The sequence below is a fragment of the Oncorhynchus kisutch genome, linkage group LG14 (assembly GCF_002021735.2).
Source record: "Oncorhynchus kisutch isolate 150728-3 linkage group LG14, Okis_V2, whole genome shotgun sequence".
Classification (NCBI taxonomy): domain Eukaryota; kingdom Metazoa; phylum Chordata; class Actinopteri; order Salmoniformes; family Salmonidae; genus Oncorhynchus; species Oncorhynchus kisutch.
The window spans coordinates 26,288,507-26,360,595 of record NC_034187.2 but is presented as its reverse complement, the minus strand read 5'-3'; the positions used below and the strand labels follow the sequence as shown (position 1 = coordinate 26,360,595).

General features: G+C 42.7%; 2 protein-coding genes across 5 annotated transcripts; one reads left to right on the top strand and one right to left on the bottom strand.

The window, feature by feature from the left end:
- The first annotated feature begins 29,587 nt into the window (after positions 1 to 29,587).
- Positions 29,588 to 51,843, top strand: LOC109904083 (uncharacterized). Of its 4 annotated transcripts, XM_031788145.1 has the most exons (10): positions 29,639 to 30,005; positions 30,369 to 30,482; positions 30,774 to 30,804; positions 39,894 to 39,980; positions 41,437 to 41,563; positions 46,897 to 47,036; positions 48,222 to 48,397; positions 48,500 to 48,626; positions 49,372 to 49,398; positions 49,937 to 51,843. In XM_031788145.1, exons 1-10 carry the CDS (start codon positions 29,853 to 29,855, stop codon positions 50,140 to 50,142), a joined length of 1,188 nt encoding a protein of 395 aa, XP_031644005.1. In that variant the 5' UTR covers positions 29,639 to 29,852; the 3' UTR covers positions 50,143 to 51,843. The 4 variants fall into 4 exon arrangements, with proteins under 4 accessions (XP_031644007.1, XP_031644005.1, XP_031644006.1 ...); XM_031788146.1 differs by lacking the exon at positions 30,369 to 30,482; XM_031788147.1 differs by lacking the exons at positions 30,369 to 30,482; positions 49,372 to 49,398 and having other exon boundaries at positions 29,588 to 30,005.
- A 210-nt stretch (positions 51,844 to 52,053) lies between these two features.
- LOC109904084 (transmembrane protein 179) lies at positions 52,054 to 55,622 on the bottom strand. The gene is made up of 4 exons (XM_020501201.2): positions 55,139 to 55,622; positions 54,243 to 54,380; positions 54,083 to 54,161; positions 52,054 to 53,921 (listed from the first exon to the last, which is right to left on the bottom strand). The coding sequence occupies exons 1-4, from the start codon at positions 55,438 to 55,440 to the stop codon at positions 53,739 to 53,741; spliced, it is 702 nt and encodes a 233-aa protein (XP_020356790.1). The 5' UTR covers positions 55,441 to 55,622; the 3' UTR covers positions 52,054 to 53,738.
- Positions 55,623 to 72,089: the final 16,467 nt, after the last annotated feature.

Here is a 72,089-nt window from a genome sequence, read left to right as displayed (position 1 = left end):
TGTGTAATTATTATGATGTTTAATCAGATACTCTATATGCCACACCTGTCAGATGGATAGATTATCTTGGCAAAGGAGAAATGCTCACTAACAGGGCGTAAAACATTTGTTCACAAAATTTTTGCGAAATAAGCTTTTTGTGTGTATAGAACATTTCTGGGATCTTTTATTTCAGCTCATGAAACATGGGACCAAGACTTTACATGTTGCGTTTATATTTTTGTTCAGTGTATATCGCAAGTGAAATTGCAATCGCAATATTTGCCAATATCGCGCACCCCTATGTCCACGTGCTTGGCACGCTCTGACAGAGTTCCCAGAGCATGTTCAAGCTATACTGCTGTCAGTCCAGTGGGTACTGAGTGCTAGTGCACAGTGTGCAGGCATAGTAATCCCAGTAAAACCGGATATAGAAAGGTGGCAGCAACCACGAAACGGTGTATGCGAACGTGAGTAGATTACGTTGAAAACGTCTTGGATGTTGTCTCTAGTTCATATATACCTCAGTGGGTTTTACCAGTAATACACATCCATCCTAATACTCAGCGGCCTCAGGTGACCTCAGAGAATGGATGCAATTATCGCAGACCTAATGTCCTACTGAACAGCACTGTACTGTCGGCCTGCGTTCAGCCAGCTGGAGAGCAGCACTCAACACACACACCTTCATGATTGCATTTATAGGGTGACATCATCATACATCAGCGTACAATGAGAGACTGTAAATGGCTGTCAAGTCAGAAAGAGATTGTTTCTAACAGATGAAACAGACACAAGCGCTGCTCCCCTCAAATGTTCCTTTCACAAGCATACAGTCAGAGACTCCCATCACACCAAACACAAATGACTCCCTATTCCCCTTTGACTGCCTTCTGAATCAGATTGACTCTGGGGTTCAGTGAGAATATGAGAGGGTTAATATCAGAGCTACATCAATCTGATTCATGATTACACATAGCCAGGGCCCCAATATTGAGTACTTATTATTCAGACAAGGGCCCAGAGTGACAGTGTCTGGTTCTATGAGTTATGACTTTATACAGTAATCTATGTAGCTATATAGATGACCTCCATACAGTAGAATGGACCAGGAGAATTAGCTGGACTCTTCTATCATTCACCAGTAACAGGATGGAGGGTTTATCTCATCTGATGCATCAGTCCCTTCTGACAAGGAGTTAATAAAGCCAGATCCATCCAAACCCCACATGGTCGGTTTGGGGCAGCGGGTGTGAAGTGGATTGGGAAGATGGACGCTTGGGTTTAGTCAACTCCATGTTGCATTGGAGTGGAGAGGGTTTTTCCTGTGATTGTGCAAGCTTTTCTGACAAAGGATCAATCAAGCTGGATAGCCTGAACATTGTGCACTGAGTCCTCTCATCCCATCCAATCCACTGTGAAAAGACACTGGAGCAGATCAATGTGTGGGTTTAGTGAGGTCCATGGTGCTATAAAGCACCTGTCATGGTCTATACCCTCTTGACAAAGAATGAATCAAGTGAGATCTATCCAACCCATGTGTAGAGCTGTATGGTAGTGGTACTGTAGTAGTAAATGGGAGGATGAATTCTTGGGTTTAGTTAATAATGCCATTGAAAGAGTCCTTGGGAAATAATGAATCGAGCAGCATTCTCCAGAGAAACTGTCACTCCAATCCAATTTACCCTGAAGGGAATCACTGTGTTTGGGAAGATGAATGGTTGTCCAAACCAGCTGCCTCTTAACAAACAGGAAAATGATGTTTCTACAGACGTGCTGTAAATTCATACTGTAGTAGACATGGTTGTGAGGACCTGGCTGTGGACCCATATCGGGTCACTGTAGAGTTGGGTACCATCAAGCAAAAGAAGGCCATTGACACTATTGAAGATTCCACTGAATTGACTTTGAATGGTAAATACAAAACAAGACACTGACAGGAGTCAGATATGCTTGAGGTGGTGTGAGCTGAAAGTTTAGTGTTTATTTTGTGTGTTTGCTTCTTGGTTGTATTTCCCCCCCTTTTGGTACAGTATTGGAGCCATCATATTGGAACTGAAAGCAGCATGAGGTTGGGATTCATCAGTGATAAAAATTAATATTGCTGGATAATGTTCATGGATTTTTACCATATGCTGAGCACATATCTCCTGGAGGGGAAACTGTCAACCATTTGCAGATGAATTTGGGTTTTTATTAGCGCACAGTAAAATAAATGCTTAGATCTGGGGAATTAAAGCAATAGCCCAGCTTTACAGTCAAAGGAATGTGTAATATAAAAGCTGAACGCTTGAGTGGTGGCATACTAATGCAAAATATGGTGGGAAATGGAGGTATTGGATATCTTTTGTTTTTATTTGATGCCAAACGTTTTGATGTACTTCTATCTTTGAAGCCATTATTTTAGGCTCTTTGTACATTTTCTCTTTAGATTCATATCAGACTGAAAAAGCCATGAGGCAAACCTTTTGTGAATATTTTATGTAGATATTGTCTTTTTTTTTTATAATAACAGAAATGTGTTTCATTATTCAGTATTGGAACAGTGAAGACCACAGCCACCCCATTGGATAGGACTCCCTTGTAATAGTCAATAGATCAATAACATAATACTTTTAGCAGAAATATTTATCTGTAATTTACAATCTGTTAAAACTATTGAGAATAGAAAGGTTCAGAACATTTGTGAAACCTCACAGCACAGTTTAATAATATGGCAAATAGAAATCTAATATGGGTGGTGTTAATAAGGAAAGAAATTCCACAAATTAACTTTTAACAAGCCACACCTGTTAATTGAAATGCATTCCAGGTGACTACCTCATGAAGCTGGTTGAGAGAATGCCAAGAGTGTGCAAAGCTGTCATCAATGCAAACAGTGGCTACTTTGAAGAGTCTCAAATACAAAATATATTTAAATTATTAACACTTTTTTGGTTACTATATGATTTCATATGTGTTCTTTCTTAGTTTTGATGTCTTCACTAGTATTGTACAATGTAGAAAATAGTAAGAATAAAGAGACCCTGGAATGAGTAGGTGTGTCCAAATTTTTGACTGGTACTGTATATATGTACATATCCAGTTGAAGTCGGAAGTTTACATACACTTTAGCCAAAGACATTTAAACTCAGGTTTTCACAATTCCTGACATTTAATCCTAGTAACAATCTCCAGTTATAGGTCAGTTAGGATAACCACTTTATTTTAAGAATGTGAAATGTCAGAATAATAGTAGAGAGAAGGATTTATTTCAGCTTTTATTTCTTTCATCACATTCCCAGTGGGTCAGAAGTTTTACATACACTCAATTAGTATTTGGTAGCATTGCTTTTAAATTGTTTAACTTAGGTCAAAAGTTTTGGGTAGACTTCCACAAGCTTCCCACAATAAGCTGGATGAATTTTGGCCCATTACTCCTGACAGAGCTGGTGTAACTGAGTCAGGTTTGTAGGCCTCTTTGCTCGCACACACTTATTTAATTCTGCCCACACATTTTCTATGGGATTGAGGTCAGGGCTTTGTGATGGCCGCTCCAATACCTGGACTTTGTTGTCCTTATAAGCCATTTTGCCACAACTTTGGAAGTATGCTTGGGGTCATTGTCCATTTGGAAGACCCGTTTGCGACCAAGCTTTAACTTCCTGACTTATGTCTTGAGATGTTGCTTCAATATATCCACATAATTTCCCCTCCTCATGATGGCATCTGTTTTGTGAAGTGCACCAGTCCCTCCTGCAGCAAAGCAGCCCCACCACATGATGCTGCCATCCCCGTGCTTCACGGTTGGGATGGTGTTCTTCGGCTTGCAAACCTCCCCATTTTTCCTCCAAACATAACGATGGTCATTAAGGCCAAACAGTTCTGTTTTCGTTTCATCATTTCTCCAAAAAGTACCATCTTTGTCCCCATGTGCAGTTGCAAGCTGTCGTCTGGCTTTTTTATGGCGGTTTTGGAGCAGTGGCTTCTTCCTTGCTGAGCGGCCTTTCAGGTTACGTCGATATAGGACTCGTTTTACTGTGAATATAGATACTTTTGTACCTGTTTCCTCCAGCATCTTCACAAGGTCCTTTGCTGTTGTTCTGGGATTGATTTGCGCTTTTCGCACCAAAGTACGTTCATCTCTAGGAGACAGAACGCTCCTTCCTAAGCAGTATGATGGCTGCGTGGTCCCATTGTGTTTATACTTGCATACTATTGTTTGTACAGATGAACATGGTACCTTCAGGCATTTGGAAATTGCTCCCAAGGATGAACCAGACTTGTGGAGGTGTACAAATTTTTTTCTGAGGTCTTGGCTGATTTATTTTGATTTTCCCATGATGTCAAGCAAAGAGGCACTGAGGTGGAAGGTAGGCCTTGAAATACATCCACAGGTACACCTCCAATTGACTCAAATGATGTCAATTAGCCTATCAGAAGCTTCTAAAGCCATGACATAATTTTCTGGAATTTTCCAAGCTGTTTAAAGGCATAGTCAACTTAGTGTATGTAAACTTCTGACACACTGGAATTGTGATACGGTGAATTATAAGTGAAATACTTTGTCTGTAAACAATTGTTGCAAAAATGACTCGTGTCACGCACAAAGTACATGTCCTAACTGACTTGCCAAAACTATAGTTTCTTAACAAGAAATTTGTGGAGTGGTTGAAAAACAAGTTTTAATGACTCCATCCTAAGTGCATGTAAACTTCTGATTTCAATTGTATATATTTACAAAAATATATATGGGGGATTGGAAATTATGCAGACAATTACATTTATGGAAGCTTCAATCTGCAATATTAAAGCTGATCTATCCCCTAAAAAATCTATATAAAGGACTCCCTTGTTGGGTCTTTGGGGAGGGGACTGGCTCCCAAAGATGAACTATATCTCACATTGTGACATGATACCCAGAGTCCTGTGTGGTAGAGAGACCACATCTCAGTAGATCCAGATGGGTGATGCAAGAAATAATTGCGTAGATCAATAAATCTGTGTTTTTAAACCGCTTAGGTGGTGTAGGGGTCCTCCCTGAAGAGGACGAAGCATGTGGGAATGTAATCAAACATCTCTCGTTCCCTAAACAACAACAGATGAGCCGAGGGGTGGGGGGGTGTGATTGAACCACAGAGGGACTGTACAATCCTTGCTTGTCTTTAGGCCTGGTATTGTACGACAGTTTAAACACAATAGGTCACAAAAGTGAACAGTGTCTCATCTGTTTCTGATTAAACATCAGATATCGTCAGCCGTTATGAAGTACTGTGGTGGATATAATTACGATATTGTGTAGGCTATCACTAAATAAATAGAGTTAGTGTAACCATATCGCATCTCCATGACAGAGAATAGAGCAGTCCCAGCAGAGGTGATGGTGATCCTCCAGGTTAGTCTCTCTGATTCCCATTGTGGTGTGTCCTGTCAGGATGAGCAATGGCTGAGATTGGGGGATTGTCTGACCAGAGAGATGTATGGATCAGGAAGCAGTAAATCCAGCCTGGGCTTCCATTTGTTTACGTCTCCTGTTTCCCGCCAAACAAACTGTTAGATTTCCCAGGAGACCTCCTGGCCCTCATGCCGTGTCCTTAGTGGACATGCTTTATGGGCGGCTGTGCCAGATAAAAACAATTAAATCACAATTGTTTTTAAATCTGTGTGTGTGCGCGAGGGGGGAGGGTGTTGGGTCTCAGACACAGCTAAATTATTAGCGCAGAATGAGAGGACTTTCCCATATATCGCCATGTCGATCATGTACTTCATTCTGTTGAATTACCTGGTGTGATTCATTTCACAGGAAAACTATTACGGTCAAATGTTACATTAATCCGTCTCCTGATTCATTCATCAAACCCTGCATCAGCAAGTATAGGGGAGAGGAATCTGTTTTTCAAAGCAGCATCTAATTTCTGTGAGCCTGTGATTGATTATTGTAACGGCTTTCATCCTGGGAAGGAGAGGAGGACCAAAATGCAGCATGGTTAGAGTTCATGTTTTTTTAATAAGAAAACTAAACATGAACACATACAAAATAACAAATGTGGCAAAACCGAAACAGTCCTATCTGGTGCAGAGAACACAAAGACAGGAAACAACCACCCACAAAATCCCAACACAAAAACAGGCTACCTAAATATGGTTCCCAATCAGAGACAATGACTAACACCTGCCTCTGATTGAGAACCATATCAGGCCAAACATAGAAATAGACAAACTAGACACACAACATAGAATGCCCACCCAGCTCACATCCTGACCAACACTAAAACAAGGAAAACACACAAGAACTATGGTCAGAACGTGACAATTATGGGATAATCATGTGTGTGAATCTGATGTGACAGAGTGGAGTCCTATCCAGAAAGTAGCTGCTGAAGGTGAGTGTGGATATGATTAAACTCTAGTGCCTATGGATAAAAATATACCATCTTGTCGTTATTTAAATACAGCATTTGTATCAAATGTACTTTTCTTTTGAATCTATGAACTGAATTAAATATTTGAGCTAATTTCAATAGTTGCTATTTTAAATCCGAACAAGGCCTCACCACTGTGCATTTTGTAATTTGGAAGGAAAACCTGCACAATAATTAGAAGTTTAGCATCCAAGCACGAAGTTAAATTAGGTTGTTTACTCTGCATCTCCTGCTTGATTTGTAAGTATTTCTGTCTGGGTGTTTTACTCACAGACAACATGACATATTTCACCAGTGAAGGATGTGACCCAGGTTGTTTATTTCCCATGATGAAATTGTCCAGAGTTTGATGACTTCGTAAATAACCCGTCCATGCACCCACCAGCAGCAGTAGAACCCACCCACCCTCTGTGACCATCGCAATTGTTACTGTGTAATCAAAGGTCTGCCCTGCAGTCAGCAGGTACTGTAGGAAAGGCCATTAGCTGCCACATTTGCAGTCAAATGCTATAGCAATGGGATAGGACTTGCTGCATTGTCTATTTGCCAAGTGAAAATGCATTAACACTCAGATGTTTTCCTAATGGACTCCATCTTTGACATAGCCTAGTATGTCCTGATTTGGTTGGAATATCTACAGACCCTGTGGAAAGAGTTAAGAGTTATCCTGTTCCTCTGGTGCTGGATGACCTTGTCCATGTTCTCTCTGGTCTACAGATATACTGATATTTATGGACCAGATCCTTGGCTGCTTGTGTTTCCTGGACATCTCTGTTCCACCTGTGCTAATGCAACCAACTCCTTTTCTGTAGCTATTCCACTTGCTGCACTCCTGTCCCACAGATAGGAACCCTTTCACTAACCATATCCTAGGTCTGTGATGCCTTTTTCACCATGGCTAACCTGATTAGAGTTAATCAGCAGACCTGGTCATATACAATTTCACAATTTGATCTAATTCACCACCAATTAACAGACATGTGACATTAGGCGGACTATGTATTTTTGTAAATAACAGCTGGTGCACGATATCTAAGGAAGTCTCAAGCTATCGCTCGCCTGAGGTAGAGTATCTCATGATAAACTGTAGATCAAACTACCTACCTAGAGAGTTTTCATCTGTATTTTTCATAGCTGTTTACATACCACCACAGTTAGAGGCTGGCACTAAGACAGCATTGAATGAGCTGTATTCCGCCATAAGTAAACAAGAAACGCTCACCCAGAGGCAGTGCTCCTAGTAGCTGGGGACTTTAATGAAGGGAAACTTAAATCCATTTTACCAAATTTCTATCAGCATGTTAAATGTGAAAACAGAGGGAAAAAAACTCTGGACCACCTTTACTTCACACACAGAGACGCATACAAAGCTCTTCTTCACCCTCCATTTGGCAAATCTGACCATAATTCTATCCTCCTTATTCCTGCTTAGATGCAAACAATTTAAGCAGGAAGCACCAGAGACTAGATCATGAAAAAAGTGGTCAGATAAAGCAGATGCTAAGCTACAGGACTGTTTTTCTAGCACACACTGGAATATGTTCCTCCGATGGCATTGAGGAGTACAACACATCAGCCGTTGGCTTCATCAATAACTGCATCGATAACGTCGTCCCCACAGTGAACGTACATACATACCCCAACCAGAAGCTATGGATTACAGGCAACATCCACACTGAGCTAAAGGCTAGAGCTTTCGCTTTCAAGGAGAGGGACTCTAAACAGGAAGCTTGTAAAAAATCGCGCTATGCCCTCCGACGAACCATCAAACAGGCAAAGCATCAGTACAGGACTAAGATCGAATTGTACTACACCAGCTCTGACGCTCGTCAGATGTGGCAGGGCTTGCAAACCATTACAGACTACAAAGGGAAGCACAGCCGAGAGCTGCCCAGGGACACAAGCCTACCAGACGAGCTAAACTACTTCTATGCTCACTTCAAGGCAAATAACACTGAAACATGCATGAGAGCACCAGCTATTCTGGAAGACTGTGTGATCACACTCTCCGCAGCCGATGTGAGTAAGACCTTTAGACAGGTCAACATTTACAAGGCCGCAGGGCCAGATGGATTACCAGGACGTGTACTGCGAGCATGCACTGACCAACTGGCAAGTGTCTTCACTGACATTTTAAACCTCTCCCTGTCCAAGTCTGTAATACCAACATGTTTTAAGCAGACCACCATTGTGCCTGTGCCCAAAAACACTAAGGTAACCTGCCTAAACGACTACCGACCCATAGCACTCTGTAGCCATGAAGTGCTTTGAAAGGCTGGTCATGGCTCACATCAACACCATTATCCCAGAAACCCTAGACCCTCTCCAATTTGCATACCGCCCCAACAGATCCACAGATGATGCAACCTCTATTGCACTCCACACTACCCTTTCCCACCTGGACAAAAGGAACACCTATGTGAGAATGCTATTCATTGACTACAGCTCAGCATTCAACACTATAGTGCCCTCAAAGCTCATTAATAAGCTAAGGACCCTGGGACTAAACACCTCCCTCTGCAGCTGGATCCTGGACTTCCTGACAGGCTTCCCCCAGATGATAAGGGTAGGTAACAACACATCCGCCACACTGGTCCTCAACACAGGGGCCCCTCAGGGGTGTGTGCTCAGTCCCCTCCTGTACTCCATGTTCACTCATGACTGCATGGCCAGGCACGACTCCAACACCATCATTAACTTCACTAGGGTAGCGGGCAGCATTCTGAATTTTGGATGAAAACCCATGTATAACACTTGTATGTTTCATGAATTTTTATAATGTGTATTTCCCACACCCTCTAGCGAGGTTAAGTTTGCCGATGACACAACAGTGGTCGATTTGATCACCAACAACGACGAGACAGCCTAAAAAGAGGACCAAGCATGCCCTCATTCTCCTTGACGGGGCTGCAGTGGAACAGGTTGAGAGCTTTATGTTCCTTGGTGTCCACATCTCCAAAAAACTAACATGGTCCAAGCACACCAAGACAGTCATGAAGAGGGCACGACAAAACCTATTCCCCATCAGGAGACTGAAAAGATTTGGCATAGATCCTCAGATCCTCAGGGCTCTACAGCTGCACCATCGAGAGCACTGGTTGCATCACTGCCTGGTATGGCAACTGCTCGGCCTCCGACCACAAGACACTACAGATGGTAGTGCGTATGGCCCAGTACATCACTGGGGCCAAGCTTCCTGCCATCCAGGATCTCTATACCAGGCGGTGTCAGAGGAAGTCCCTAAAAATTGTCAAAAACTCCAGCCATCCTAGTCATAGACTGTTCACTTTGCTACCGCATGGCAAGCGGTACCGGATCGCCAAGTCTAGGTCCAAGAGGCTTGCAAACATCTTCTAGCGCCCAAGCCATAAGACTCCTGAACACCTAATCAAATGGCTACCCAGACTATTTGCATTGCCCCTTCCCTCTGTTACACCCCTGTTACCCTCTGTTGTTATCATCTATACATAGTCACTTTAATAACTCTACCTACGTGTACATATTACCTCAACTAACCGGTGCCCCCGCACATTGACTCTGTACCGGTACCCCCATGTATATAGTCTCGCTATTGTTATTTTACTGCTTCTCTTTAATTACTTGTAACTTTTATTTCTTATTATTTTCCTATTTTTTTAATTGCATTGTTGGTTAGGGGCTCGTAAGTTAGCATTTCACTGTAATGTGTACACCTGTTGAATTCAGTGCATGTGACTAATAAAATTTGATTTGATTTGAGTTGTCTATCTGTTAATACCAGACCAGCTGAATGTGCACAATCACAGGAAATATGAAAGGTGCTCTTGCATTGTTCTTGGATTCATTCATGTCTGGGTTCATGATGATAGGCTGTGTGTGACATTTAGTTGATGCAATGGACTCATTGCATGCAAGCTCTATGACCGGACGGCTACAACAGTGAACGTGTTAATATCCATGCCTCCATCTACAACAGTCAGAGAATGTACAGCAGAGCAATAGGATTATTAGCCTATGTTATAAAACCTCAATGATTGACTGTGTAGCCCTCTTCTTTATGATGATGCTGTACAACATACTGTATTATCACAAAGTAATGATCCAAAGTATTGTCTTTGTAATTCACTGTGAAATGTTGTCATGTTGCTGTTCAGATCTGCCTCCATCCCATGCGTTGTCAGCGCAACTTACTGACCCAATGCATTCACAGTATAGGCAATCTATAAACACCTACCCCCAACGCCTCCATGCCTGTATGAACCCGTGTGAGGAAGGGAGAACTTAAAGGCCCAAGTTAACGGGATCAATAAACATATTATGTGCGGTTGTTAATGGAAATGTCATCAGCAGAATCCTCACAGCTCTATCGAACGATGAGCCAATCTCGCTTACTCTCTAAACCACTCACATGTAGAATAGCAGAAAGTTTCAAGGAGTGTTAAGTAGGTTACAGTTGCAACCATTAAAAAAAACCTGACCAAATTTTCTAGACGATTAAATTTAACTGCCCTTCATCCCAGGATTGAGGAAGAGGAAGAAAAAACCTGTTATGATGGACTTAGAGAAACAGGGGTTTGGGGAAAGAGGAGAGCTTTGAGGATGAGTAACACATAAACATTTACTGCGTGGTGTCTCGTCTAGCCACTAGCCATCTGTATAGCCTTTGATAATATCCTCGTTATTGAGTTACCATAAAGCCAGGCGGGTTTCTCTCTAAGTCCTGTATCAGTGGTTGATTGACCGTGACGCTGACCATACAGTGCCTTCAGAATAGATTCATACCCTTTGACTTATTCCACATTTTGTTGTGTTACAGCCTGAATTCTAACTTGATTCAATTGTTTTTATTCTCTCACCCATCTACACACAGTACCCCATAATGACAAAGAGAAAACATGTTTTTAATTTTTTTTTGCACATTTATTGAAAATAAAATACAGAAATATCACACCCCTGAGTCAATACTTTGTAGAAGCACCTTTGGCAGAGATTACAGCTGGTCGTCTTTCTTGATATGTCTCTAAGAGCTTTCCACACCTGGACTGTGCCACATTTGGCCATTATTCTTTTCAAAATTCTTCAAGCGCTGTCAAATGAAATGTTGATCATCACATTTTCAGGTCTTGCCTTAGATTTTCAAGCAGATTTAAGTCAAAACTGTAACTCGGACACTCAGGAACATTCACTGTGTTTTTGGTAAGCAGCTCCACTTTTGGCCTTGTGTTTAGGTTATTGTCCTGCTGAAATTGTGATTAATCTCTCAGTGTCTGGTGGAAAGCAGACTGCACCAGAGAGCATACAGGTCATAGTGGTGGGTAGTATATGTACCTTTGGTGACAAAACGGATGGCACTGTGATATACTGCATCCAATTTGCTGAGTAGAGTTTTGGAGGCTATTTTGTAAATTACATCGCCGAAGTCAAGGATCGGTAGGATGGTCAGTTTTACGAGGGTATGTTTGGCAGCATGAGTGAAGGATTCTTTGCTGTGAAATAGGAAGCCAATTCTAGATTTCATTTTGGATTGTAGATGCTTAATGTGAGTCTGGAAGGAGAGTTTACAGTCTAACCAGACACCTAGATTTTGTAGTTGTCCACATATTCTAGGTCAGAACCGTCCAGAGTAGTGATGCTGGACAGGCGGGCAGGTGCGGGCAACGATCGGTTGAAGAGCATGCATTTAGTTTTACTTGCATTTAAGAGCAGTTGGAGGCCACAGGATGAGTGTTGTATGTCATTGAAGCTCGTCTGGAGGTTAGTTAACACAGTGTCCAAAGAAGGGCCAGAAGTATACAGAATGGAGTCGTCTGCGTAGAGGTGGATCAGAGAATCACCAGCAGCAAGAGCGACATCATTGATATATACAGAGAAAAGAGTCGGCCCGAGAATTGAACCCTGTGGCACCCCCATAGAGACTGCCAGAGGTCCAAACAACAGGCCCTCCGATTTGACACACTGGACTCTGTCTGAGAAGTAGTTGGTGGACCAGGCGAGGCAGTCATTTGACAAACCAAGGCAGTTGAGTCTGCCGATAAGAATGTGGTGATTGACAGAGTTTAAAGCCTTGGCCAGGTTGGTGAATACAGCTGCACAGTATTCTTTCTTATCGATGGAGGTTATGATATCGTTGTACACCAAGTCACTCGGATCCGTTATATCATCACATGGTCCCTCCTATCATTGCTATGCGGATACTCAACTACTTTTCTCCTTCCCCTCTTCTGACACCCAGGTGGTGACACGCATCTCTGCTCGACTGGCAGATATCTCAACTTGGATGTTGGCCCACCACCTCAAGATCAACATTAACAAGAGAGAGCTGCTCTTCTTTCAGTGAAAAGTTTGCCCGTTCAAAGACCTCTTCATCACGGTTGACAACTCCAGAGTGTCGCCCTCCCAGAGTGTAAAGAACCATGGCGTGACCCTGGACAACACCCTGTCGTTCTCTGAAAACATTAAAGCTGTGGCTTGCTCCTGCAGGTTCATTCTCTACAACATCCATAAAGTACAACACTACCTCACACTGGAAGCGGCGCAGATTCTAATCCAGGCACTTGTCATCTCCTGCCTGGATTACTACAACTCGTGGTTGGCTGGGTTCCCAGCTTGTGCTTTCAAACCCCTGCAACTTATCCATAATGCTCGCCTGATTTTCAACCTTTCCAAGTTCTCCTGTCACCCTGCTCTCCCGAAACACTCCACTGGCTTCCATTTGAAGCTTGCATACCATACTCCCCAACCCAAGCACTCTGCTCTGCCACCTCTAGTCTCTTTCGCCTTCCCACCCTTATGGGAGGGCAGCTCCTACTCAGCCCAGTCCAAGCTCTTCTCTGTCCTGGCATCACAATGGTGGAACCAGCTTCCCCCTGAAGCTAGGACATCAGACTCCCTGCCCATCTTCTGAAAGAACCCTTAAACCATCAAAGAGTATCTTAAATACTGATTAAATATTGATAATTGTATGTGTGGGATACAGAGATGAGGTAGTAATTCAAAAATCATGTTAAACACTATTATTGCACACAGACTGATTACATGCAAGTTATTATGTGACTTGTTAAGGACATTTATATTCCTGATCGTATTTAGGCTTGCCATAACAAAGTGGTTGAATACTTATTGACTCAAGACATTTCAGATTTTCGTACTTTTTTGTTGATGTCATTTTTACCCCTTTTTGTGATATCCAATTGGTAGTTTCAGTCTTGTCCCATCGCTGCAACTCCGGAAGAGGCGAAGATCGAGAGCTGTGCGTCCTCCGAAACACGACCCTGTCAAGCCGCACTGGTTCTTGACACACTGCTTGCATAACCCGGAAGCCAGCCACACCAACGTGTTGGAGGAAAAAACGTACTGGCGACCAAAGTCAGCGTGCAAGCGCCCGGCCCGCCATAAGGAGTTGCTAGAGCGCAATGTGACGGCCAAACCCTCCCCTAACCCGGACGACGCTGGGCCAATTGTGCACCGCCTCATGGGTCTCCGTGCAACACAGCCTGGGATCGAACCCGGGTCTGTAGTGACGCCTCAAGCACTGTAATGCTGTGCCTTAGACCACTGCGCCACTCGGGAGAGCTTTTCATGTTTTATGAATTTGATAAAAAAATCGACAAACATAATTCCACTTTGACATTACTGGGTATTGTGTGTCGGCCATGACACAACATTTCATACATTTTAAATTCAAGCTGTAACACAAAGTGTGGAGAAAGTCAAGTGAATACTTTCTGAAGGACATATCGTTCCTGAGGCAACAGCAATACATGGTCATGGTCCATGTCATCTGAGCTGATGGTGAGGCATTACCTTTTTACCACGTGTCTTCTTCTCTGTATCTGGCGGGGTGGCTGTACCTGTATGGGCTCAGGCTACAGTAGCTCTTATGAAAAGTTGATGTTTGACCCAACGGAGAGGAGGTATACTTTCCTCAATGTCGTAGCCAGGATATTAGGCCTCTTGTGAATATAGTGACGTGAGTAATGTAATATCTGCAACAGTACTGCCCTATCAGCAGCGCACCAAGCATTTCCTGATGTCTGTGTCAAATAGAGTCTCAGTGACTGGCTGACCTACTGTATGAGTGTTATTGTTACTGTGGTGATTTTAACTCACAGCTGAAATGGAGAGAAGAGGACAAGGGGAAATAAACATTATCACGCTTTAGTTCAATTAAAGTCCGCTATCAATATCTCACAACAAACACAAAAGAGATTTTAAATGTATGAAAACGTATTTAAGTAAATTAGAAGCCGTAAAGTGAAATGGATCATGTGCTCTGTGTATTCATAAAATGAACGGATTCATTGCACTGTGGAAAAGAATAATAATGAAAAACATATTTTGGTTGATTTAACAAATGAGAATTTGACAGCGTACTGTACGTCTAAAATTAAAGCTAGATTGAATTAGCACATTCCTGTGCTGGAGCGCAGGGACTTTCTCGTTAAACAGACCCATTTATTTGAGAGCGATTGCTACGAGGCCTAATTCCCACTGCAATCGAAATCCACTAACATGCATGAAAGGTGTAGAAGCAGATTCATCATAACCACATTTTTTTATTTGACAACTCCTATCTAAAAGTCATTTCACAAACGGTATGCACTTCGGTGAAAAAGAGGGTTTGATATAATCAGTTTGACTCATTAAAATACAACACTTCTGGTTAGGAGGATGGTTGTCGTCAAGAGAGCATGAATAAATTCAACAGTAATGTGACTACAGTCTGTTCTGATAAGCAAAAACAGAAACTGTGGGTTACATCGAACATCATACCCCTGGCACAGGATGTTAGCATTGGACCAACTGCTTGCTGTTCAAGGTATCACATAGGCTTGTGTGCCACAGTTTAAACTAATTGAGGGGGGATGAATTGGAGTTGATGAGGATACAGTGTTGCGATTCCATTGCTGTTTGATTTGAGTTGTGATTGAGATTCTCCTTTCAGTCCTGGCAGACTCTGCTGACTGAATCCATTATATTCAGCCCGAATCAGCTCATATTGCACAAACCAGGGGCCTTCGCTTTCCTAATAAAAGACTCCCAGATCCCATCACTATTTTTCCACTCGGTCACACTAACTGGGGGAAATCAACCAAATCCAGCAGCTTGGATGGGGTGGCCGTGTGGCCCACACCTGTACCATGACGCAGGAAGAAGGGGAACGAAGGAGGGAGGAGGACCATGAAAGAATTAAGACATCCATAACCTGCAGGTGTGTCTTGTTAGTGTTTGGCTGTGATTGTCTGGTGGTGTGTGGTCATCTCCCAGAGGGCAAAGCAGTAACTTGTCACACCACACATGCCATCAGGCAACGGCTCCTGCTCCCCTTCTTTAGATACAGAGAGGACCATCAGCCAGCATATCTAATGTGAACATGGCCCCACAGATATGGGTAGCCTAGGGGTGGACACTTTTAAGAGAGAGCCATTGACACACTCTCAGGTAAAGGCTGATACATGAGCTAAGAGGTACAGCACAGACATGTCAACAGTCAAAGATGAGAATAATTTGTCTGACAGATAAAATGGCCATGTTTGTTTCGTCTTACGTGGATTATGGTTTCCCCTTCTGTATTTCCTTATTCTGAAGGTAGAACTGGTTGGTTGTCATGGGACTATACTGAGTAGTGTTGTAAATGCAGGTTAGCTGGCACTGGAATGTCCGTGATTCTACGTTAATAGAATTACCTTTCCCCCTGGTTCTCACGTCATTTTCTCCACTTGAGTCAAGGAGCTCACATAATCATGGCCATGAATTAGTGTGTGTGAAGCACTGCAGCACAAATGGCAAACAAAAGGCAAAGGGGCTTGCTGTTAATGATGCTGCTTGCAATACAATCAATGAGATCTCTAACCCTGTGAGGATGACAATTATGCTGGCATGCTCCACCCTCGGTCCCAACAGGCTGAAGAACACCTGTGGCGTACTTTGTCCACAGTTCCCTACCAGACTCATAGCAGGGCAATACGAGCTGCTGTGACAACACAGCTGAGGGTAGAAGACAAGAGAGAGCAGGGTATGATTGGCAGAGAGAGGAGAGGCGAATAGATGCAGTACTACTGAGGGGAGGCATCTGAGATCTAGAGTGGGAGAGAGGAGAAGTACCGTTAATTGCCCTGAGCTTGATGCTGTCAGAAGCATCCAGCAAGCAGATCAGATAGGCTTTCACCAGTTGTATTATGTCATTGTGTGAGACTGATTACTTCCACAGTGGGAGGTAAATGGCATCCCAGAACACTTCATAGTGTCTCCCAATTAGCTCTCCACACAGCAACAGTAATCCCACGCAGTACGCTCTTCTAATGTCAATCTGCACTCTTCTCCTGGCTCTGTACGTGGCTCGTCGTTAGAAATAAAGAGCTGAGAGTAGCAGATATTATTATTGTACAGCACGGAAATATCCATTATGAAATCTCCAAAAGTAAAACACATTTCAGTTGCTTTAAAGCACTGCCTCTGTGTGTAGTTACTAGAGGGTCGGTTATCTGCGGTAGACAGGCAAATCCCATTGAAGCTGGTAGAAGTTTCTCCATTATCCACTGGGGGGCACTAGAATGGAGCAAAATATACAATTCTCACTTCAGCTCAAGTACAGGCCACAGTTAATCAATTCCGAGCAAATGAATGGGAATGGTATTTACAGTGTAATAATAATGACCATCATTATAAACACAATCATTTTGTTGTACTCAATGTGAACATTTACAGAGACATTGGGGAGGACCTCTGGTGTCTACAAGTCGTTATAACGTGACAAGTGTAATGAGTGTGAAAGGAACAATTAGCCTGAAGCCAAAACTGTACTTGATCTATGATGAACAACAGTAAATGGCCTCCTGCACTATGCTCAAGGGCAGTGTTTACTAGAAAAGTTGACTGGCTCTGAGAATTGACCAAAAAGTGAATGCTGGATGATTTATGAATGTGACATAGACATAAACATAGACATAGACATAGACATAGATATAGATATAGACATAGACATAGACATAGATATAGACATAGACATAGATATAGACATAGACATAGACATAGATATAGACATAGATATAGACATAGACATAGACATAGACATAGACATAGACATAGACATAGATATAGACATAGACATAGACATAGATATAGACATAGACATAGACATAGACATAGACATAGATATAGACATAGACATAGACATAGATATAGACATAGATATAGACATAGACATAGATATAGACATAGACATAGACATAGATATAGACATAGACATAGACATAGCTGGAGTTTGCCTTACAGTACTTACTGGGCCAGTGTTTGTCAGTAAAAGTCATTGGATCAGATAATTGAGTAAAAAGAGACAGATGGTGGCAGCGTTTACTGCTGATTACATGGAGGTCATAAAAGTATCTTCACTAGGAGAGGGGATGACCAGGCCAAGTACATAAAAACACCCAGAGCTTGAATCCTGAAGGGAATTTTTCTGCAGCCCTTGGACTCACCAGGCTGCTGTACAGAGGAGACAGTTTACCACTGCATATCTAGATTGATTAAGAAGAAATGTTCTTCTTAATGATTTCATAGGGTCCTCCTTCCCTGTATCTTCTCAGGTCTTTGGTCACTGGAGAAAGTAAACTTCTATAGGGAAAACAACGTCTATAGAATATCCATGGAAGATTGAGGTGTATCTTATATGTCCTCAAGTCAGTTAACTTGACATTATTGTAACTAGGGACATATTCACTGACATTTCGCTGAATGTAACATTTTCCACAGCACAAGACCATTGGTTGAGAGAGGACTGCATAGTGTAGTGTATATCTGTATGGTGCAGTAAATATAAATAGTATGTGCTGATGTAGGGCCATGCGCAGTGATGTCCAACAACACAAGGACACAAGAGAAGCAAATTCCTTTTCTGAACTTGCTGGACTATGCAAAATTGACTTCTCCAACAAATGTTATACTGAATGAATCAGCTCTGGTCAGGTTGGTTCAGACACTGGGTCCTTTGGGGTTAAGATGGCACATCCTAAGATGGCAAATGTTCACTTGGATTACTAGTGTTTAAGTCAGTACTTATTATACCATGTAGCTAACACTAGACACACTATTCACTGAGGACTGAGTTCATAAAGGCTCAACACCTTACTGTGCAAACACTTTGTAAGGTTACATCTGAACTATATATTATAAATGTATATATAAACTATATATATTATAAACTATATATATATATAAATGTATGGTGTATGGGCCTGTCTGAAGACAGGGGCCTTAGACAGTGTCTACTGATCACACTGAAGTACAGTATTTATCCAGGAAGCTTGCAGGTCAGGCAATCAATATTCCAATTGCAGGTAGATTCTAGGGCCGTTGAACCGTTGAACATCCATCAATATGGTTGTCAAAACAAGTTGCACCACAGGTACAAGGTAGGGTCTGGAACACTGCAAGACTTACAAATCTAAAGCATGGTATTTAGAATAGCCATTATACTGCATAAGAAACATTAACAAAAGTATATTTGAGTCATTTGTGTGAATGTAGACTTACTTTTTTTTCAGAATAGGCCCATGCAGTCAGCAAGGAATGGTCACCCTAGGGATATTAGAAAAGGCATCTTGGGTTAATTACATTTTTTATTACATAAGTGAAGGAATGTGTTCAGAACAACTACTTTGTTCTTTACTGTAAAATGGAGCTGTAGCTATTTCAATCGAGTGATATGCCAACTCAACCTCTCAAAACGTGACTAGAATTACAGTATAAATGAGGTTGCAATAATACGATATATTCGCTATGGTTGCATCCCACTGTAACCTTCTCAGAAGACAATGGCATGTAGTCACCTAGTATAACTTTGAACCTTTTCTGCGGGATAATTACAGAAGGGTGTTGTTCATCCTGATGCATGGTATGTTGTGGTAGGTGAATAGTGTAATGCTGGTTGGGTTTACCATGGCATGGCTTGAAGCCTGATAACATGGACAGAGGAACATCCAAGGCCTTATCAGATCAGGCAGGTGTAGTTTCAGCTTGGTTGGACTCTAATGTACAGATGGATCCTGTTCTGTTTCAATTTGGACAAAATGGCCTGAACAATGAGAGTCGGAGAGCTGCTCCGTCACATCAGGGGCTCCTGCTCTGCCAGCAGACTGAATCATACCATGTAGTGAAACTGAAGAGAAGTGAAGGAGAATGAATAGTACGGACATCATTTGCATAATCAACTCCCATCAGTCCTCTTGATGCTATTAGCTGAGACGTAGTGCTCCATGGCGTGGCGCTCCCTCCCTCAGCCTGACCTGCCCATGCAGCTTTAATGCTCTCTGATCTTCCTGCGACTTGGCATTCACAGCCATTAAAATCCTATCCTGTGAAGCAAGGTGGATCAGACGTAAATGGAGATCGACTCTGGCCATTTGGTTTGTGTTTCCCCTTTCATTTGGTTTGAGAGCCACCGTGGCTCTGCAGGGCTCTGTCGTCATAGAAGAGGTCAGGTCTGGACGTCAGGACCCATTCATATTCACCTAGATCATGTCAAGTGTTGTGGGCAGATCACACCCTCTCCCTGGACAGATTGTCCCTGGTTTAATGTTGATTAGCAGAGTGTGAAGGAAGTGCAAACATCTGAGGCAGCCCGGCCGGTGGAAAAATATTAGTCATCCTTCTTTGGACAGTGGAGTGCTCTCTATCTACACATACAGCGGGTGTTACTAATGGCTCGGTGTTTACACTCACTGTCTGTCACGCATTACTAAACACATGAGTGTATGTATGGAAAGACGTTTTTACATATTTTCATTGAATTTGTTATATCAATATATATATATATTATTTTATATCAATACTACAATGAACACACCATCGTACACCGCCCTCCCCACCCACACAAAATGTCCATACAGTGCCTTCAGAAAGTACTAATACCGCTTGACTTACAGTATTCCACATTTTGTTCTGTTACAGTCGGAATTCAAACTTGATGTTTTTTCTCACCCATCTACAGTACACAGAACAGCCCATAATGACAAAGTGAAAACATGTTTTTCGATTAAAAATGAAAATCAAATACAGAAATATCTCATTTATCTGATTCACACCCCTGAGTCAATACTTTGTAGAAACCCTTTTGGCAGCAATTACAGCTGTGAGTCCACACCTGCATTGTGCAACATTTGCCCATTATTCTTTAAAAATGTCTTCAATCTCTGTCAAATTGGTTGTTGATCATCGCTAGACATCCATTTTCAGGTCTTGCCATAGATTTTCAAGTAGATTTAAGTCAACACCTGTTGTTCAGCATAAGAAGTGAATTGGTTTGCCAATTTTTTTGCAGTATACAGTGCCTTGCGAAAGTATTCGCCCCCCTTGAACTTTGCGACCTTTTGCCACATTTCAGGCTTCAAACATAAAGATATAAAACTGTATTTTTTGGTGAAGAATCAACAACAAGTGGGACACAATCATGAAGTGGAACGACATTTATTGGATATTTCAAACTTTTTTAACAAATCAAAAACTGAAAAATTGGGCGTGCAAAATTATTCAGCCCCTTTACTTTCAGTGCAGCAAACTCTCTCCAGAAGTTCAGTGAGGATCTCTGAATGATCCAATGTTGACCTAAATGACTAATGATGATAAATACAATCCACCTGTGTGTAATCAAGTCTCCGTATAAATGCACCTGCACTGTGATAGTCTCAGAGGTCCGTTAAAAGCGCAGAGAGCATCATGAAGAACAAGGAACACACCAGGCAGGTCCGAGATACTGTTGTGAAGAAGTTTAAAGCCGGATTTGGATACAAAAAGATTTCCCAAGCTTTAAACATCCCAAGGAGCCCTGTGCAAGCGATAATATTGAAATGGAAGGAGTATCAGACCACTGCAAATCTACCAAGACCTGGCCGTCCCTCTAAACTTTCAGCTCATACAAGGAGAAGACTGATCAGAGATGCAGCCAAGAGGCCCATGATCACTCTGGATGAACTGCATAGATCTACAGCTGAGGTGGGAGACTCTGTCCATAGGACAACAATCAGTCGTATATTGCACAAATCTGGCCTTTATGGAAGAGTGGCAAGAAGAAAGCCATTTCTTAAAGATATCCATAAAAAGTGTTGTTTAAAGTTTGCCACAAGCCACCTGGGAGACACACCAAACATGTGGAAGAAGGTGCTCTGGTCAGATGAAACCAAAATTGAACTTTTTGGCAACAATGCAAAACGGGACTGGGACGGAGATTTGTCTTCCAACAAGACAATGATCCAAAACATAAAGCAAAATCTACAATGGAATGGTTCAAAAATAAACATATCCAGGTGTTAGAATGGCCAAGTCAAAGTCCAGACCTGAATCCAATCGAGAATCTGTGGAAAGAACTGAAAACTGCTGTTCACAAATGCTCTCCATCCAACCTCACTGAGCTCGAGCTGTTTTGCAAGGAGGAATGGGAAAACATTTCAGTCTCTCGATGTGCAAAACTGATAGAGACATACCCCAAGCGACTTACAGCTGTAATCGCAGCAAAAGGTGGCGCTACAAAGTATTAACTTAAGGGGCTGAATAATTTTGCACGCCCAATTTTTCAGTTTTTGATTTGTTAAAAAAGTTTGAAATATCCAATAAATGTCGTTCCACTTCATGATTGTGTCCCACTTGTTGTTGATTCTTCACAAAAAAATACAGTTTTATATCTTTATGTTTGAAGCCTGAAATGTGGCAAAAGGTCGCAAAGTTCAAGGGGGCCGAATACTTTCGCAAGGCACTGTATATTTTGTGCTGTTCGATGGGGTTCAAGTCCAGGCTCTGGCTTGGCCACTCAAGGACATTCAGAGACTTGTCCCGAAGCCACTCCTGCATTGTCTTGGCTGTGTGCTTAGGGTCATTGTCCTGTTGGAAGGTGAACCTTCGTCCCAGTCTGCAGTCCTGAGAGCTCTGGAGCAGGTTTTCATCAAGGATCTCTCCATACTTTGCTCCTTTCCTCTTTACTTCAATCCTGAATAGTCTCCCAGTCCTTGCAGCTGAAAAACATTTCCACAGCATGATGCTGCCTACACTAAGCTTCATTCATCTGAATAGACAATCGGACAATTTTTATTTTTATTTTATTATTATTATTATGTTTTCTTCTTGGGCCTCTATAACTATATCTATTGTTTTTATTTTTGTTGTTGTTGTGTGATTTGGATTAATCCCCTCTACCATACGGAACCCCACTAATCTACTGTCGGAACGCAAGAGGTGGCTAACAACAGACCTCCATCCTATGCTAGCTTGCTACCGATGCCCTGGCTAGCTGTCTAAATCACCAACCAACCTCTCCACTCACCGGACCCTTTTGATCACTCGACTAAGCATGCCTCTCCTTAATGTCAATATGTCTTGTCCATTGCTGTTCTGGTTAGTGTTTATTGGCTTATTTCACTGTAGAGCCTCTAGTCCTGCTCACTATACCTTATCCAACCTATTAGTTCCACCACCCACACATGCAATGACATCTCCTGGTTTCAACGATGTTTCTAGAGACAATATCTCTCTCTTCATCACTCAATACCTAGGTTTACCTCCACTGTATTCACATCCTACCATACATTTGTCTGTACATTATACCTTGATGCTATTTTATCGCCCCCAGAAACCTCCTTTTACTCTATGTTCCAGACGTTCTAGACGACCAATTCTCATAGCTTTTAGCCGTACCCTTATTCTACTCCTCCTATGTTCCTCTGGCGATGTAGAGGTGAATCCAGGCCCTGCAGTGCCTAGCTCCACTCCTATTCCCCAGGCGCTCTCTTTTGACGACTTCTGTAACCGTAATAGCCTTGGTTTCATGCATGTTAACATTAGAAGCCTCCTCCCTAAGTTTGTTCTATTCACTGCTTTAGCACACTCTGCCAACCCGGATGTTCTAGCTGTGTCTGAATCCTGGCTTAGGAAGACCACCAAAAATTCAGACATTTTAATTCCAAACTACAACATTTTCAGACAAGATAGAACTGCCAAAGGGGGCGGTGTTGCAATCTACTGCAAAGATAGCCTGCAGAGTTCTGTCCTACTATCCAGGTCTGTACCCAAACAATTTGAACTTCTACTTTTAAAAATCCACCTCTCTAAAAACAAGTCTCTCACCGTTGCCGCCTGCTATAGACCACCCTCTGCCCCCAGCTGTGCTCTGGACACCATATGTGAACTGACTGCCCCCCATCTATCTTCAGAGTTCGTGCTGCTAGGCGACCTAAACTGGAACATGCTTAACACCCCAGCCATCCTACAATCTAAACTTGATGCCCTCAATCTCACACAAATTATCAATGAACCTACCAGGTACCTCCCCAAAGCCTTAAACACGGGCACCCTCATAGATATCATCCTAACCAACTTCCCCTCTAAATACACCTCTGCTGTCTTCAACCAAGATCTCAGCGATCACTGCCTCATTGCCTGCATCCGTAATGGGTCAGCGGTCAAACGACCTCCACTCATCACTGTAAAACGATCCCTGAAACACTTCTGCGAGCAGGCCTTTCTAATCGACCTGGCCGGGGTATCCTGGAAGGATATTGATCTCATCCCGTCAGTAGAGGATGCCTGGATATTTTTTTTAAATGCCTTCCTAACCATCTTAAATAAACATGCCCCATTCAAGAAATTTAGAACCAGGAACAGATATAGCCCTTGGTTCTCCCCAGACCTGACTGCCCTTAACCAACACAAAAACATCCTATGGCGTTCTGCATTAGCTTCGCTGTTCAGGGAAGCTAGAAACCATTATACACAGGCGGTTAGAAAAGCCAAGGCTAGCTTTTTCAAGCAGAAATTTGCTTCCTGCAACACTAACTCAAAAAAGTTCTGGGACACTGTAAAGTCCATGGAGAATAAGAACACCTCCTCCCAGCTGCCCACTGCACTGAAGATAGGAAACACTGTCACCACTGATAAATCCACCATAATTGAGAATTTCAATAAGCATTTTTCTACGGCTGGCCATGCTTTCCACCTGGCTACTCCTACCCCGGACAACAGCACTGCACCCCCAACAGCAACTCGCCCAAGCCTTCCCCATTTCTCCTTCTCCCAAATCCATTCAGCTGATGTTCTGAAAGAGCTGCAAAATCTGGACCCCTACAAATCAGCCGGGCTAGACAATCTGGACCCTTTCTTTCTAAAATTATCTGCCGAAATTGTTGCCACCCCTATTACTAGCCTGTTCAACCTCTCTTTCGTGTCGTCTGAGATTCCCAAAGATTGGAAAGCAGCTGCAGTCATCCCCCTCTTCAAAGGGGGGGACACTCTTGACCCAAACTGCTACAGACCTATATCTATCCTACCGTGCCTTTCTAAGGTCTTCGAAAGCCAAGTCAACAAACAGATTACCGACCATTTCGAATCTCACCATACCTTCTCTGCTATGCAATCTGGTTTCAGAGCTGGTCATGGGTGCACCTCAGCCACGCTCAAGGTCCTAAACGATATCTTAACCGCCATCGATAAGAAACATTACTGTGCAGCCGTATTCATTGATCTGGCCAAGGCTTTCGACTCTGTCAATCACCATATCCTCATCGGCAGACTCGACACTCTTGGTTTCTCAAATGATTGCCTCGCCTGGTTCACCAACTACTTCTCTGATAGAGTTCAGTGTGTCAAATCGGAGGGTCTGCTGTCCGGACCTCTGGCAGTCTCTATGGGGGTGCCACAGGGTTCAATTCTTGGACCGACTCTCTTCTCTGTATACATCAATGAGGTCGCTCTTGCTGCTGGTGAGTCCCTGATCCACCTCTACGCAGACGACACCATTCTGTATACTTCCGGCCCTTCTTTGGACACTGTGTTAACAACCCTCCAGGCAAGCGTCAATGCCATACAACTCTCCTTCCGTGGCCTCCAATTGCTCTTAAATACAAGTAAAACTAAATGCATGCTCTTCAACCGATCGCTACCTGCACCTACCCGCCTGTCCAACATCACTACTCTGGACGGCTCTGACTTAGAATACGTGGACAACTACAAATACTTAGGTGTCTGGTTAGACTGTAAACTCTCCTTCCAGACCCATATCAAACATCTCCAATCCAAAGTTAAATCTAGAATTGGCTTCCTATTTCGCAACAAAGCATCCTTCACTCATGCTGCCAAACATACCCTTGTAAAACTGACCATCCTACCAATCCTCGACTTTGGCGATGTCATTTACAAAATAGCCTCCAATACCCTACTCAACAAATTGGATGCAGTCTATCACAGTGCAATCCGTTTTATCACCAAAGCCCCATATACTACCCACCATTGCGACCTGTACGCTCTCGTTGGCTGGCCCTCGCTTCATACTCGTCGCCAAACCCACTGGCTCCATGTCATCTACAAGACCCTGCTAGGTAAAGTCCCCCCTTATCTCAGCTCGCTGGTCACCATAGCATCTCCCACCTGTAGCACACGCTCCAGCAGGTATATCTCTCTAGTCACCCCCAAAACCAATTCTTTCTTTGGCCGCCTCTCCTTCCAGTTCTCTGCTGCCAATGACTGGAACGAACTACAAAAATCTCTGAAACTGGAAACACTTATCTCCCTCACTAGCTTTAAGCACCAACTGTCAGAGCAGCTCACAGATTACTGCACCTGTACATAGACCACCTATAATTTAGCCCAAACAACTACCTCTTTCCCAACTGTATTTAATTTTTATTTATTTATTTATTTTGCTCCTTTGCACCCCATTATTTTTATTTCTACTTTGCACATTCTTCCATTGCAAAACTACCATTCCAGTATTTTACTTGCTATATTGTATTTACTTTGCCATCATGGCCTTTTTTGCCTTTACCTCCCTTCTCACCTCATTTGCTCACATTGTATATAGACTTGTTTATACTGCATTATTGACTGTATGTTTGTTTTTACTCCATGTGTAACTCTGTGTCGTTTTATCTGTCGAACTGCTTTGCTTTATCTTGGCCAGGTCTCAATTGTAAATGAGAACTTGTTCTCAACTTGCCTACCTGGTTAAATAAAGGTAAAATAAAAATAAATAAATAAAAATTGTAGGGATGGTGCCAGGTTTCCTTCAGACGTAACGCTTGGCATTCAGGCCAAATAGTTACATTTTGGTTCCATCAGACCAGAGAATCTTGTTTTTCATGGTCTTAGAGTGTTTAGGTGCCTTTTGGCAAACTCCAAGCGGGCTGTCATGTGCCTTTTAATGAACAATGGCTTCGTATGGCCACTCGACCATAAAGGCCTGATTGGTGAAGTGCAGCAAAGGTGGTTATATCCTTCTGGAAGGTTCTCCCATCTCCACAGAGGAACTCTCGAGCTCTGTCAGTGACCATCGGGTTCTTGGCCACCTCCCTGACCAAGGCCATTCTCCCCCAATTGCTCAGTTTGACCAGACGGCCAGCTCTAGGAAGTTTCTTGGTGGTTCCAAACTTCTTCCATTTTAGAATGATGGAGGCCACCGTGTTCTTGGGGATCTTCAATGCTGCAAAAATGTTTTGGTACCCTTCCCCAGATCTGTGCCTCGACACAATCAAGTCTTAGAGCTCTATGGACATTTCCTTCCACCTCATGGCTTGATTTTTGCTCTGCCATGCACTGTCATCTGTGGGACCTTATATAGACAGGTGTGTGCCTTTCCAAATCATGTCCAATCAATTGAATTTACCACAGGTGGACTCCAATAAAGTTTTAGAAACATCTCAAGGATGATCAATTGAAACAGGGTGCACCTGAGTTCAATTTCGAGTCTCATAGCAAAAGGTCTGAATACTTATGTAAATTCGTTATTTCTGTTTTTAATAAACATGCATCCTGGGGTATTGTGTGTAGATTAATGTAGGAATTTGGAAAAATAACATTTCAATCCATTTTAGAATAAGGCTGTGACGTAACAAAATGTGGAAAAAGTCAAGGGGTCTGAATACTTTCCGAATGCACTGTAGGCACCAAGCTAGAACCCTGTGTTCAGTGCATGTGTGGGGTCCGATATGACCTTGAGGCTATTGGCTGCTGATGGTCTCAAGATTTTGGCCTTGAGCTGCACTGTCAGGTTACCAAACAATGTAGCAATGCCATAGCGTAGGATTGATGCATTGATGGATCTATAAAAGAGGAGCATGATCTGGTTAACTCCATAGACCCTGAGGCAACACAGGAAGTGCTGGATGCGTGAGCATGCGCTCTCCACATCGGTGCACCAGCACAGCCCACTGTCAATGTGGACCCCCAGGTACTTGTAAGAGTTCACCTGCTCAATGTTCTCTCTGTGTACCACAATGGGGCTGTTGGACTTAGGGTCAGTGATCATCTCCTCAGTTTTTTTCACATTCATTATACCGTCTGGTGAATCCTTCAAACTCTGCCTTGTACCCGTTGGTGTCAAAGCCTTTGTTTAAGAGCCCTAGGACATCGGTGTCTTCCGAGAACTTAACCACGTAGTCGTTTGTATACAGCGTGAAGAGGAAAGGGTGATAGAGGACAGGGGAATACCATTACAAGTGTGAATCATTTTGAATAAGATGAGTTTTGTGGTGGCAGCATCATGTTATGGGTACACTTGGTACCGGTTGGGGAGTATGTTACGATCAAAAGAAAAATGAAAGGAGAAAAGGATAGGTAAGAAGTTAGAGGAAAACAAGCCATAGTCTACTGAAAGCTAACCCTGGATAGTTATATTTTTCAGTGTAACAATTACACAAATTCTAATGCCAAAGACACACCAGAATGGCTTTCCAAGAGGTGTTGAGTGTTCATGAAATAATCTTGTAGTCCCAGTCCTGACCTAAATCTGCTTGTAAATCAGTGACAAGAATTGAATGTTGTTGTCCATCAATGAATCTCAATCAAATTTACTGAGCTTGAGTATTTTTGATAAAAGCAATGGATATGTTGCCATTAAAGTCATGCAAGGCTAGAAGAATATTTTTCAAAATGATTCACAACTGTAATGGCTGCCAAAGGTGCTTCCACCACATGTAAGGGGTGCATAACTGGTGCAGGGAAGTCAGACGCAGGAGAGCAATAACTAGGTAATAGCCAGAGCAGTTTAATACCAAAACCAACGGCATCAAGAAAATAACAACATGGGTACAAAACCCGACACGCACCAATCAACATGTGCACAAGCACTTACAACAAACAATACCACACAAAGACATGGGGGGAACAGAGGGTTAAATACACAACACGTAATGAGAGAAATGAAAACCAGGTGTGTGGGAAAACAAGACAAAACAAATAGAAAATGAAAAATGGATCGGTGATGGCTAGAAGACCGGTGACGTCAAGGAGAGGAACCGACTTCAGCAGAAGTCGTGACACCACATATTAACTCTGGGGTGTGAAGACACGTCATTAACACATTTTCATTTCTTATTTTTGTATTCATTTGTAAAATGTTCTATAATTTTTATTTTACTTTGAAAAAGAGGAGCAAATTGTGTAGATCTATAGGAAATAAATCTAGCCTTGCACGTCTCTTTTTAGATTACATTTTAAGGCAGCAAAATGTGAAGATCGTACAAGGGGTGTGTAGACTAGTGACTGTATGTAGAAGCATGCACATGCAATCCCGCCTTCATGAAGTGCATTAACATCACCAAAAATTGTTGATAGAAAAATTGTTTAATTATTGATATCAAATATGTAATTATTATTATAAAAAAAGATATATAACAATATAAAGATGTTATGAATATATGTTAAAACGTCCATGTGCTTATGCTACTCAGGGAAACATGTAGACATATTGAATTTCTTTCTCAAGCACATTCTCAAGTCTGTGTATGGACATTACACATTTTCACAGGCTTCTCATTTATAAACCATAAGTAAAGCATTAAGATTTCTTGATTTAATTCCTTCCCCCCAAGACATGTTTTCACACTTGCACAAAATTGCTGTACGAGTGCACTAGACAAATTAGGTCAGTGTATCCTGAAATTATATGAAATTAACAAATCGAATACATTAAGCGTGCACAGTAGTGAATCCTTGCAGAAGCTTAAAGCCCTGCAGTTTGGTTTCATAAGGAGTGAGGGAAAGCCAGCCACAGTGCTCAGTCGACAGCTCCGTTTCCTACTTGCTGAGACTGCTCACACACGCTGGCTGGGCTACTGTACGTGAGTAAAACAGTGATTGGTCGTGGGATCTGCCAGTCAGTGAACAAATCCCCTCTGACTTCCTCTCCTCCTTTCCTGATGCAGCGTGGGAGGAGAGGGAGGGGCGTGGATCTGTCTTCTCTCAGCCATTGAGCCTCTCTCAGCCTGCCTCCGCTTGCTCTTTAGCTCAGCTCGTCACCTGCCCTTGAGTTCCTGTGGATAGATGAGACTGAGTGGAAGCCGTTCTGTAGTCTGGCTCTTCTAAACCCTATCTCTGCTGTATTTTTTATCTCAGGGCTGTTTTCATTCTTTTTTATCCTCTCTGCTCTGGGGCTGTAGTGGAGTTGGGTGGAGTGGAGCATTTGTCCCTGGCTGGCAGAGCTCCGATGGGAGGCAGCTCTGCCTCTGGCTGGGACTGGGGATGCTGAACGGGGGGAGGGAGGGCCTGTTTCAGCTGGGACAGCAGCTCCAGCAGCAGGGGGAGTACCAGGCCGCCCTACACTGCTTCCTCAGCTCTCTGCTGGGGTTGAGGCATGTGCAGAGCTTTACCTCACTGCCCAACTGCCTGCATCAGGTGAGCCAACGACCTTGATATCTGGACGATCACTCACTCTCCCACACACATGTATACATGCACATACACGCACAAAAATACAGACACGCATACTGTAGATGCATGTTTGCGCACACAAACGTCCAGGGTCAACAGACAAATGCACACACTTTTGGTGTACATACATATGAGCACACAGACACAAAACACACTCACCACAATACTGATACCATACATACTGTAACATACAGTACTGACTGTAAATGCAGTGTGTGTATGCCTGTTACTCATACTGTACATTACCATATACTATACAGACACAAGTCACACTATACATACCAATACAACCTTCACCAATGTGAAACGTCATGTTGCCACTCACAGCACAGGATCAGCATGTTTCCTGTTGACAGTGCACGGTACACGGTGAAGAGAAGGAGTCTGTCTGTCTGTCTAGCACAAGAACAGACAGAAAAATGTCAAATGGCTCTTTTGAATGTAAGTAATATGCCATAACGCCAAACTTGTAAATATGTAATCTGCTCTGCAAGAATAAGAGTGTTTGAACTGGTCCATGTATAGTGTATAATACAGTATGTCAGTACGGAATTACCTACAGTTCTGACAGAGAGGAGTTTCCATTCCTCACCACAATATAGTAGCTGATATGAGAATAGTGGACTGAGAAGGCTCATACATGATGATCTGAGTAGAATGCAGATAGTAAATTCATTGTGTAGCGTATTCATATCATACAATCCTGATATGTGTTTTCCTCTGTGATTACAGATTGCTGAGCTCTTCATCTCCGAAAATAATTGTATCCTTTACACACCAACAGAGGCCTTGTGAAACCAAACCCCTAGCCCTTATCTGACCCCCACTTCCAGAGAACTATTAGTACTATCTTTGCATGAAAAGCCTACACCTGTGAGTATAATGGGGAACAGAAGATTGTTTCCATTTTTGGTGGCAGTGGGCATGGTGAATTCCAGCACAAAATGTGATTTGACTGTACAGAGAATGCACTGTAGAAAGAGTGTCCTTGGGCCAGAATATAATCACGGCTTTGTCCCAGAATGCTCAAGATTTTGAATAGGGCTCAAACCCTGTGTCTTTCTCCTAAGAGGATTTGTAAGTGCTTATCTCCCCACAACACAGAGTATGAGAAAACGAATTAACCTGTATTCTGCAGTGGCTGTGTGTCACCACCACCGCCATTATCCACTATAGGCCAGTGCAGTATAGTGCTCAGATAAGATGGGTGTAGTGTTGCAGGATCTATAACCTCTTCCCATGGCACTCCTATCTGTTACTGAGACACTGAAACACTTTACATGCCAGGTCAACTTATCTGCCTCAGCAAGACCCAGCTCTTCACAACCCATCTCCCAAAATAGGTTGATTTACTGGGCTGACTTCATCAATAGAGCTATTCATAGTCTGCTCATGTCCTCAGAACTCATCTAGTTAAGAGGCTCATCGGTCATGGCAGGATTGTCTTTGGACATGAACCAGACACATAGGATCATGAATAATTATGGCAGAATTGTTAACAGTAACATTATATAAACTTTATAGGCAGAGGTCATGGGTTGCGTCACCATGTGAGCTACTCTGACTACAGCAAGTATATCATTAACACTGTAATGATTCAAAGTAAATATTTTTATTCATTCACAAAGTAATTTGAGTTGTTATTATGGAACTTTATGTGAAACTCAGTATGATCCAGACATGTATTTTTGTCGACACAGAGAACAGGCCAGAATAGTTGGATACATGACAGAGTCAGTTAGAGTCCCTGGTCCCTGAAGACAAATTAAAACAGGATAGTCATGTGGCTGGGCAGAGCCAGAGTTGAACAATGCTCTCTGGGTTGTACAGTTGAAGTCGGAAGTTTACATACACTAGGTTGGAGTCAACCACTCCACAAATTTCTTGTTAACAAACTATAGTTTGGCAAGTCAGTTAGGGCATCTACTTTGTGCATGACACAAGAAAGAGACAAAGGGGAGGCTTGCGAGCTGAAGAACACCATCCCAACCGTGAAGCATGGGGTTAGGAGCATCATGTTGTGGGGGTGCTTTGCTGCGGGAGGGACTGGTGCACTTCACAAAATGGATGGCATCATGAGGCAGGAAAAGTATGTGGATATATTGAAGCAACATCTCAAGACATCAGTCAGGAAGCTAAAGCTTGGTCGCAAATGGGTCTTCCAAATGGACAATGACCCCAAGCATACTTCCAAAGTTGTGGCAAAATGGCTTAAGGACAACAAAGTCAAGGTATTGGAATGGCCATCACAAAGCCCTGACATCAATCCTATAGAAAATTTGTGGGCAGAACTGAAAAAGTGTGTGTGAGTAAGGAGGCCTACAAAACTGACTCAGTTACACCAGCTCTGTCAGGAGGAATGGGCCAAAAGTCACCCAACTTATTGTGGGAAGCTTGTGGAAGGCTACCCAAAACGTTTGACCCAAGTTAAATAGTTTAAAGGCAATGCTACCAAATACTATTTGAGTGTATGTAAACTTCGGTCCCACTGGGAATGTGATTAAATAAATAAAAGCTGAAATAAATCCTTCTCTCTACTATTATTCTGACATTTCACATTCTTAAAATAAAGTGGTGATCCTAACTGACCTAAGACAGGGAATTTTTACTCTGATTCAATGTCAGGATTTGTGAAAAACTGAGTTTAAATGTATTTGGCTAAGGTGTATGTAAACTTCTGACTTCAACTGTATTTGGGGAGGTTCTCAGGGGAGTGAGGGGGATGAAGAGTCAGACTAATCTAGCTGACTGATGGAAACTCATAGATTCACAAGCACAGACTCCATAGCATCAATTCAGCATCAAATGCCAGGATAATAACTCCCTGTTGCTGAAATTCTTCTCAGAGCTGCCAGAATTCAGAAGTGACCTCTGTCCTTCTGGCCAAAATCCATCTTGGCTCCATTTTGTTTATTGACATTTCTTCCATGGAAAGTATACTCATCTGTCAATTCAATTTCACTCTCAAATGATTTTGAAAGATTTGTGGAATCTGTGTGGGTAGCTGATAGGTAGGATGACTGGCAGTGAAGGTGAACAGGTCACCTGTCAGGTGACAGAGGAATGAATGAGACTGAGGCAGGAATTCCTTTAACCATCAAGTGGTATATTTACTGAGAAGTGTGGATTTATGGAGGCACAGAATGCCTGGATTAGATGGAGTTAAGGAAGAGAAAGCAACGAGATCGGGCGATGGCGATTTTCCTCCTTTTAATGAGTGGAGATCTGTCGGACATTTCCACCTGACCTAATTAAAGAGCCCCTGGCCCAGATGAGCAAGTGGCCATGAATTAAAGGGTTTAAAGAAATTTCAAAGCACATTAATTTCAGATTGCACATTTCACTTTGGGCTGATTTCTGTAACTTGCTTGAGGCATCACGTTGTATTGAATGCTTTTTCATGAAAAAGTAGAGATGGATTGAGTGGGTACAGTTAATATGCCAGGAAATACAATGCAGTTCTATCTGTTTGGTAATCCATACTGAATGTATTAGTTGTGAACGCATCTCCAGACATCTGATTTATTGGCCTGTGAAAAGCGCTGTGTCTGTAATGACCATCAACAGTCATTACATCAGTGGCCCAGTAAACCCTGGAGTTAACCCACAACTGTCTGTCATCAGCCCAATTTATTTATTTATTTATTTTTTATTTTACCTTTATTTAACCAGGTAGGCAAGTTGAGAACAAGTTCTCATTTACAATTGCGACCTGGCCAAGATAAAGCAAAGCAGTTCGACAGATAAAACGACACAGAGTTACACATGGAGTAAAAACAAACATACAGTCAATAATGCAGTATAAACAAGTCTATATACAATGTGAGCAAATGAGGTGAGAAGGGAGGTAAAGGCAAAAAAAGGCCATGATGGCAAAGTAAATACAATATAGCAAGTAAAATACTGGAATGGTAGTTTTGCAATGGAAGAATGTGCAAAGTAGAAATAAAAAAATAATGGGGTGCAAAGGAGCAAAATAAATAAATAAATAAAAATTAAATACAGTTGGGAAAGAGGTAGTTGTTTGGGCTAAATTTTAGGTGGGCTATGTACAGGTGCAGTAATCTGTGAGCTGCTCTGACAGTTGGTGCTTAAAGCTAGTGAGGGAGATAAGTGTTTCCAGTTTCAGAGATTTTTGTAGTTCGTTCCAGTCATTGGCAGCAGAGAACTGGAAGGAGAGGCGGCCAAAGAAAGAATTGGTCTTGGGGGTGACTAGAGAGATATACCAATATGTCTACCTCAGCCGGGCTTTTATATACGAGCTATAGGGCTTCATTTTCGGCTGCCATTAAGCGAGTGCAAATCCTAGAGCCAGGATTGGTAATTTACCTGTCTAATATGACCTTGCTTGCACTGAGTTGGGAAGGGTGGCAATATCAGAGGTGTGTCCTTAGAAATGTGCACCAAAGTGCCAATTTCAGTATGCGCTGGTGAGGATATTTAAGAGCAACCGAAAGCTGGTTGCAGTGGTAACCTGGTTGGTTATGGCATTTATTTTGACAACGGAAGGGCAGCCTATCCAACCAGGACGCACAGGGGCCATATGCACATGGAACAAGAGGGATGTGCTTTTCGTGCCCGTAAACCTTGAATTGAGGTACCGGTACATAAAAAAAACAAATGTTCTTGCCCATTTAGTTTAATTTGATTAAAAACCAAGCACAGCAATGAAGGCTGTTTTTTTGTCATGCCCAATGCATTGGCCAAGTAGTTAAGACTATCGATAAAGTGTTTGGCTCATGAGACAATTAGAAATAAATCTTAATCACCAAAATTTTATTAAAAGATCAAGCTTGGCAGTTAAATGTCCATCATGGAATGAGAGATTAGATAATCTGGTGACACTCCTATTTAGATTTTGTTGTTGTTATTTTCCTGCTTGTTTTCCATTTCATTTCATTAACAAACTTTGCCTACATGCTTTTGCATTATTCACAATTCACATACAGCACCAGTCAAAAGTTTGGACACACCTGCTCATTCAAAGGTTTTTCTTTATTTTTACTATTGTATACATTGTAGAATAATAGTAAAGACATCAAAACTATGAAATAACACATTATAACCAAAAAAGGGTTAAACAAATCAAAATAGATTTTAGATTTTACAAAGTAGCCACCCTTTGCCTTGATGACAGCTTTGCACACTCTTAGCATTTGTGAGTAGGTGTGTCCAAACCTTTGACTGGTACTGTAGGTCTACCTGCAGTGCATACTCCATTCGGATGGTACCCATGCCTCTTGTCCAGTTACCAAAGATATGGTCCTCCAAACATAGGCTATTAAAAAATGTCAGTCCTATAATGCCAGGCGTATGCTATATATTGCTTATTGAGAACGTGCCTCACACATACAAAAGAATTTGTGGGAGCCTAGTATTTTTTGTTTGAGGAGAAGTGTGATGCGTAAAGACATTTTGGCCTATACTCCTTGAAACCAATTTCATCTATGTTGACTGTCAAAACACTGGAGCTGTGATCGAATACCCATACTAACATACTGTATACTACATACTTAATGAGTATATACTACATACATTATATTATTAGTTAATTTTAATAAACTTTAAATGAACAGTATCCATTCATTTGAGCATACTAGCACTTTGCCTGTCTGCCGGCAGTTGATGCTGTCGCTATGCAACCTCTTGATAGCTTGTTAGCGTAACAAAGTACTATCTAGACATCATACGAATTCGGGTGTGTTCGTAAATTCAATCTGGAGGGCTAGAGCACGCTCTGGGCATTCGTCGCTCTCGGAGCATTCAGAGCGCACAATGGATGCTTTGGCGGAGGTGTAGGGTTGATCCAAGCATTCTGACTTCACAACGGCAGTCAAGCACCCAAGCCAACTGGCTAACGTTGACTAGCTTGCAAGCTACTTCCAACCACAATTGAGAGAACACCTCACTTTGACCATTTTACTCGCCCTAACAGAGCTCGTTAGGCTGTTTTCATGTTATCCAGAGCATTGGTGCGCGGGTTATATTCAATGGTGTTGAGCGTTCATAAATTCAACAGTTATTCTGCGCTCTGGCACACTCAGACGAGAGTGTTCTGAAATCGGAGTAGATAGCCAGAGCGAATTAACAATGTCCATTGAGAACGCACAACGACTATACCACTTAGCTTTAAGAATGACGTGAATAATCAAGTCAATAAACATTGGGTAGTTAGTTAGATAGCATATAGATAATATACTGGCACGTTCGATGTATTAGTAACCAACTAACGTTACTTTAGGTAGCTAGCTAACATACCGGTACATACTGCATACCGGTAGCATAATGCAATGCTATGCCGTTTGGCCTTTTCTAGGGAGTTTTTCCTAGCCACCGTGCTTCTACACCTGCATTGCTTGCTGTTTGGGGTTTTAGGCTGGGATTCAGTACAGCACTTTGAGATGTCAGCTGATGTACGAAGGGCTTTATAAATACATTTGATTTGATTTGATGATAAGGATAGCGTAGCTAACAAATTGTGGGCCAACGTAACTTATTTGAAAAGTCATTACTTTATTACATTCCTCAACATTTGTCATAATAAATTAAAATAATTCATAAATCGGACTTCGGCTGCATATTACCGCCATTTACTTCAAATCTGAAAATGTTGGGAAGTCAAGCTCATTTTCAGAAGAATTGCATTATGGGCCCTAAAAGCATGGAAATAGTGTCCAATGCTTGTATACATCATACACTACCGTTCAAAAGTTTGGGGTCACATAGAAATGTCCTTGTATTTGAAAGAAAAACATATTTTTTGTCCATTAAAATAACATCAAATTGATCAAAAATACAGTGTGGACATTGTTAATGTTGTAAATGACTATTGTACCTGGAAACTGCAGATTATTTAGGCATACAGAGGCCCATTATCAGCAGCCATCTCTCCTGTGTTCCAATGGCACGTTAGCTAATCCAAGGCAAACTGTTGGATTAGTTAGCTAATCCAGCTGAAAACTGTGGGAGATTTGTACAGGATAAAAGGGATCTTGAAGAAGGAAGGCTATCACTCCATTTTGTAACACCATGTTATACCCTGTGGACGGCACTTATTTGGAGCCAATTTCCTCCTACAACAGGACAATGACCCAAAGCACAGCTCCAAACTATGCAATAACTATTTAGAGAAGAAGCAGTCAGCTGGTATTCTGTCTATAATGGAATGGCCATCACAGTCACAGGATCTCAACCCTATTGAGCTGTTGTGGGAGCAGCTTCACCGTATGGTACATAAGAAGTGCCCATCAAGCCAATCCAATTTGTGGGAGGTGTTTCAGGAAGCATGGGGTGAAATCTCTTCAGATTACCTCAACAAATTGACAACTAGAATGCCAAAGGTCTGCAAGGCTGTAATTACTGCAAATGGAGGATTCTTTGACGAAAGCAAAGCTTGAAGGACACAATTATTATTTCAATTAAAAATCATTATTTATAACCTTGTCAACGTCTTGACTATATTTCCTATTAATTTTCCAATCATTTCATGTATGTTTTCATGGAAAACAAGGACATTTCTAAGTGACCCCAAACTTTTGAACGGTAGTGTATTTTGGAGAATTTAGTATGATATCCGGGAACTTTTGGCATACTAACAATATCTATATCTATGACCAATAAACATCATACATACTCAATTTATGTCATAAATAGTACCGTTAGTGCAGTTAGTATGAGTATTCGAACACAGCTTTGATGTTTTTTTACTGTTGTATTAGTCATGACTGTAGCCTATGACATTTCATAAACTGTAGTATCAATCCACAATGGACTAGGATGAGTATATTCTGTGCCCCCAGCTGAATTGGAGTTGATGACAATGCAAAGACAGAACTTGAAACAACGGCATGCAGTATTAAGCCACGAAACGAGTTGCAAAATGCATCATACCAACTGTATTTCTATATTTTGAAAGTTATATATCTTGATTACTGACATAATGAAAAAAATACCAAAATATATATTTTTTTGCGTGGAGTTTTTAAACAACTTAAATTCAGACATTATGGGTTCAAATACACATATACACTGAGTGTACAAAACATTAGGAACTTTCCATGACAGACTGACCAGCTGAATCCAGGTGAAACCTATGATCCCTTATTGATGTCACTTGTTAAGTCCACTTCAATCAGTCTAGAGACAAAGGGGAGGAGATCACGTTGCAAAGCACCATACTGTGACACATTTTGGAAATATTCAAATAAGGCTTTAGACATTTATAACTCAAAGGAAGTAAACTGAAAGAGAAATGTACTCTTCTGGAGTTGACTGTTTATTCAAAACAACACGAAAAGTCTAAAATGGCAATTAGAGTTACATTTAAGAAACTCTGAGTTGGATTTTACTCCATTTAGTGAAGTTTTAACCCAAAAAATATCAACACCATGACCAGAGTAGTTTTAACACAAAATGGGGGTGGGACCATATAAACTCCATTACATTTGACTCCATACGAGTTTAACTAACTCTTGCGATTTTACTGTGTAGTCATAAAAGTTTAGCCTCTTTCCTTTCACATGGACAGTTATGATCGGGATTTATAGGCTACTGTCTTCATAGGCTACCATTTTGTTATGTTTTCGAAAGAGCAGGCTTACATGTGCCCTTAAAACTGGGCTCAAGGGAGTGGTGCAGGCAGAGGACTCTTTCTTAGTGACACCATGAGTGAGACCAGCTGCTGTGTTTTTCAGATCCAGGTCAAATCATTGGTTTATTTTTTAGCTCTGACAGAGGTAGAAAGCTGTTACCAACATTCTGGTGGCCTGTATTCACTGTATACGACACATACTTTAAAAAAAGCTTTCATTTGTATCTGTCAATAGGTCACACACAACAATTCAGAAATAGAACCAAGCAAAGGCTGGTCTCACGTGCAACAGAGAGCTCCTACTTTTAAGTAGGCTGTTTATGTCTGGGTTTATTTTAGGCACATTTTCCTTGCCAAGTGTAAATGGTGTTGACTTACAAAGGGATGCATTTATTTCAGCATGCAGAATGCCTTTGACAAAGTGAACAAACTCGGCTCCTGAGTCTATATTTAGGGAAAACACATATTTAGTGTGTTATTATGGAATCAGATACAAGAGACTCTGGCACATCAACATGGACAAACAAGAGACTGTCCAGATTATTATAGTTCAGGCCTTCACAGAGAATCTTGGAATCTATGATTACAGTCTCTTGCCTGTTTAGAATGTTGGAATCTATGATTACAGTTGCTTGTCTGTTTAGAATGTTGGAATCTATGATTACAGTTGCTTGTCTGTTTAGAATGTTGGAATCTATGATTACAGTTGCTTGTCTGTTTAGAATGTTGGAATCTATGATTACAGTTGCTTGTCTGTTTAGAATGTTGGAATCTATGATTACAGTTGCTTGTCTGTTTAGACTGTTGGAATCTATGAATACAGTCGCTTGTCTGTTTAGAATGTTGGAATCTATGATTACAGTTGCTTGTCTGTTTAGAATGTTGGAATCTATGATTACAGTTGCTTGTCTGTTTAGAATGTTGGAATCTATGATTACAGTTGCCTGTCTGTTTAGAATGTTGGAATCTATGATTACAGTTGCTTGTCTGTTTAGAATGTTGGAATCTATGATTACAGTTGCTTGTCTGTTTAGAATGTTGGAATCTATGATTACAGTTGCCTGTCTGTTTAGAATGTTGGAATCTATGATTACAGTTGCTTGTCTGTTTAGAATATTGGTGATGAGCTTGTTACTTGCTGAGGTCACGTTCAGGAGCCATTAAAAACAACACATTGTAGTTGAGCCTGGCGACAGCACTGTTTCTGACTTCAACAACTGACTTAATCCCTGAGAGAACTGATCCTTCACCTATATAAACAGACGGCAAGGCCCTGCAGTTCATTCAGGCTGAGAAGATGTTCTATGAGGTTGCTCTGATCGAGCTCACTGCTGTTCAGGGGAGCACAGGCAAGTACATCTAGATCTATACCATGGGAACATTAAGGGGGTATTATCACTCTAACTTGGTGATTAGGGAGTGTCGTAATGGTACCCAAGGAAATGCAATTGCTAGAAGCCAACTTTGCGGTATACAGTATGACATACAGTGTGTGTGTGTGTGTGGGGGGGGGGTTACCTAGTGTTCACCTAAAGTGTCCAGTCATCGGTCACCTGCTGCCTCTCCTCTACAGACGTATGCATTCATCTCTGTCTTTCTGTCTGTCTCTCTGTCTGTCTGCCAGGAGGCTACTCTCTGTCTCTCTTTCTCTGTCTGTCTGACAGGAGGCTGCTCTTAGTTTGTCTGCCTAGAGGCTGCTATCTGTCTGTGTGCCCGGGAGGCTGCTGTCTGTCTGCCGGGAGGCTGCTCTCTGTCTGTCTGCCGGGAGGCTGCTCTCTGTCTGTCTGCCGGGAGGCTGCTCTCTGTCTGACTGCCGGGATGCTGCTCTCTGTCTGTCTGCCGGGAGGCTGCTCTCTGTCTGTCTGCCGGGAGGCTGCTCTCTGTCTGACTGCCGGGAGGCTGCTCTCTGTCTGACTGCCGGGAGGCTGCTCTCTGTCTGTCTGCCGGGAGGCTGCTCTCTGTCTGTCTGCTGGGAGGCTGCTGTCTGTCTGCCGGGAGGCTGCTGATGCTGCAGCGGCTCAGTGTTGCGTGGGCCGGAGGTAGCAGGAGTTATGAGACAGACAGGGAAGACTAATGGCCATGCTAGGCATTATCTCATAAAGAGTTGTGTGGCGCCATGGAATACTGAGGCCCCTGATTCAGCACTGTGCCTGCTCTCTGCTTCTGGAATCACAATCACTCCACCAACCTTCTGTCTCTCTCTCTCTTCAATCTCCTGTTCAAACCTTTGCCCATTTCCACATTCTCTCATTCTCCGTCAAATATATTGGACCTACCCTATTTCCTATTCTTTCTTTTACCTCATCCTGTTCAAAGTTTCCGTCTGCCTATTGCCATTTCTGAACCACTTTACTTTTCCTTTTACCTCTCTGTAACATTAGGCTGTAAACGCTTCTATGTAGGCTAATCTCCACTTCCAACAGGGTCAGGTCAGTTGTGTATTTGCCTGTGTAAGCTGGTAGCTGTGTCACTGCTCTTGTGGGCGTGGTGAGTGTTTTGTTTTGACTCACAGTATCTTCTCCCTGCCCTCTTACCTCTGCTCCTCTGCTCACTATCCTGTTGGCTCCACTGTATCCTGCTGTTCAAACTCCATTCTCATCTCCACACTGCCAGCCCTGCCAGAGACCACGTCGCCAGCCTTTTGGATTCTGTTTACTTGCTGTGGAGAGAGGCAGAGACAGAGCGAGAGGGAGTTAGGGGGATAGAAAGAGAGAGAGGGATAGAGTGTGAGAAAGAGAAGGATAGAGACAGACATTAGCGGGCAGCTGACTGCGTCTGATTACATGACCTGTGTGTGTGTAACAGGCCCCCAGGAGGAGGCTTTGCTGGGCTCAGCAGGGACAGGATGGGCGTCCTCAGAGGAGCTATCGGATCAGGCTTCCCAGGCACAGCACCTGGAGCAGCTAGCCCAGCTCTGCATCGTGAGTAAAAGGTGCGTAGAGATGAATAACGTGAAAGGCTGTTTCCGCTGTGTGTTACAATACTGTATGTAATTAAAAATAGGCTAATTTATTATGTGTTCTGTGTGTCTAAAGGCTCTCTGGGCCCAGTGAACAAGTAGAACACAAAATGTCCTCACTTGCAATAAGGACAGTGTTGCTTAGTACTGTTGGTTTTCCTCTCATTAAAAAAGATGTGTAGCTGTTTCTGTTCTGCTGACCTTTCTGTACTTTTGTTGGTCTATACTGGGTTTCAAGTAAGGACGGGATGAACAAGTAGAGAATTATCTTGTTAAAATGCCTGTTATACACTGAGTGTACAAAACATTAGGAACGGTATTTTTTATATTGATAATTCAATCTAATATAATTGTTTTTATTTTTTATATCGCTAATTACATTTTTAATATCAATAATGTAATTGTGTATATGAATAATTGTCAAATTCTGCATATATTAGTATACACCAGTGGTGGAAAAGTACCCAATTGACATACTTGAGTAAAAGTAAAGATACCTTAATAGAAAATGACTTAAGTAAAAGTCACCCAGTAAAATAATACTTGAGTAAAAGTCTAAAAGTATTTGGTTTTAAATATACTTAAGTATCAAAAGTAAGAGTAAAAGTATGAATAATAAAATAAATCTTATATTAAGCGAACTAGACGGCACACTTTTCTTGTTTTTTTAATTTACGGATAGCCAGGGGCACACGCCAACACTCAGATATCATTTAAAAACTAAGCATTTGTGTTTAGTGAGTCCGCCAGACCATAGGCAATACGGATGACCAGGGATGTTTTCTGTTTAGTGAGTCCGCCAGACCATAGGCAATACGGATGACCAGGGATGTTTTCTGTTTAGTGAGTCCGCCAGACCATAGGCAATACGGATGACCAGGGATGTTTTCTGTTTAGTGAGTCCGCCAGACCATAGGCAATACGGATGACCAGGGATGTTTTCTGTTTAGTGAGTCCGCCAGACCATAGGCAATACGGATGACCAGGGATGTTTTCTGTTTAGTGAGTCCGCCAGACCATAGGCAATACGGATGACCAGGGATGTTTTCTGTTTAGTGAGTCCGCCAGACCATAGGCAATACGGATGACCAGGGATGTTTTCTGTTTAGTGAGTCCGCCAGACCATAGGCAATACGGATGACCAGGGATGTTTTCTATTTAGTGAGTCCGCCAGACCATAGGCAATACGGATGACCAGGGATGTTTTCTGTTTAGTGAGTCCGCCAGACCATAGGCAATACGGATGACCAGGGATGTTTTCTGTTTAGTGAGTCCGCCAGACCATAGGCAATACGGATGACCAGGGATGTCTTCTGTTTAGTGAGTCCGCCAGACCATAGGCAATACGGATGACCAGGGATGTCTTCTGTTTAGTGAGTCCGCCAGACCATAGGCAATACGGATGACCAGGGATGTTTTCTGTTTAGTGAGTCCGCCAGACCATAGGCAATACGGATGACCAGGGATGTCTTCTGTTTAGTGAGTCCGCCAGACCATAGGCAATACGGATGACCAGGGATGTCTTCTGTTTAATGAGTCCGCCAGACCATAGGCAATACGGATGACCAGGGATGTCTTCTGTTTAGTGAGTCCGCCAGACCATAGGCAATACGGATGACCAGGGGTGTTTTCTGTTTAATGAGTCCGCCAGACCATAGGCAATACGGATGACCAGGGATGTCTTCTGTTTAGTGAGTCCGCCAGACCATAGGCAATACGGATGACCAGGGATGTTTTCTGTTTAGTGAGTCCGCCAGACCATAGGCAATACGGATGACCAGGGATGTTTTCTGTTTAGTGAGTCCGCCAGACCATAGGCAATACGGATGACCAGGGATGTCTTCTGTTTAGTGAGTCCGCCAGACCATAGGCAATACGGATGACCAGGGATGTTTTCTGTTTAGTGAGTCCGCCAGACCATAGGCAATACGGATGACCAGGGATGTTTTCTGTTTAGTGAGTCCGCCAGACCATAGGCAATACGGATGACCAGAGATGTCTTCTGTTTAGTGAGTCCGCCAGACCATAGGCAATACGGATGACCAGGGATGTTTTCTTGATAATTGTGTGAATTGGACCCTTTCTGTCCTGCTATGCATTCAAAACGTAACGAGTACATTTGGGTTTCAGGGAAAACATATGGAGTAAAAAGTACATTATTTTCTTTAGGAATGTAGTGAACTCAAAGTAAAAGTTGTCAAAAATACAAATAGTAAAGTGAAGTACAGATACCCCAAAAAACTACTTAAGTAATACTTTCAAGTATTTATGATTAAGTACTTTACACCACTGGTATAAACTGAGTGTACAAAACATTAACAACCTGCTCTTTCCATCACATACACTGACCAGGTGAATCCAGGTGAAAGCTATAATCCCTTATTGATGTCATCTATTAAATCCACTTAATCAAAGTCGATGAAGGGGATGAGACAGGTTCAAGAAGGATTGTTAAGCCCTGAATCAACTGAGACATGGATTGTATGTGTGTGCCATTCAGAGGGTGATTTAAGTGCTTTTCAACAGGGTATGGTAATAGGTGCCAGGCGCACCGGTTTGAGTCTGTCAAGAATGGTTGCTGCTGGGATGTTCACGCTCAACCGTTGACTGTGTGTCCGCGTTCCAAAGGAAAATAAGCCAACTTGACACAACTGTGGGAAGCTTTGGAGTCAATATGGGCCAGCATCCCTGTGGAGCGCTTTGGACACCTTGCAGTGTCAATGCCCCGACGAATTGAGGCTGTTCTGAGGGCAAAAGAGGGTGCAACTCAATATTAGGAAGGTGCTTCTAATGTTTTGTCCACTCAGTATAGATGGTATAATATACAGTATTGACCAGGGGCATTCAACTATTACTAGGTCAGGAACCTGCTGATTTCCTGTTATACCTGATAATTGCACCCACCTGGTGTCCCAGGTCTAAATCAGTCCCTGATTAGAGGGGAACAATGAAAACATGCAGTTGGAACAATAAATAAATGCAGTGGAACTGGCTTCAGGGTCCAGAGTTGAGTTTGAGGGGTATAGAGGCAAAAAAAAGGCTGTAGTTATATTTATGCTGTGTATTTTGATACTCAGTCTAGCTCTTTTTACTTTGCAAAGGCTGTATATGAGAGTACAATATCTTTAAAAGGTGATTAACAGTGATATTACTGTCTCACAGAGACATTGTTTGCATTGTTTACATAGAACATTTCTGAACTGTCTATGTGGTGGAACAGTCTCCAAAATGGTTAGCTTTTCTTTTCTTATTTCTAACAGAAATGTACTGTATTTAAACCGTAGATTGTCTCACATCTTCAGTTGATTGAACTCAGTAACACATTTCCCCCCCCCCCCTGATTGTTAGTGAAAGACGGATTATATCTTTATAGTGCTTTGAACATATGTCATCAGGATGGATATTTCCTCATCCAATAAACAAGTGCAGGAATAAGTGTTTGCATCCGTGGTCCCCATGCAAAAGCCACCTGGTTAATTTCACTTGAGGAGTTGGAGAAAAGGGCCACCATCTCTAATGTTACCAGAACACAGGGATCTGGTCCTTGATGCAGGGGTACTCTGTTAGGCCACAAAGACAGTAACATCAACATTTATTTGTCCATGTTGTCATTGGTTGGAAGATTAAAGCATTAAGCCTGATTGTCTTGAGAGGGTGGAAGGGGGGAAACAGGTGCATAGGGAGAGGGGTGTGATGGTTGGATAAGGTGAGGAAGCTGGTTCATCTTGAATGAGATTGTAGAGATTATTTATGGCTGTACCCAGGGTCTTGTGTTTCTGGACAAACAATGACAAGCACTAGTTGGTTTCTGCTGTTTGACCTCATTCTTGTACAATACTTTTGGTTTTGGGTCTCCAGCACAATGGTCTCATTGACTAGACGTAACATAGTACATGTACATTTAAATATATGTTTTGATTGGTATGGTTACATATGACAGATGGTTACTGAAGGCAAAAACTAAAGTGGGTGGATTGGTCGGCGTATAACCCAAAGGTTGCGAGTTCGAATCTCATCAGGGACAATTTTAGCATTTTAACTAATTAGTAACGGTTTTGGTACTTACTACTTTTTAGCTACGTTGCAAGTACTTGTTACTTAATGTAGCCGATGTGAAATGGCTAGCTTGTTAGCGGTGGTGCGCCAGAGTCCCTGGTTCGAGCCCGGGTATGGGCGAGGGGACAGACTAAAGTTATACTGTTACATTAACACTTAACCCTATTAGCTAACCCTACCCGTAAACCTAAACTTAACCCTAACTTCAACCCTAACCCCTAATCCTAACCCCTAGACTAGCTAACTTCAGCCACCTAGCTAGAATTTGTGATCTAATAAGAGATAACTGGAAGAGATGGACAGGAACTTATTTTGGACTAATATAACAGGCTGTTGTAGTCGCCATACCCATCTTCTCTTGTGGTGCTTCCTGAATCTTTCAACGCTGTGGCAGGAAGTCCTTCAGCCGTTGAAGGGCTTCTCTGTACTTTGGCGATAGGATGTCCTCAAAGGACATTCTAAACAGTGCAAAAGGACACCTGGCCATTACTAATTGAAGGGAATAATGGTTGTGGAACAGCGATCCTGAAATCTGCCACACTAAACGGGACTTGCTCTCATCTATGGCCACACATGAGGGTGATGAATGACCTTGCGTGGTGTTACCCACGGGCAGATACAGATACAGAGAGCACAGCAGAGTTGAAATCTGTAATGCCATGCTATGCCCACCTAACTCTGTTCCAGAGGGGGATAGCCATGGAAGGGTGCAGAGTAAACCAACCTGTGGGGGCCATGGCATTTGTAATTCACACTGGAACCAGGATGAGGGCAGCAGCTTGGCAGTTGGCAGGCCCTGGACGTTTCCACTGGCTTCATAAGGTTGGGTCTATGGCCCTGAGCCCACAGCCCTATCGGCCCAGCCTCGTTGCTCCAAATCTAATCACAGCTCAGCCCACGTGTGTTTGTATTTGTCATGCTGCTCTGCTTCAAACACCGACATCGATCCTCACACCTGACAATGCAGCACGTCCCACTAAGCTTGATTAAGGTCAGCCATTGTTGTGCTCCCTGAAAGGACTTATTTATGGGATTAAATTAACCAAGGGTGCCAGACAATATATATTTCAGCCCGAATCCAAGCCCAGGTTGATTCTTTGGAATGACATGAACTGCTTTTTCTAGTTCAAGTGTTATGAGCATACTGATACAAAAATAATCTACTGATACTACTGATACAAACTACTACTGATACAAAAATTATCCATAAAATGTTACTTATCTATGTGTTCCTCTCCTTTGTCTTTCAGACCTCATCTTGCTTTAGAGTACAGTGGGAAAGCCACTAAGATCCATCAGAGGGCCTTTGGCAACGACCACCCCATCACAGACAGGAGTCTGGAGCTGCTGGCCACCGTCTACGCAGAGATCGGCAAGACAGAATACTCAGGTAAAAGCCATAGACATGCTGAGTAAAGACATAAAAGCCATAGACTTATTGAAATGGTCATGAGTGTGGCTGAGTGTGACAGCATGTACTGTACTGGCAGTATGGCAGACAAGCCTTCCTTACAGCACGCAGGCAGACGAAGAGTTTTATATTTGATAGTTTGTGGTTAAAAATGCACACTGTACACTGAGAGGTGATGTAGTGTAGACCTTGTCACCACGTTAACACAAAGCACTCTCCAGTGGCATGACAAACCCAAGAACAACCACCTTGCCTCAGCTCACACACCGCACTGTAAGTGGCATACAGAATTCCAATTAACCTTCGTACTCTACGATGTCAGCTCAAGGAAATGTTAAATTAAATAACACACTGACTGTGCTGTTGGACATCAAAGTGGTTTTATATAGAGCTGAACATAAAATACTTTGACAGTTTGAGGCCACTGTAATGTTGTGCTCATGCTTCGCTTGCATCAAGAGGAAGATGCATTTTCTATTATTTCCCAAAGTTTACATTTTTAGGGAAGAGAGGTCTGCATTGGGTAAAATGTGACCTAGATGTTAAGATCAACTGTTGAGTCAGCTTTCACAGACTCGGAGGCTCAGTAAAGCAGGTTATTTAGAACCTGGGTTGCTAAGACAACAGTTCACATTGTACGTTGTCATTAATTCCGGTTGACCTTCTTGGCCATATCCTAGGTAAAATAGATTTGTAAATAAATACAGAGAACAGCTGAAGCAAGAACACAGTTTGTCTTTGCAATGTAATCCAGGTCACTGTCAGGGTACCCGTTTCATCCAAATGACTCTGTTTTCTCTCTGTGTAACCTTAACTTAGTTTCATACACAAAGTGTGATTTCTCTGTGACTTAAAATTGCTGTCATGGAGTTGTCATTGTGGGTGTGTGCTGCACGCCTCCTATAAATTCCTTTATTGATAGTTGGGCCGTCTACATGTTGCTTATTCATTCTATTGCACAGCTATCATAACACATTGCTAGTGTATTGCTTTGTGACTGTGTACATGGCCATGATGGAGTCAACACAGAAATGTTTGTTTTGTATTTTGAACTTTCATCTTCAGCTCTATCTACCCAGTATTTGTCTGCATGTTTACTTGTACCTTGACTCCAGGTTCCATTGACAGTTAGAGACTAATGTTGACTCATGGTTAACTCCTTAGACTCCCTGGACCAGTGTGTGTCAGTGCTGTCCAAGAGGTTTGCTTCTGCCGAGTCCTTCAGAGACAAACTCAACAACGGTCTTCCCCATTCCCACTCCCATTCCCATCGGGAGAAACACTCCGATGTCTGGCACAGGAAAGACCCCAGTCCACAGGATGACACACCAAAACCGAAGGTGACACTCTTTTGTTAAGAATACCTTTTTTTTCCAGTCAATGTACTTAAAACTGGTGTCCATTGTGTCCTCACTTCTAATGATATCTCACCCTCTCCTCAGGTCACCAACGGTAAAATCCCTACATCCATACTGAAGAGGTCTGGCTCAGGATCAGACTCGGAGCCCAGCCACAGATGGAAAGGCGAGCGACGGGTCCGGTTCCGGGAGCCTGAGACCACCGTGCATGGTGAGAGAGACATAGCAGGATAAGAGATCAAATACCAAACATAGGGAGGCCATGAGGACAAGACCTGTCCTAGCTTTAAAAGTCTGGGCCCATTCAGTGCATGTAACGAGCCGAGGAGAGATAAAGCGTGTGTGTCAGACTATAGCTGATGGAGAGGGTTACCTTCTGGTGCATTCTCACCTCTACCCAATCACTCTGACTTCTTTACTGCACTCGGAGGCCCTGGTCTGCAGAAACAAGAAACACGTTTATCATTGGACTGACTCAGCTCTATTCCACTGGGTTTGGGGAGTTAAACACTCACTATATCAAAATGTATAAAGCAATTCTTAGTAATACATTGGTGAGATATACTGCTAAATCTACTGTTCTCCTCATTCTCTATGGGGCAATGTACCTCACAAAGGGGTCTGCATTGTTATGGCGTAGCTGTAAAAGAAAATGAACAAGATACAGTAAAATCCTGTGATTAGATCGTAAAACACTGTCCCTTGAGGATACTGTAGTATTTAATGCAATGCTGAATTTAGAAAAAGAACAAACATGTTCAAGTGATTTACACTTCATGATGAATTATGCATGCAAATGAGTCAGCATACAATCTGTGACACAGAGATAGCTAATTACGTGCAGCCATCCATTGTAGCTGTACGCCACTAGGCATGTGTGTACTGTGGCTGCAGCTAGATGTCTAGGTGCAATGTGAAGCTGTTATTTACTTGTTTATTATCTATCGGTTTCGCAGACGTTCCATACTATGACTGTTTAGTTGGTAAGTCTGTCTGAGAGTGGTCCCAATTATTAACTTACTAAGAGCATGAAGCAAGTGTCACCCTTACTGACTGGTCATTACTGACTTGTTATAGTAAACCCGTTTATGGAATACTGTTGTGTGGTGATTCATGTCAAAATATGCCATCGTAGACATTTTAATATTGTACTGTGATGCATGGGTTTTCCTCCCTCCAGTGAGTTCGTTTTGCATGGCCCGTTGCCCCAGGTGGGAGGAATTTGCAGATTAAGTGAAATCTTCACCCACCGGGGCACCGGGCCATGCAAAATGAACTGGCCCATTTGTTTCCACTGTTGATATTGCATATTCCAGTTCAGTATCTGGTGTATGGAACATTTTATACAGTTAACAAAGAGCCATAACCAAAAACACAAAAAAAGCAGGCCTCTAGCTACAATGGGTGGAGAAAATTAATTTTGGAATCAGGAAGATGCCACACCTGAGCGGGCAGACTGGATGAGCCATTGCAATTCGTAAATCATTCAACAGTTTGTTATTGGTCTCTTTTGGTTCACAGCCTATGACACGTCACCGCCACGCCCCCACCTGGCCCTGTTCACCTGCTTGTTTCTGCTGATGTCACTGCTGGGCGTGGTCATGTACAGCACGGACCGCCGGCGCCCACAGCGTGTGTGTGAGGAGCTGGAGGCCTCGCTGGCTGTCTATCTGATACACATGAAACAGCTGCTGTGGGGCTGCTGGATCTGGCTAACCATGCAGTGACTGGGACCCACCGAAGGGGGAGACGTGGAGCAGTGAATTCACTCTCTTCCTCACTACATGTCCCTTAAGGTGTGCTTACCCAGCTTGGTCCACGAGCACACCTCAGTCATACACACTGACTATCTATCTATGGTGTTGAGATGTGCACCCCTACTGCTACGCTCACACCCATATATGGAGAAATGTGTAATCTCAGAGATACAGTACGTATCCTCCACGCCTGTACACTGGTGGTGGGTATGCAGCCATGTTTGTTTTATCGATAAGACGTTTTGCACATCAGCAATGTTGACGCTCACTGATTATGCTCACCTAATTGCTACAATCATTTCCATTTTCCATTCTTGACTAAATCTATTGTATGTGAGTAAATGTTTAATGGATTGCAAAATCAATTGTATTTATTTTATTACAGTACGTAATTTTGTGTACTTAAAAGATTACTACAGATATGAATGTCTATATACCGTATAGTAAGGATTATCACAATATTACGCCTTGTTATTGCACATAATTGAATGTAGAAAATGTGAAAACTGCTTTAAATTGGCAAAAAAAAACACCCTTACTGTCTAAAATAAGGATTATGGATTGAGTCAAGCACAATGTGACCACCTTTTAAAAAGGATTTCTGAAACAGACACAGGACTGCTTCAATTCACAGTGCCAGGTTGATCTAGCAAATTGATTGACAAAGCCATCTTTCTTTTACAGCATAAGAACTGTAGTCTGACCATTTTTAGGTCAGATAAATGTTGTGATCCCAGTTGGACAAAGATGACAACTTCAGCACAATAATATGAATGCTCTCTTTCCTGGGAATGTACTCAAATTCAATGAGTGATTATGACAGTGTACCTCTTGGTAAATGCTAAAATGCCACAAGTAATATCCTCTATCCTCTAAATGTTATTTATTTCTTATATACTGCATATCTGCATCTACTCAAATATCCAATACTTTTGTTTTCTTTACACATTTTGAAAGGGCTTTTGTTGCATTTCTATTTTTTGATTGATCCGATATTCAGGTTTTAATCTTCATGTCAAATGCTTTAAAAGCTGTGGATTATTTGGGGATTGAAACATACTTTAAATTAGAGCAAATGTTTATGATGCAAAGTAAATAAAAGGTATGTACAGCAACTGTACGGTCCAATGATCTAGGGTAAGATGCAGCAACATTGTGACACTAATTGAAGCATCACTGTGGGAACTTCATTAACTGGCACCATTCAAATATAGAGCATTTAGAAATTGAGTCTCTTCTTTACAGGTGTTGAGCTTTAAAGGGCAATGTGATGCTTATCAAATACATGTCAATCTGAGCAATAAAACACAAGACATTGTTTCCAATAATACATATTCTTTATACAGCTTTCAGGGAACACAACTATAGGAAAGAGTCAGTGTTGGAAAAAATCTGAGCAATACGATGCAACCAATGTCTGAATGGAAGAGATACTGAGACTGAAGGTTTTCTCTGCACTCTCAAGCGGAACTACTGTCATTAGCAGCACAAATACCTAGCAAGTAAACATGGCCTGTATCTGCACATTTTGGTTAGTAGCTGCATTTCACTGCTGACAATCTGTATGTGGTCACTTTGAAAGAAGTGCCTTTTAGAAGGATTTCTTAGTTTCTATCTTTTTTTATTTAATTGAATAATTTTAAATAAAACTGTCATTGCATACCAAAGTCAGTGAGGGTGGTGACTAGCTTTTTAAAGTCTAACATGCTTTTGAATTTGTGTGTGTGTGTGTGTGTGTGTGTGTGTGTGTGTGTGTGTGTGTGTGTGTGTGTGTGTGTGTGTGTGTGTGTGTGTGTGTGTGTGTGTGTGTGTTCGCGTGTGTGCTTTGGCGCGAGAGCGAGAGCATGCAGGTGTGCAATAAAATGATGATCCATCTTTCCACGCCGCAGGCTACATTTCCTCACGCACAACAACACAGAACTAGCCTTGGATAATGTGTCATCCCGTCTATGTTACAGGCTTCTCACTCACTGTCAAAACTTTTTTTTTTGCGTCAAGATTGTGTTAAATAACAAAGGAGGGGCCAGCCTGAGCTTTTATGATTATCAGGATGAACAGATTGACTGATTTAGCTACTTATGTGATTTTCAGGCATTTCATCCTGAGATCTGTTCCAGTCAGTTTAAGTTCATTGACAAAGTTCTTACAAAGTACACTTTTCATTTAAAAAAAATACTGTTTGGTAATTGTAGATACTGCATAATAGACTGAAAATCTTACGTCATACTCTGTTGCTGCATGCATGCAAAGAATTCACACATTACTGAAAGCCTATCATGAATGTATGATAGGTTACAAAATAATATATTGCCCAACACAAAGAAATGTCAGCCTGCTCACACTGTCTATATTCACACAGTACATGCAAAGAAATGTCAGCCTGCTCACACTGTCTGTATTCACACAGTACATGCAAAGAAATGTCAGCCTGCTCACACTGTCTATATTCACACAGTACATGCAAAGAAATGTCAGCCTGCTCACACGGTCTATATTCACACAGTACATGCAAAGAAATGTCAGCCTGCTCACACTGTCTATATTCACACAGTACATGCAAAGAAATGAAAACAAAGAAAATATGATCCATTTGAACCATTCTTTAACCACCTTGTGTGAGTCACCATCTATGTGCAGCTAAATGGAAATCGCGGTAAAAACGAGTCTCAATGCACCATTTCTATCCTCATTAAATGACCTTGATTTTCTGAGCTCATTTACGCTCCAGTGTGTGCCTTGAAGGGGAAGACATGTCAGCAGTAACTCATTATCAAATACAAATATAGCAAGTGGACAAATGGATTGAATCAGCTCCACAATACAGCCGGAATCTCCTTACCCTGCAGCGCTTTACAGTCATGAGCAGCGTTTTCAAGGGGAAAATCAGGAAACACATGAGGAGAAGTATGTCCAAGCAAGACATTATTATGCACTCTAAAAACAGTTAATGGATTTCACTTGATTGAAAATTGCACTGAGTGTACAAAACATTAAGAACACCTGCTCTTACCAGGTGAATCCAGGTGAAAGCTATGATCCCTTATTGATTGATGTCACCTGTTAAATCCACTTCAATCAGTGTAGATGCAGGGGGGGGATATAGGTTAAAAAAGGATGTTTTAGCTTTGAGACAACTGAGACATGGATTGTGTTTGTGTGCCATTCAGAGGGAGGGTGAATGGACAAGACAAAAGATTTAAGTGCAGTATGGTAGTACGTCTCAGGCGCAACGGTTTGTATCAAGAACTGCAAAGCTGCTGGGTTTTTCACACTCAACAGTTTCTTGTGTGTATCAAGAATGGTCCACCATCAAATGGACATCCAACCAACTTAACACAACCGTGGGAAGCATTGGAGTTAACATGGGCCTCCATGTGGAACGCTTTTGACACCTTGTAGAGTCCATGCCCAAAATAATTGAGGCTGTCTGATGGCAAAAAGGGGTGAAACTCAATATTAGGAAGGTGTTCCTAATCTTTTGTACACTCAGTGTAGATTGACAGGGGCTGGCAGTTGGGGTAGGATAGGAGGATATGTGTCAGTAATGTGCACGTGCCCTCTGGGTGTTAGATCATGCCACTCTTCAACTGGTTGGCATCGGAGCCCCGGTGGGACGAGTGTCCAAGCAGCAGCTCCTTCTCGTGGATCAGACTGTCCAGAAGGTCCTCCTGGCGGTAGTTGTGGTAGACCTTGAGGAAGGCCATGACCGTGATGCCCAGCCATGTCAGCCATGCTGCCCACAGACCAAACTGCACAGCAGAGACGGGGAGGCAGGGGGGACGTTTAACAGACATTACATAGCCTCACAGATTTAAACAAGGGCTAGGGGTTTCCAAGTTCATTGCACATGTTTTAATAAGTCTTAGATATCAACACAGTGTATGACAATATACATCTGCCTGACCCTTACCTGGGCAATGGCAAACTGGTCATAGAACGAGGAGTTGTCCAATCCTAACTCCAGATCGGTGTCCTGCATGTCCTCACAGCTGAGATACAAGACAAAGTTAGCTTAGGAAAATAACTCTCCGGACTGTCCAAGAGCCATAAGATGGGGTCATGAGCCTCACCTGCTGGGCATGCCCCCGCCCTCTGTGATGGCGTCACACCACAAGTTGAAGCCCACACTAATGATGGTGCTGGAGAGGAACACTGTGAACACCATCAAGGAGCTGATCAACAGATTCAGGAAGGCATTGAACAGGGAACTGCACTCACAGAGACAGAGTGAAAGAGCAAGAGAGAAAGTGAGAGAGAGAATGTAAGACAGGTTCAATAATGTACTTGTTCTATCATTACCATCCCTGGCTCATTTGCCTAATGTTGTATGTATTGGACTTGATTAGATGATAATTCATTTAACTGTGACTATGTTGAGTTCTAATGGACGATAATGACCAATAGAAGGAGATTGGTGGTGTACCTGTATGCCAATAATTAATTAATTATTAGGTTTAGATACATGTTTTTAAGTGGATGGATAGATTACCCTATCCACCCTGTCAGAATGAAACAACGACAGACTAATGAAAACCTCTGCATTGCACAGTAGCAAAACGGTTATTATAAAGATTGCAAGCGACTAATCCTTATATAAGGCCTATTAATCAATGCAGTTTTTGTAATTGCACCTCTGTTGAAAGGCAGAAAATTGCATGTCTTCCTTCGGGCTGATTGAACATATTGATTACGGAGCAAAGCAGCAAGATGGGCAGATTTTGCCATAGCAAAAACATACGTTAACATTTTTTGAGGGCTAGATCTGTAGACCTCAGAAAAGGCGATTGAACGTAAGGCTGTAATTAATCAAGAAGGATCACTGATCATTCGGGTGTGGGAGTGGATGGGCATGGGCTACTTGAAACACATCCCATCTATTTTCTCTATTTAAATCATTCAGATAGAATAAACACAAAGAAAACCTGCAAATCAAAACACAAGAACCACAAGTGATTTTGACACTCACTCGTCGTGGCCTTTGAAAAGAAACAACAGCAGTCTCCATGACTGCACTGCGGACAGGATGAGAGATGCTATCCCGACAAAAGTGATGAAACTGCAGGAAGACTCCGGTCCCCACTCCTCAACGATAAAGCGCTGCTTTGAGACTGTGATGTTCTCATTCTGCCACATACCACGCGTGAAAAGCAAGCATTTTCCATGAAAATCCTCCGTGTTTTCAGAGAGAGGCACTACGGCAATAAAACCAAAAACAAACGCCAAAAAATAGAGGACGCATTGGGCGAAAATTAAATTATCAAGGGCCATTATTGCGTCTCCTTTCTCTTACTGCGTTCGTTGCATCGGCGACTGCGCAGTAGAGACATTTGAGCGTGGGCGCAGCATCAGCATCATTCGTGCTGGAGCAGCAGGCTCAATGGGACCGATTCAGACAAAGCCTCGTTCACATTAACCATAAGCACCCCTCTACATTGCACCGGTTGTCATTCATTTCAATGTGGACGCCGACAATGGAGTGGAATCGCAACGCCCCCTTGCGGTTGAAGGCTCTGTTGCGAGACGCATACTTGATATTTTTCCAAACTTTGTGTGGTCTTCAGTCCAGCCAGAGGCTGCATTCCAAACACATAAAAGACACACCCTCTCTCCTCAGCCCTCAATATAAGTGGACACTTCTGATGACCTATCATGACGTCTGACGAGTTGATACTTGCAGGGCAAGTAATGTGCACAAGCTAATGTTTCCAAAATATAACCAAACAAAAACATTACTTTTGATACGTGTTTGAGCCATCCTGTGCATTACTAGCACAACGTCTAACTTGGCCATCTACTTCGATTTCAGAGCACTCTCCTCTAAGTGCCAGAGCGCAGAATAACTGATGTATTTACGAACACTCAACACCCGTTGAATATGGCCGGTGTCTGTAAACGTTGGCAAAAAAATGTGTAATTAAATTGTTGCCAGCAGCACAGTTACAGTCTGGATAACATAAAAACAACCTCAGATCTTCTAGGGTGAGTAAAATGGTTGGCGTGAGCTGTTCTCTCATTTGTGTCTGGAAGTAGCTAGCAAGCTACAAACACACCCCTAGTATATACCAGCTTCTAGTATTGAAATCTTTCCCATTGTTCCTTGAATGTAGTGTATGATATACCATTTTCTACCTCTGAGTCTCTACTTTTATCCAATTTATAAAACACAATTTCATTTTTTTTATATAAGATCGAATCGAGCCGGTCGGACACATATGTCTTAAATAAGTGGTTCCCAAACTGTGAGCCATGCCCCCAAGAGGGGGTGCGAGGAGTCCGGCTATAAACTTAGTCCGGCTTTGTTATTTTTTTTATTTGTACCTTTATTTAACTAGGCAAGTCAGTTAAGAACAAAATCTTATTTAAAATGACAGCCTAGGAACAGTGGGTTAACTGCCTGTTCAGGGGCAGAACGACAGATTTGTACCTTGTCAGCTAGGGGGTTTGAACTTGCAACTTTCCATTTGCTAGTCCAACGCTCTAACCACTAGGCCATCCTGCCGCCCCTTTAAACTTACTCCTGAAGGTTGTAACATTAGAATGCACAAGGAGCAATTTTGAAATTGGGTAGTGCATCATCAGTTCCTCATTTTATACCTTAGAGATCTACACTATATATACACAAAGTACAGTACCAGTCGAAAGTGTGAACACACCAACTCATTCAAGTAAAAACAATTTTTTTACTACATTCTACATTGTAGAATAATAGTGAAGACATCAAAACTACGAAATAACACATATGGAATCATGTAGTAACCAACAAAGTGTTAAAAAAAATCTACAAATATTTTTGATTTTAGATTCTTCAAAGTAGCAACCCTTTGCTTTGATGAGAGCTTTGCACACTCTTTGCATTTTCTCAACCAGCTTCATGAGGTAGTCACCTGGAATGCTTTTCCAGCAGTATTGAAGGAGCTCCCACATATGCTGAGCACTTGTTGGCTGCTTTTCCTTTACTCTGCGGTCCAACTCATCCCAAACCATCTCAATTGGGCTGAGGTCGGGTGATTGTGGAGGCCAGGTCATCTTGTGCAGCACTCCATCACTCTCCTTCTTGGTCAAATAGCCCTTACACAGCCTGGAGGTGTGTTGGGTCATTGTCCTGTTGAAAAACAAGTGATGGTCCCACTAAACGCAAACCAGATGGGATGGCGTATTGCTGCAGAATGCTGTGGTTGCCATGCTGGTTAAGTGTGCCTTGAATACTAAAGCACCACCACACCATCACAACTCCTCCTCAATGCTTCACTTTGGGAACCACACGTGGAGATCATCCGTTCACCTACTATTTTGACTCATCAGACCAAAGGACAGATTTCCACCGGTCTAATGTCCATTGCTCATGTTTCTTGGCCCAAGCAAGTCTCTTCTTATTATTGATGTCCTTTAGTAGTGGTTTCTTTGCAGCAATTTGACTATGAAGGCCTGATTAATGCAGTCTCCTCTGAACAGTTGATGTTGAGATGTGTCTCTTACTTTAACTCTGAAGCATTTATGTGGGCTGCAATCTGAGGTGCAGTTTATTGCCAATTTCTGAGGCTGGTAACGTTAATGAACTTATCCTCTGCAGCAGAGGTAACTCTGGGTCTTCCTTTCCTGTGGCAGCCACCCTACCTTATGACAACACAACTATCATTAAGACAACTGATTGTCTCAAACGCATTAAGATGGAAAGAAATGCCACAAATTAACTTTTAAATCAAATAAAATCAAATAAAACATTTTAATGGTCACATACACATGGTTAGCAGATGTTAATGCGAGTGTAGCAAAATGCTTGTGCTTCTAGTTCTGACTATGCAGTAATATCCAACAAGTAATCTAACAAATTCCCAACAACTACCTTATACACACAAGTGTAAAGGGATTAATACATATATGGGTGAGCGATGTCGTGCGGCATAGGAAAGATGCAGTACAATACAGTATATACATATGAGATGCGTAATGTAGGATATGTAAACATTATTAAAGTGGCGTTATTTAAAGTGACGAGTGATACCTCCATTTATTTAAGAGGCCAGAGATTTGAGTCTGTATGTTGGCAGCAGCCTCTCTATGTTAGTTATGGCTGTTTAACAGTCTGATGGCCTTGAGATAGAAGCTGTTTTTCAGTCTCTCGGTCCCAGCTTTGATGCACCTGTATTGACCTCGCCTTCTGGATGATAGCGGGGTGAACAGGCAGTGGCTCGGGTGGTTGTTGTCCTTGATGATATTTTTGGCCTTCCTGTGACATCGGGTGGTGTGGGTGTCCTGCAGACGGCACTATCCTCTGGAGAGCCTGCAATTGCCGTACCAGGCGGTGATACAGCCCAACAACAGGATGCTCTCAATTGTGCATCTGTAAAAGTTTGTGAGGGTTTTAGATGAAAAGCCAAATTTCTTCAGCCTCCTGAGGTTGAAGAGGCGCTGTTGCTCCTTCTTCACCACGCTGTCTGTGTGGGTGGACCATTTCAGTTTGTCCGTGATGTGTACGCAGAGGAACTTAAAAATGTCCACCTTCTCCACTACTGTCCCGTCGATGTGGATGGGTGTTTCCTGAAGTCCACGATCATCTCCTTTTTTTTGACGTTGAGTGAGAGGTTATTTTCCTGACACCACACTCCGAGGGACCTTACCGCCTCCCTCTAGGCCATCTCATCGTTGTTGGTAATCAGGCCTACCACTGTAGTGTCGTCTGCAAACTTGATGATTGAGTTGGAAGCGTGCATGGCCACACAGTCATGGGTGAACAGGGAGTACAGGAGAGGGTTGAGAACGCACCCTTGTGGGGCTCCAGTGTTCAGGATTAGCGAAGTGGAGATGTTGTTTCCTACCTTCACCACCTGGAGACGGCCCGTCAGAAAGTCCTGGACCCAGTTGCACAGGGCGGAGTCGAGACCCAGGGTCTCGAGCTTAATTATGAGTTTGGAGGGTACTATATGGTGTTAAATGCTGAGTTGTAGCCAATGAACTGCATTCTTACAAAGGTATTCCTCTTGTCCAGATGTGTGCAGTATGCAGTGTGATGGCGATTGCGTCGTCAGTGGACCTACTTGGGCGGTAAGCAAATTGGAGTGGTTCTAGGGTGTCAGGTAGGGTGGATTTGATATGATCCTTGACTAGTCTCTCAAAGCACTTCATGATGACAGAAGTGAGGGCAATGGGGCGATAGTAATTTAGTTCAGATACCTTAGCTTTCTTTGGAACAGGAATAATGGTGGCCATCTTGAAGCATGTGGGAACAACAGACTGGGATAGGGATTGCTTGAAAAAGTCTGTAAACACACCAGCCAGCTGGTCTGTGCATGCTCTGAGGACGCGGCTGGGGATGCCGTCTGGGCCGGCAGCCTTACGAGGGTTAACACGTATAAATGTTTTACTCACGTTGGCCACAGAGAAGGAGAGCCCACAGGCTTTGGTAGAGGGCTGTGTCAGTGGTTCTGTATTGTTTTCAAAGCGAGCAAAGATGTTGTTTAATTTGTCTGGGAGCAAGACGTCGATGTCCGCGACGGAGCTGGTTTTCTCATTGTAATGGGTGATTGACTATAGACCCTGCCACATACATTTCGTGTTTGAGCCCTTGAATTGCGACTCTACTTTGTCTCTATACTGACGCCTTGCTTGTTTGATTGCCTTGCGGAGGGAATAGCAGCACTGTTTGTATTCGGTCATGTTTCCGGTCACCTTGCCATGATTAAAACGGGGGTTTGCGCTTTCAGTTTTGCACGAATGCTGCCATCAATCCACGGTTTCTGGTTAGAGAAGGTTTTAATAGTCACAGAGGGTAAGACATCTCCGATGCACTTGCTAATGAACTCACTCACCGAGTCAGCGTATACATCAATGTTGTTGTCTGAGGCTATCTGGAACATATCCCATCCACGTGATTGAAGCAATCTTGAAGCGTGGAATCCGATTGGTCAGACCAGTGTTATATTGATCTGAGCACGGGCATTTCCTGTTTTAGTTTCTGTCTATATGCTGGGAGCAACAAAATGGAGTCATGGTCAGACTTGCCAAAGGCAGGACGGGGGAGGGCTTTGTATACATCACGGAAGTTCTAGTAGCAATGATCCAGAATACTACCAGCTTGTGTCGCACATTCGACATGCTGATAGAATTTAGGAAGTATTGATCTTAGGTTCGCTTTGTTAAAATCTCCAGCTACAATAAATGCAGCCTCAGGATGTATGGTTTCCAGTTTACATAGAGTCCAGTGATGTTCTTTCAGGGCCGACGAGAGATCTGCTTGTGGGGATATACACGGCTGTGACTATAACTGAAGAGAATTCTCTTGGAAGATAATGCGGTCGGCATTTGATTGTAAGGAATTCTAGATCAGGTGAACAAAAGGACTTGAGTTCCTGTATGTTGTTCTGATTTCACCATGAGTCGTTAATCATCAGGCATACATCCCCGCCCTTCTTCTTACCAGAGAGATGTTTGTTTCTGTCGGCGCGATGCGTGAAGAAATCGGGTGGCTGTACCGACTCTGACAACATATCCGAGTGAGCCATGTTTCCGTGAAACAGAGAATGTTACACATTGTTATCTAGAGATTGGACATTGGCGAGTAATTTGCTCGGAAGCAGTGGATGGTGTGCTCGCCTTCTGAGTCTGACCAGTAAGCCGCTCCGTCTGCCTCTCCTGCGGCGACCGCGTTGTTTTGGATCAGCCTCTGGGATAAGATCGCATGTCCAGCGTGGAGGTCCGAACAAAGGATCCACTTCAGGAAAGACGTATTCCTGGTCGTAATGATGGTAAGTTCACATCGCTTTTATATCCAATACTTTTTCCCGGCTGTATTTAATAACACTTGAGATTTTCTGTACTAACAATGTAAGAAATAATACATAAATAAACAAACAACTGCATCGTTTTCTAAGGACCTGAAACGAAGTGACCATCTCTGTCGGCACCATTTTCATCCTCAAGGCACACCTGTTAATTGAAATGCATTCCAGGTGACTACCTCATGAAGCTGGTTGAGAGAATGCCAAGAGTGTGCAAAGCTGTCATCAAGGCAAAGGGTGGCTACTATGAAGAATCTCAAATATAAAATATATTTAGATTTGTCTTACACTCTTTTGGTTAACCAATGATTCCATATTTGTTATTTCATAGTTTTGATGTCTTCACTTATTCTACAATGTAGAAAATAGCACAAATAAAAAATAAAACTTGAATGAGTAGGTGTGTAGGGGGGAGATCAACTTTAATATTGTAGATAGGTTGTGGCCTCTATCTGCATCATTTACAATCCCTCATATTTATCTTTTTGTAAATATATACTATATATTATTAGTATTTTTCATATATTTTCCTTCATTATTTTTCCCCTAAATAGCGATCCTCAGGAACAACCACACTAACATGACATTGGAAAGAAAGGTAAATAGAATGATGCAAAATGTAAGGAAACTAACACTAAAGTGACAGTTATAAATGTATGTGGGTATAACTGACAGTGGCTACCAATAGTGGCTAATATTTAACAGAATACAAATTGTTTAAAAAAATACAGCGAAAAGTCTGGGCAAATAATTAAAACAACTGTTGATGCAATAGTAATTATAAACCCAAATTAAGAACCTTTTTGTTTGATTAAGGGTGAATTCGTGTGTGAGAGAGATATTATGTATAACCTACCTGAAAGCATGAGATCGCTATGTGCACAGGTAAGATCAGGGATATTGCCTCTGCGTAGGTATTGTGGTGAAATGGAAGAGGAAAGACTAAGTAACTATTGTGACCTCGTACCAAGATATACACTTCCTCTTATTCAAGAAAGCACACCAGATATACCCTGGCATTGTGTGGCTGAGTGATGACGAGAAATTGAAATGTTTTTTTGTCTATTGTGTATTTCCATTCGCAGAATATTTAGATGAAGCCTGAAAAAAAGTGCTAACAATAATTAAATCGTAAAAATATTTAGTCTATGGGGTAAATGGCACTTGTGTATATGTATTGTGTATAGGCTTGTCTCCCATATGAATCTTCTCTTTGTGCCAGACTGGGTTCTGACTTCTGTTTCTTTTTTCTGTATTTATTGGTCTGTATATGGATGGTCGGAAGTCGGAAGTTTACATACACTTAGGTTGGAGTCATTAAAACTCGTTTTTCAACCACTCCACAAATTACTTGTTAAGAAACTATAGTTTTGGCAAGCCGGTTAGGGCATCTACTTTGTGCATGGCACAAGTAATTTTTCCAACAATTGTTTACAGACAGATTATTTAACTTATAATTCACTGTATCACAATTCCAGTGGGTCAGAAGTTTACATACACTAAGTTGACTGTGCCTTTTAAACAGCTTGGAAAATTCCAGAAAATGATGTCATGGCTTTAGAAGCTTCTGATAGGCTATTTGACATCATTTGAGTCATTTGGAGGTGTACCTGTGGATGTATTTCAAGGCCTACCTTCAAACTCAGTGCCACTTTGCTTGACATCATGGGAAAATCTAAAGAAATCAGCCAAGAACTCAGGAAAAAAATTGTAGACCTCCACAAGTCTGGTTCAGTATAAATATAATAACACCATGGGACCACGCAGCCGTCATCCTAGAGATGAATTTACTTTGGTGCGAAAAGGGCAAATCAATCCCAGAACAACAGCAAAGGACACTGTGAATATGCTGGAGGAAACAGGTACAAAAGTATCTATATCCACAGTAAAACGAGTCCTATATCGACATAACCTGAAAGGCCGCTCAGCAAGGAAGAAGCCACTGCTCCAAAACTGCTATAAAAAAGCCAGACTATGGTTTGCAACTGCACATGGGGACAAAGATCGTACTTTTTGGAGAAATGTCCTCTGGTGTGATGAAATGAAAAATAGAACTGTTTGGCCATAATGACCATTATGTTTGGAGGGAAAAGGGGGAGGCTTGCAAGCCGAAGAACACCCTCACAACCGTGAAGCATGGGGTTGGCAGCATCGTGTGGTGGGGGTGCTTTGCTGCAGGAGGGACTGGTGCACTTCACAAAATAGATGGTATCATGAGGGATATTATATGGATATATTGAAGCAACATCAGTCAGGAAGTTAAAACTTGGTCGCAAATGAGTCTTCCAAATGGACAATGACCCCAAGCATACTTCCAAAGTTGTGGCAAAATACCTTAAGGACAACAAAGTCAAGGTATTGGAGTGGCCATCACAAAGCCCAGACCTCAATCCTATAGAATATTTGTGGGCAGAACTGAAAAAGCGTGTGTGAGCAAGGAGCCCTACAAACCTGACTCAGTTACACCAGCTCTGTAAGGAGGAATGGGCCAAAATTCACCCAACTTATTTTGGGAAGCTTGTGGAAGGCTACCCGAAACGTTTTACCCAAGTTAAACAGTTTAAAGGCAATGCTACCAAATACTAATTGAGTGCATGTAAACTTCTGACCCACTGGGAATGTGATGAAAGAAATAATGGTTTTTATCTACTATTATTCTGACATTTCACATTCTTAAAATAAAGTGGTGATCCTAACTGACCTAAGACAGGGGATTTTTACTCTGATTAAATGTCAGGAATTGTGAACAACTGAGTTTAAATGTATTTGGCAAAGGTGTATGTAAACGGCTGACTTCAACTGTATGTATATATATTATTGTACTGCTCTAGGGATATAATTATTGTTTGGATAACCTTATTTACTATTATGTATTGATTTTTTTTTTTACTCTTTATGCGATGCGCAATACAGAGAACACCGGAAGAAGAATGATAATTTAATTGCCATAGTGAATTACTGTAATGTTTATTTATGTGTTGTGGCAGACCAGCGGTTGGGTCAAAACGTTTACACAGATCAGACACGGACAGAGTAGGATTAGCTCAGTTTCAAAAGGTGTTTATTAAAATAATAGTCCAAAAGAGAGACCCTCTCTGGGATACCGTCTTCTGGGCTCCGGGTCTTGCTGTATCCTGTCGGGATCAAAACTGAACTCCCTCCTGTTACCTCTGGTACCATCCCCAACTATACAGGAGTCCTTTCCTCCCCCCAGTCTCTTCCCTGTGTGCTGCCCTTCTAGCAGCTTTATGGGGCTTGTACAGTTGGTGAGCAATCAGCCCTTGATTACTCACCAATCAGCCCCAGTTAGTCCTGGCCAGAGAGCCCATCGAGACCTGACACGTCCAGCAATGGAGCCATCGCCTCGTGATGTATACTCCATCGGTCACCAGGCCTCGACGAGCCTCCCCCTGGTGGCTGACATGCTGTACGCCCCCCCCTCCTTTAGCTCTGTAGTAGAGGGGACTGTCATTATTACGACGTATGTCGATAGGGCATTCGTGTTTCCATGCTTCGCCCCTGACCTGTGCACAACAGAAAAAGACAAGCGTTGAAGGGACAAGAACCACCTGGTGACCCGATCATTTGTGTCCCTTCCCCTGGCCATCCAGACCACGGGAGCATGGGTGGCACCGACTCTGCGTTTGCTTCTGGGCCGCTCAGGCAATGGGTCGTCCTCTCTCTCGTTTTCGGACGGCTCATACCTTCTTCCTCAGCTTGTGCCCCCACAGGGCTGTGAACAGTGGACAATCTCGTCCCACTAGGAAAGGTACCGGCAACTCTGGTACTGCACCCACCATCATCTGGCAGTTCCCTTGTGGCTTCACGATATTGGCCCATACGGTTGGATACCGCTTTGCGTCCCCGTGAACACAGGAAATGGACATCGCCCTACCACGTTTGGTCTTCTGGTTCAGCAGGCTCATGGTACGAGGGTAACCATACTTCCGGAGTCTAATAGAGCTTCCGTGTCATGTCCGTCAACCTTCACCGGGACCATGAGTGCAGTTGTATTTGTGGTGTGCCCAACAGTTCACTGCGTGACCCACCTCGCTTCCGGGGCTTGATGATGGCATCGACTCCTCTCGAGCCGGGCATTTCCAGGCCATGTGCCCCTTGGCGCCACACTCAAAACACCTCCTTTGGCCTCCATCTACCTGGGGTCATCGGTGGCGGGTCAGCCCTACCCCAGCCTTCTCTCCATGGGTTTGCGGTCCTTTGGCCCTGCCGACTGTCGGTTCGGGGTACCCCGCAGTGGGGCTGTCCTTCCGACTCCTTGAATGGGTTGCCGACTCGGACCGGCTACCACTCAACAGGGCCTGAGTGTTCTGATGCATCTCCACTGCTTCCAGGAGGCCCTCCAAGGTCTGGGGTGCGCATAGACTCGATGCCCTCTTCATGTCGTGGGGTAGTGCCCGTAGGAAGTGATCCAGGACCACTTTGTCTAGGATGGAGCGGGTGGTACGTTGGTTAGGAGCCATCCCCTGGTGACGCGTAGTAGGTTGCTCATCTGGGCTTGGGGGGGATGCATTGGCTACGAACCTCCAGTTGTGGAAGAGTTGAGCCCGATGGGCCAGGCTGTACCCGTAGCGGCTGAGTATCTCCCGTTTGAATCCATCGTAGTTAGTCGCCTGTTCATCGTTCAGGTCCCAATACACCTTTTGGGCATTCCCAGAGAGGAACGTAGTGCTGTCCGTTCAAACGTACAGAGGTAGGTTTCGATGTTGTCATCTTCTGTTAGCTTGATTAAAAACTGGTTTGGATGTGATTCAGTAGACGCTCCTCCTTATAGCTTCCTGATTTCCTCAATGAGGTGGACGTTTTGTAGCCCCTGTTCCTCCAGCGTGTTGGGCCCGGATGGACTGAGCTATCAACTCGTCCATGCTAATGTTGCGTAAACGTCAACCCTAATCTGACCACATTGTCAGAGTGCCCGCATTCTCCATCGCTTGTGGCAGACCAGGGGGTTGGATCTAAACGTTTACACAGATCAGACAGAGTAGGATTAGCTCAGTTTCAAAGGTGTTTATTAAAATAACAGTCCAAAAGAGAGACCCTCTCTGGGATACCGTCTACTGGGCTCCGGGTCTTGCTGTATCCTGTGGGGATCAAAACTGAACTCCTGTTACCTTTGGTACCATCCCCAACTATACAGGAGTCCTTTCCTCCCCCCCAGTCTCTTCCCTGTGTGCTGCCCTTCTGGCAGCTTTATGGGACTTGTACAGCTGATGAGCAATCAGCCCTTGATTACTCACCAATCCCCAATCAGACCCAATTAGTCCTTGCCGGAGAGCCCGTCGAGACCTGGCACGTCCAGCAGATGGAGCCATCGCCTCGAGATGTATACTCAGTCTGTCACCAGGCCTCGACGAGTCTCCCCCGGTGGCTGACATGCTGTACGCCACAGTGTCAATTAATCCCATAAGGGATTGCCAATTGGCGATTTGACACGAAAATAACATTTAGTTCATTAATTCATGAATTCAAAATATTCTAGAAATCATAAATGAACTCGTTAGGTTAGGTGCTATACTATCATTTGCGCATTGCTACAGCTGACCAAGCAAAAGGCATCTAAGGTCAGCATTTCATAATCGTCACTGTGGAAAAGGTGACATGTTGATATGCTTCAGTTTGCTGCCATATGAGTGGTTTCACGTTTGTCTCCAGCGATCATAAGGTAAAATTGATCTAAAACAATTGTAATTTATATTTACAATCCCCTTATCCAAATCAATAGCTCTTATCAATTTGTAAATAACCTTGTGGAATTATGAGGGAAATAAGTCAAGGTCAGAATACGGAGTGTCTGTAGAAACACCTTCATTTAATAGATCTCCACCCCAAACAAATAGCGGGTGAATAGCATGTTATTCTCATGCTTAAATGAAAGGTCAGAATACGCATAGAGATACAAGTGCATACAAAAGGAATTACTTTCCATTTACGCGCACTTAGCTTGGGTCCCCAAATAGCCTACTCATCATCAATGTTAATTCACTTGATAATTATAATACAGTTTTCCATTTGAAAGTAGGCCTCGTCTACAAAAATGCCATATAAGGCCCAGTACAAGTCAATTTGCATTAATTTGGCATGCATGGTTTCCTAGATGACTGGACCTCTAATAACATATTCAACCTAAGTGCCATTTGTCATGTGGTTTGGTTTGGTCAAAGTAGCTTTGCAGTCAAGGGAACAGTGCACGCTGCATATGTACATTCACACTCATGTGTACCCACACATGCATGCATGGACACACACACACGTGATGGTTTCTTGATACGTGGTGACAGCCTTCAAGGAGACGTAGGTAACTGTCAGACTCATTGGCCATGCAACAGTGAAGCCATCTGGTGTACAGTAAACCCAGGTACTTCTCCCTTCCATTCACTCCATCCCTCCTTATCAGCCACCCAGCTCCATGTCCCTGCCCGAGACACTGCCCTCCAGTGGGCATGGTATCTGATGATCTGCCTGCTCTCTGGTCTTAACCACCGTCTTGCCTTTCCCCCACTCCCATTCAACATCAGGTAGGATGCCCATGAAATGACATTGTTCAGTCTCCCCTCGAGCTAGGCTACTGTTGAGGTTGATTTCAAGCCCTTAATTACAGATGACAATATTAGGGGGTGCAACAGTGTATATTTCCATATTATGGAAAGTAGCAGCCGTTATCTGTATATGAGGTCATTTTTCATTATTGTGCTAAATCAGTGGAATATTCTTTAGCTGCCACCTAATGTACACTGCTCAAAAAAATAAAGGGAACACTTAAACAACACAATGTAACTCCAAGTCAATCACACTTCTGTGAAATCAAACTGTCCACTTAGGAAGCAACACTGATTGACAATACATTGCACATGCTGTTGTGCAAATGGAATAGACAACAGGTGGAAATGATAGGCAATTAGCAAGACACCCCCAATAAAGGAGTGGTTCTGCAGGTGGTGACCACAGACCACTTCTCAGTTCCTATGCTTCCTGGCTGATGTTTTGGTCACTTTTGAATGCTGGCAGTGCTTTCATTCTAGTGGTAGCATGAGACGGAGTCTACAACCCACACAAGAGGCTCAGGTAGTGCAGCTCATCCAGGATGGCACATCAATGCGAGCTGTGGCAAGAAGGTTTGCTGTGTCTGTCAGCATAGTGTCCAGAGCATGGAGGCGCTACCAGGAGACAAGCCAGTACATCAGTAGACGTGGAGGAGGCCGTAGGAAGGCAACAACCCAGCAGCAGGACCGCTACCACCTTTGTGCAAGGAGGAGCAGGAGGAGCACTGCCAGAGCCCTGCAAAATAACATCCAGCAGGCCACAAATGTGCATGTGTCTGCTCAAACGGTCAGAAACAGACTCCATGAGGGTGGTATGAGGGCCCGACATCCACAGGTGGGGGTTGTGCTTACAGCCCAACACCCTGCAGGACGTTTGGCATTTGCCAGAGAACACCAAGATTGGCAAATTCGCCACTGGCGCCCTGTGCTCTTCACAGATGAAAGCAGGTTCACACTGAGCACATGTGACAGACGTGACAGAGTCTGGAGATGCTGTGGAGAACGTTCTGCTGCCTGCAACATCCTCCAGCATGACCGGTTTGGCGGTGGGTCAGTCATGGTGTGGGGTGGCATTTCTTTGGGGGGCCGCACAGCCCTCCATGTGCTCGCCAGAGGTAGCCTGACTGCCATTAGGTACCGAGATGAGATCCTCAGACCCCTTGTGAGACCATATGCTGGTGCGGTTGGCCCTGGGTTCCTCCTAATGCAAGACAATGCTAGACCTCATGTGGCTGGAGTGTGTCAGCAGTTCCTGCAAGAGGAAGGCATTGATGCTATGGACTGGCCCGCCCGTTCCCCAGACCTGAATCCAATTGAGCACATCTGGGACATCATGTCTCGCTCCATCCACCAACGCCACGTTGCACCACAGACTGTCCAGGAGTTGGCGGATGCTTTAGTCCATGTCTGGGAGGAGATCCCTCAGGAGACACCTCATCAGGAGCATGCCCAGGCATTGTAGGGAGGTCATACAGGCATGTGGAGGCCACACACACTACTGAGCCTAATTTTGACTTGTTTTAAGGATATTACATCAAAGTTGGATCAGCCTGTAGTGTGGTTTTCCACTTTAATTTTGAGTGTGACTCCAAATCCAGACCTCCATGGGTTGATACATTTGATTTCCATTGATAGTTTTTGTGTGATTTTTGTTGTCAGCACATTCAACTACGTAAAGAAAAAAGTATTTAATAAGAATATTTCATTCATTCAGATCTAGGATGTGTTATTTTAGTGTTCCCTTTATTTTTTTGAGCAGTGTATATTAATCTAAACTGGAAGAAGGTTAAGGATGCTCGTTTTGAAAATGATGAGGACAGAGATAAAGTAGCAATGAAAAGTACATAATACTGGTCCGAAAGAGGACTCACATGGAGAAATGTTCCCTTAGTCAGTATTAATCATCCTATATTTTCCAGAGCATGCCTCCAGTCGCACACAAACAAGTCTTTATAAGAACGGTTTACAAACATCAGGCAGACATTTGTATCCATCATGTTTGGTTGGGCTTTTTAGTCTCGTCTGCGATGCACATGATTTATGTGTCATTTTGTTGCTGTCCAGGTTTCCACGATTGTTATCAGTTTTCAGATTAGTGTGAGTTATTGGATGTGTGTGGTCAGAAAATGGATTTCATTCCCAGACTGCGTGTCCTGATATCTTTTTGAGCATCATTATTTCCAGAAAGGTTTTTGTTCCTTGAATATTTCCACTTTATTTGTGCTCATATCATGAATTCTATACAATGCTTTTTTTATTTGCACTGTAAAATGGATTAAGATATTTTAATATATGAAAAGTTTTTGTTATTTTCAAAAACACTCAACAGAGCAGACAAGCCTAGTCATGATTGCTGAGGTGTAAACTAAAGCATCCAAAACACCAGCTGGTCCTGTCCCTCCGGCCCATCCACCAACTGGGTATCAGAGTTGTCACACCTGGTGAGGTCATGCTGGGAGGCCCAACAACTCCAGAAGGTAACACACACACACACACACACACACACACACGCTCACACCCCTCTGAATAATGCAGTGTGTGTGTGTGGGCCCTGCTTGTGGACGGGAGACCCAAGGGAGACCCCAAGCAGAAGTGTGTCAAGTTGAAATGTGTGTTAAGTTATTCAACAACCTCCAACTCCCAAATCGAGAGATGGGGGAGGGATGCTAACCTAAATGCAATCCCAGGGTACTGTGCAAATATGAGGAGAGAAGGCAGCAGCAGCTAGCATTGGGAGGTCATCCATTTTTCATGAGTTGGAATAGCAGCAAGGCAAACATCCTTTTTAAAAAAGGGGGAAAACTGTCAACAGTTAACTGATATCCAAGGACACCATTTGGTGCTTTTAGAAATAGTTATAACAGCATTTATCTTTATTCTTAGTCAGTCCAAGCGACCTTGCATCTAGTCAGATCATTGAGACAATACATACAGTGCATGACACAGAATCCACTGGGTTCAAGAAGTAGGATTTTCAATCATTGAACCCTTATAAATAATTACTGAGAGATTGACTATTGATGAGCTGTTTCTGGTTTGTGTAGTATAACTGTATAAAGAGGAGGGGGTCAAGAGATTCGACCAGCAGCCTATAGGAGGGAAGAGGTCTCCAAAGGAATCAGGACCTGTCACAACAAATCTGACAAGTCAGATGGAGAGGTGATGATGAGAGGTGACAGTAGAGGTTATGTGGTATATCAGGGTCACTGGACCAGAGGCCATCCATGACAGACATGGTGACGATCATCACCGTGCTCAGATTGTAATCTTTTTAGAGCTAACAACACGTTATGTGTGTAGATGCAACCACACCGTTTCATTTACTTGTCCATGCATAATGTGAAGCCATACTGTGACAAATCAACAAAACCATTTCAGAGATTTTTTAAAATGTGTATCTGCCAAAGAAAACAATGTTAATAACAGTCTGTAGATTTACAGTGGTTTGAAGTTTAGAACAACAGTAGCACTATACAGTATTTGGACAATTTAGATCTTACAGAAACACTGATTGTTTGTCACTCTACAGTATAGATGTTTTTCACCCTGGCTCCCCGTTGGCCTGCCCCACCAGCGGGCGGAGCAGGGTGTGGCAACTTCCCAGAACCGCTCTGACCCACAGGCTCCACTTTCTCTGCTAACAACAGAACCACAACAAACAGACACAACCAGGCCCTCATAACAGCTGTCAGAGCAGCTTACCTGCACACAGCCAATCTGTAAATAGCACACCCAACTACCTCATCCCCATTATATTTTTTTTAAATCTTCTTGCTCTTTTGCACCCCAGTATCTCTACTTGCACATCATCATCTGTACATCTATCACTCCGGTGTTAATGCTGAATTGTAATTATTTCGCCTCTATGGCCTATTTATTGCCTTACCTCCCTACTCTTCTACATTTGCACACACTGTACATAGATTTTTCTATTGTGTTATTGACTGTACATTTGTTTATGTGTAACTCTGTGTCGTTATTTTTGTCACACTGCTTTGCTTTATCTTGGCCATGTCGCAGTTGTAAATGAGAACTTGTTCTCAACTGGCCAACCTGGTTAAATAAAGGTGAAATAAAAATAAATATCCTGCGTTGGGGAATGGAGGGGTGATGAAATATCCTGTGGCCATTAATCTTTCCTCGGGCGTTGAGGGTGACTGAAACCACAAGGACAGGCACTGATTAAATGTTTCTAATAGAGGCCATTCATCTCCCTGTAAAACTCCTCCATGTGTCACCACCACACAGATAACTATCTTTGTTCAGCCTGCCTCTCTCCATAGAGACATCAAGGTTTTCCTAATGATGCACACAAGTTGATCAACAAGCTAAAATCTTACAGTGATGTCTTTGGATCTGTACAATAAATGACAAACGTACTTTTAGATTAATCATTTGTTGATGAGCATCCCATTCATGAACATCCCAACCTCGTTTCAGCATAACCAATCTGATCATGATGTTATAAAGGGCATTAATATTCCGAATGTATGTTTTGCATTAACGACCACATGTTTATGGTCATCGTGCACTCTGATTATCCATAGCTGCTGCTGTTTTAACGGAAGATCGTTCGATAATATGC

Excerpts from the sequence above, each read along its gene's own strand:
- LOC109904084 (XM_020501201.2), bottom strand. The coding sequence starts at position 55,440 with ATGGCCCTTGATAATTTAATTTTCGCCCAATGCGTCCTCTATTTTTTG. Across the intron at positions 54,381-55,138 it reads CTTTTCAAAGGCCACGACGA|TTCCCTGTTCAATGCCTTCC; the intron begins GTGAGTGTCAAA and ends CTGTGAGTGCAG. Across the intron at positions 53,922-54,082 it reads ACCAGTTTGCCATTGCCCAG|TTTGGTCTGTGGGCAGCATG; the intron begins GTAAGGGTCAGG and ends TCTGCTGTGCAG.
- LOC109904083 (XM_031788145.1), top strand. The coding sequence starts at position 29,853 with ATGCTGAACGGGGGGAGGGAGGGCCTGTTTCAGCTGGGACAGCAGCTC. Across the intron at positions 30,483-30,773 it reads GTCAAATGGCTCTTTTGAAT|ATTGCTGAGCTCTTCATCTC; the intron begins GTAAGTAATATG and ends CTGTGATTACAG. Across the intron at positions 41,564-46,896 it reads CTCTGCATCGTGAGTAAAAG|ACCTCATCTTGCTTTAGAGT; the intron begins GTGCGTAGAGAT and ends TTTGTCTTTCAG.